This window comes from Archocentrus centrarchus, chromosome 18, assembly GCF_007364275.1.
Source record: "Archocentrus centrarchus isolate MPI-CPG fArcCen1 chromosome 18, fArcCen1, whole genome shotgun sequence".
NCBI lineage: Eukaryota > Metazoa > Chordata > Actinopteri > Cichliformes > Cichlidae > Archocentrus > Archocentrus centrarchus.
The window spans coordinates 16995416-17067093 of record NC_044363.1 but is presented as its reverse complement, the minus strand read 5'-3'; the positions used below and the strand labels follow the sequence as shown (position 1 = coordinate 17067093).

At 38.2% G+C, this 71678-nt stretch overlaps 5 protein-coding genes across 7 annotated transcripts in view; 4 read left to right on the top strand and 1 right to left on the bottom strand.

Annotated features, from left to right (window-relative positions):
• LOC115797266 (leukotriene B4 receptor 1-like) overlaps nucleotides 1-6035 on the top strand; it is a 6984-nt gene extending 949 nt beyond the window's left edge. The window contains exons 2-5 of one of the 2 annotated variants that reach the window (XM_030753796.1): nucleotides 2248-2793; nucleotides 4269-4469; nucleotides 4605-4645; nucleotides 5251-6035. In XM_030753796.1, coding sequence (XP_030609656.1) covers nucleotides 2257-2793; nucleotides 4269-4469; nucleotides 4605-4645; nucleotides 5251-5554 — 1083 coding nt within the window. In that variant the 5' untranslated portion in view covers nucleotides 2248-2256 and the 3' untranslated portion in view covers nucleotides 5555-6035. Of the gene's footprint in view, nucleotides 1-2183; nucleotides 2794-4268; nucleotides 4470-4604; nucleotides 4646-5250 lie in introns of both variants that reach the window. The other variant, XM_030753794.1, reaches the window with a different exon arrangement.
• A 1333-nt stretch (nucleotides 6036-7368) lies between these two features.
• Nucleotides 7369-11027, top strand: ltb4r (leukotriene B4 receptor). 2 transcript variants are annotated; one of them, XM_030753820.1, is made up of 4 exons: nucleotides 7369-7467; nucleotides 8175-8702; nucleotides 9113-9374; nucleotides 9944-11027. In XM_030753820.1, exons 2-4 carry the CDS (start codon nucleotides 8221-8223, stop codon nucleotides 10325-10327), a joined length of 1128 nt encoding a protein of 375 aa, XP_030609680.1. In that variant the 5' UTR covers nucleotides 7369-7467; nucleotides 8175-8220; the 3' UTR covers nucleotides 10328-11027. The 2 variants fall into 2 exon arrangements, with proteins under 2 accessions (XP_030609680.1, XP_030609679.1); XM_030753819.1 differs by having other exon boundaries at nucleotides 7378-8702.
• Nucleotides 11028-17988: 6961 nt separating this feature from the next.
• LOC115796609 (kelch-like protein 33) lies at nucleotides 17989-29269 on the bottom strand. Its single transcript, XM_030752975.1, has 6 exons — nucleotides 28609-29269; nucleotides 24828-25270; nucleotides 23846-24088; nucleotides 23501-23751; nucleotides 18781-18951; nucleotides 17989-18511 (listed from the first exon to the last, which is right to left on the bottom strand). Exons 1-6 carry the CDS (start codon nucleotides 29267-29269, stop codon nucleotides 17989-17991), a joined length of 2292 nt encoding a protein of 763 aa, XP_030608835.1.
• A 3983-nt stretch (nucleotides 29270-33252) lies between these two features.
• Nucleotides 33253-48485, top strand: LOC115796969 (solute carrier family 12 member 3-like). Its single transcript, XM_030753464.1, has 27 exons — nucleotides 33253-33434; nucleotides 33682-33838; nucleotides 33965-34096; nucleotides 34225-34300; nucleotides 34946-35041; nucleotides 35231-35370; nucleotides 35549-35659; nucleotides 35762-35873; nucleotides 36014-36144; nucleotides 36221-36305; nucleotides 36568-36725; nucleotides 36901-37008; nucleotides 37522-37645; nucleotides 37808-37909; nucleotides 39635-39790; nucleotides 39972-40071; nucleotides 42293-42404; nucleotides 42552-42686; nucleotides 44138-44244; nucleotides 44500-44582; nucleotides 44664-44732; nucleotides 45448-45552; nucleotides 45784-45895; nucleotides 46930-47016; nucleotides 47142-47277; nucleotides 47696-47763; nucleotides 48347-48485. Exons 1-27 carry the CDS (start codon nucleotides 33253-33255, stop codon nucleotides 48483-48485), a joined length of 3123 nt encoding a protein of 1040 aa, XP_030609324.1.
• Nucleotides 48486-57120: 8635 nt separating this feature from the next.
• LOC115796790 (solute carrier family 12 member 3-like) lies at nucleotides 57121-71312 on the top strand. Its single transcript, XM_030753220.1, has 27 exons — nucleotides 57121-57313; nucleotides 57629-57785; nucleotides 58221-58352; nucleotides 58484-58559; nucleotides 58948-59043; nucleotides 59260-59399; nucleotides 59534-59644; nucleotides 59777-59888; nucleotides 60344-60474; nucleotides 60560-60644; nucleotides 60845-61002; nucleotides 61118-61225; nucleotides 61581-61704; nucleotides 61867-61968; nucleotides 64104-64259; nucleotides 64437-64536; nucleotides 65079-65190; nucleotides 65386-65520; nucleotides 66426-66532; nucleotides 66659-66741; nucleotides 66866-66934; nucleotides 67575-67670; nucleotides 68136-68247; nucleotides 69040-69123; nucleotides 69295-69430; nucleotides 69522-69589; nucleotides 71146-71312. The coding sequence occupies exons 1-27, from the start codon at nucleotides 57138-57140 to the stop codon at nucleotides 71282-71284; spliced, it is 3105 nt and encodes a 1034-aa protein (XP_030609080.1). The 5' UTR covers nucleotides 57121-57137; the 3' UTR covers nucleotides 71285-71312.
• Nucleotides 71313-71678: the final 366 nt, after the last annotated feature.

Genomic DNA, 71678 nt, shown 5'->3' with positions numbered 1-71678 from the left:
TTTTATTTATTTATTTTATGTGTATCTAGCTGAATTTTACCAGAGCGTTCTATTCATTGATGATTTTATTAAAATCAGCTTTTTGGGGTCAAATTCATTTTTGTTATCACAGTTTTGTTTTCACTTCACTTTGAAAACAAAACAGTAAATCAGGAAACAGGACAGAATAGTTATTGTCTGATATTGACTTTAATCAATATTCAACTTGAAAATGTGCATACATTTTCGCCGCTTCATAAAGCCAAGAAAGAATCGGCTTCCAAGGTTCCACCTCCTCACATGTAATGCATACTAAATGCTTCTTCCTTAGCATACAACTGCACTCCACTTAATGCCTGTGCACTTTAGGAACGGTAACCTACTACAAGTAAATCTCCTTAAGACTTAAAACTGTCTGCTCTGGTTGTGCTGTACCTGCAACGTAAACGTGTAAGTGCTTACAGCTAAAGTCAATTACACACTCATTAACTTATTCACTCTGTAATAATCCATAATTACGATGCATGTTATTAAGAAATATCAAACAAGTTCCACAAATGTGCCTGTGAGCTTGATAATATTCACAGGTGTACTGACTGCACTCAATCATTGACACCATTAAAGTGAAAAATATCTTTTTTAAAAAGTGTCAAAAATATAGAGCTGATGTAAATTTCCTAACTGCAGGGCACATTTCTATTGGCTTGCAGTCAGTTGTTGCAAAAATTAACTACTTATACAAGTTTATAAAAAAAAAATTGTCTGATATTCTTTAAAAATATTTCCTTATTGATACCCTAGTAAAACTGTTAGAGCTGTTAAGAAAAAAGCCTGGTGTAGGCATCGCATTGAGAGAAATGTTATAGTTTCCAGAGTATAGTAACCAAACAGAAATGCAAAAATCTTGCAATGAATCAAGAAAACAGAGCGCTCACTGGGAAAGCTAAGTAGACACTACAACAAAGGACAAAGGGAAGATAGGGTTATTTATACACAGAGAACTGATTGGAGATGATAAGCAGGATAGGTGAGGGATGAGACACGGGTGAAAGTGGGTGAAATCTGGGACAGACATGAAGCAAAACACAAAAGAAAACTAACTAAACTAAATCAGGAAACACCCAAGAAAAATCAGCACCAACACTTAACAAGAGGTAGCAGACAAGGAAACAAAAAGGGACCAAGGGATACATGCAGAACAAGACAAAGGCACAAACCACTATAAGTAATAAACATGATGTGAACCAGAGAAGCACACAACTGAAATAATAATCAAGGATCCAAAAATCAACTCAAAGCAACGCAAAATCCCGGGGCCAAATTACTGACATTAAAAAATTTTCACTGAAATAAATATCCTGTAAACAAATGGAACAAACTTTCTGGTGCAAACAAATGTCAGAAATCTAATTTTTAAGTACTTTGCTTCTGAACAGTTCATCGCAACTGACGCTGTGCAACACGCAGCTAGCTGTGTGACTCCATTCCAAAGCCACTGCCACGAATATGCTGAGATTACATCTTCTTCTTTCATGGGACGATGATCAACTATATCTTGGACTAATGCATGAATTCAGTTATACAGCTGGTCAATCTAACTGATCTATTCACCAATTGGCCAGTAGTCTGCGCCATAGTACAGTGCTCTATTGTTTCAGACTGTGAACTAATTAGAGTCTCCACACACTTGCCATAGAGTTCATATTATTTTTGATGTGCTCTAATTATTTCTTAATATTATTTTTATCTTGACTGCATTTTTAAACTTTTCCATATGTTCCTGCAAAACACCTTTTGCATTGTGGTTGGCTGTGTTCCTGTTAAACTGATCTTCCCTCACTGGGGCTCAAGAGAATGTAGGTGCACATAAATTTAAACTAGAACGATCACTCAAACCCCGAACACACCGACTGTTGCTCTTCACTCATGTCTGGTCTCGTTTGTTCAGGAATTAAGAGTCCCCGTTAAAACCTGTTACACTCGCGGCACACTCCCACACTTTGCTGCATGAAATTCATGTTTGTAAAACTGACACTCATGCCAGATAAAACAAAGTATGATTCAGAAAGTGAAGGCCTTTATTAGTAGAAAAACCTCCTTAAGTAAGTTTTTAATGTGGTTTCTTTAGAGAGAAATGCCTGCCAGATTCTTGTTACTTGGTTGGAAACCAGCCCTGAAATGTTTCTCTATTTTCTGTTCTCTAGGTTCCTTAAAAAGGAGTAATAAATTAAGTGAATTAATCATTCACTGATATCCGCTCTTTGACAGGAAACTAAAATGATCCACGGAAACTGTTCAGCTGCAGGAAATGAGACCATTGTGGGTACTCCAGCTAGCACATCTATGGGTGCCCTCATCCTCAGCCTCGTCTTTGTCGTGGGCTGCCCTGGAAATCTTTTTGTCATCTGGAGTATCTTGGCACGAGCTCGAAAGCAATCTGTCACTACTCTTCTCATCCTTAACTTAGCTATCGCCGATGGCTCACTGATGGCGTTGACTCCGTTCTTCATCATTTACCTTGTTAAACAGAACTGGGTGTTTGGGAATATAATGTGTAAGGTCCTCTTCTACCTGTGTCTAGCCAACATGTACGCCTCCATCCAGCTCATCATGCTGATGAGCGTCTACAGACTGGTGGCTGTGGTGTGGCCACAGCGCGTCAGTATTATCACCAGTCAAAAGACTGTACCCCGTGTGCTGGCAGTGGTGTGGGCACTGGTAATCATTGCCTCTGTTCCTGCAGTCCTCTTCAGAGAAGCGAGGGAAAATGAATCTAGGAAGGTGTGCAACTCCTTCCATGACTTATGCAGCCATGTAAGTTGAGAAGAATACTTGTATATATAATCATATCATGCTTTCAGTAACTAGAGAAAATGTTCAAACCCCTATTTCTCTTTCTCTATGTGTGTGTGTGTGTGTGTGTGTGTGTGTGTGTGTGTGTATGTATGCATGCACACATACACGCCAGTCAAAAGTTTGGACATACCTTCTTAATCAATGTTTCATCCATCCTCTTCCCCCCCCTCAGCCCCTGTACCACTCGCCACCCTGTTGTAGGGCTAACACAGAGAGACAGACAGACATTCTCACCTGTGGGCAATTTAGAGTCACCAGTTAACTTAACCCCAGTAACTGCATGCCATTGGACTGTGGGAGGAAACTGGAGTACCTGGAGAAAACCCACACAAACACAAGGAGAGCATGCAAACCCCACACAGAAAGACTCGGGCGAAGGTGGATTCAAACCCAAAACAGTGCTAGCCACCAAGCCACCATGCTGCCCGATTCAATGTTTTTATTTTTTTCCTACATTGTAAATTATGAAGGAACACATAAGGAATCATGTAGTAAACTTAAAAGTGTTAAACAAAACCAAATATGTTTTAGACTTTAGATTCTTGTGTGTGTTTGGGGTCATTGTCCTGTTGAAAAACAAATGATGGTCCCACTAAGCACAAACCAGTTGGGATGGCATGTTGCTGCAGAATGTTGTAGCAGCCATGCTGGTTAAGTGTGCCGTGGATTCTGGACAAATCATCACCAGTTTCACCAGCAAAGCATCCTCACACCATCACTCTTCCTTCTCCATACTTCACAGTGGGAACTACACATGTAGGAACCACCTGTTCACCTTTTCTGCGTCTCACAAAGACATGGCGTTTTGAACCAAAAATCTCAAATTTGGACTCATCAGACCAAAGGACAGATTAGTCTAATGTCCATTCCTTGTGTTCCTTGGCTCGAGCCATTCTCCTCCTCTTCTTGTTCTTCCTTAGAAGAGGCTTCTTTGCAGCAGTTCAACCATGAAGTCCAGATTCACGCAGTCTGCTCTGAGCAGTTGATGTTGAGCTGTGTGCTACTTGAACTCTGTGAAGCATTTATCGGGCTCTTATCTGGGGTGCTGATAACTTGTAGTTTCTGAGGCTGATAACTCTTGATCTTCCTTTCCTGGGGTGGTCCGGATGAGAATCAGTTTCATCATAAAGTTTGATGGTCTTTGCGACTGCACTTGAGGATACTTTTAAAGATTCTGAAAATTTTCAAACTGACTGGCCTTCATTTCTTAAAGTAATGATGGAAGGTGTGTCCAAACCTTTAACTGGTACTGGAGATCCATAACTTAATGTATGATAATAGCGTAATTTTATATAACATGAGGATATTTTTATACACTAGGTTTGGGATCTCAAGTATAGCTTACATTCTGTTCTACACTGTACATCTAAGAAAATTGGGGCTTCCATTCTCCACCATTTTTGATTTTTTTTTTTATCTCATCTCCCATACAGGTGGTGTTGCAGTACACACTAGAGATTGTGTTAGGATTTCTAATTCCTTATACCATCATTGTAGTCAGCTATATTTGCATCTTGCGTCGGATCCGACGGACCAAGTTCCACCGTCGCATTCGTAGTGAGAAGCTCATCCTGGCTATCGTGTTGACCTTCTGCCTCTTTTGGCTCCCCTACCATTGCATCAATGTGGTGCAAGTATGTCACACAGTCTTATTTTTATGCATAATCCTTGCTTCCAACAATGTCCCTGAAGTTTATCATTTATTACAATTTTTAATGAAAATAAAATTTAACTTCGTTGTTAACAAACCATTTTTACATTTTTCTCAGGTTACATGGGCAGTGTATCCAGACGGTTCAGTAAAAAACACGTAAGTGTAATGCAAGACGCAACAAATTTACAATTACTATTGAGAAGAAGTGAGTCAGGTGTATTTGTACTGAAGTTAAAGTGAACTATCCAAGAGATTATTCATCCACCTTAAATGAGAAGACTGGTACTGAATCATAAATGATATCTGTGATGGAACTAGAGCCATGAATCACACAAAACCTAACTCCCAGTTGCCTCAAAGTTAATCTACAAGATAAGCATTTAAGTACTGATAAAGATAAAGAAAGAAAAGTTGACTTCAACATTTTGCAGCTGCCTGAGGGGATTTTTCTTTTATTTGAAAGGATGTGGTCAAAGATGATTTTCTGAATCATGAAGACAGAACAGGAGTTCTTGGCAGTTCAATAAAACAGAGTTACAGCATCCAAGAATTGAGTTGTGTTAATTGAGTTTTAAAGCTTCTAGTAAGTGCATGTTTAAATCAGTTACTTTAATAAAACCTTTGGCGTCAGTCTTTCATCTGTCTCCCAAAAGGAATGCTAAAGTGTATTTTCCCAAAATGTTTCTAAAATGTTAAATTTTTTTGAAAAATAATAGCAATGATTTTTATGGTTAAATATTGTGCTCTCTCTCCCCTCACAGGCTGCAAAAAATATGGCAGCACAGTCGTGCTGTCACCTCCTCCATAGCCTTCATGAGCAGCTGTGCCAATCCGGTGCTTTACTTCTTCGCAGGAAAGTCCTACATCCGACGGGAAGGACTGGCATTCATGGCTCGCTTGTTTGAGGGCGCCGGGTCGGACTCAGTCACCAGGAAGAGCCGACAGAACAGTCAGAATAGTCGTGACAGAGACAAAGATGCAGATGCTGTAATGCTAAAAGACAGAGATCCAGATTCTGGCACCAATTCAAGTTCTACTGTAAAACCAATACAGAATGGTCAGTAGAGGACATGAGGCAGTAGGCTGACTTGGTCAAGCAAAAATTTGGAAAAGTTTTAATAATAATTTATGCCCGGCTGTTTCCTCTCTTTTAAAATGAGACTCATAGAAAAGATGTAATCTGACATAGTGCTCCTGGAACAGCTTGCAGATGGAAGCATCGGACACTGACATGCTTTTGAGGTGGTGCTCAAAAAAGACAAATGTATGTAACAGATATGAGCCTTGCTCAGCTCTGACCTGTGCCAGAAGTAGAAAAACTGTAGGGAACTATCCAGGATTGATGAACTGTACATCTTTTTTTTTAAGGTTTGTCCACAGTCATTTTGTTTATGCAATGATGTATTTGTAAAAATGTATCATAAAAGCTCAGACAGATCAAGTGTTACATATTATAGAGAATTGAAAGCTACGCTGTCATGACTTGAATGACATTGACATACTTTAATTATGATATTTACTATTAAAATTCACACCTGTGTCTCTATTCTCTGTTATGTTTAATCTCGGATGTATCCGTTTATTGGAAGCTTGGAAGAATATGTAAACTTATTTTATCGTAAAAGACGGGTGGCTGGAGCTGTATGTTTAACCTACTGGTTTCTGGACTATTGTTTGAAAGCTTGAAATCTGAATTTCTGGTTCCACGTTTCAGACCCAGAAGCAGTCATCATCTTTTAAACCTCTTATAGTCAATATGCTAGTCAAAATGGATCTTTTTCATTCACTTTAGCTCCGTTTTACTCTCAGCCATTTCTGTGAAAAGTATCCCAATAATTTACACTTGTCAGTTTCCTAAACTACAAAAAAAAGGAAAAACAAAATTCACACACTAAGATACACACCAGCCAGAAATTCCCTCAGAAACTTCACAGTATTCAGACACATCTAATTTGAAATTTGATAAAACATCTGTACCTGCTAAAACTCACACAGAAAACTCACACAGATTACTCTTTCTACTAGCTGCTGAATCACAGAGTATTTAGTTTTTACAGGACCGTCCACAGTGTAAACAGACCATATGATTCTTTGTAGAACCTCAGAAGGGGTACATGAGAAACCTAGTGAGATCCAAAACAAACAAATAAACAAAAAAAATACGAATGAATCAAAACATGATGAAAGCATGACACAGGACATGCTGTTATGTAACTGGATACGTCCTGTTCTCCTAATAACTTAAGACATTTGGATGATGTGGTAAGACTAATCTGTTGCCAAAAGGTCTGTTGCAAGAGAAGAGAAAATGTACAAGATACAACTATGACTTAAACATCATGTATCAACAAGACAAAGACGCTGAAGGTTTACCGGAATACTCCCATCCTTGTTGCCCCCCCACCCCCCACCCCCACCCCACCACACACACACACGCACGCACAGTCATTCATCCTTATGATAATTAAAAGTTCTTTTTTTTTTTTTTTTTTTACAGTGGGCTGCTAAATGAATATGTCAATAAGCTATGTAAAATTATACAAAAGCATTATCATATAAGAGTGTTAGCTTTTCATTGACTTTATTCATGCCTGCTTTGTGGAAGGCTCTGGAGCAAACACTGCTCCACAATAGGCAGCAGATGTCTTATCAGTATTTTCCATAAAGCCTATAATCCCACCAGTACCACGGCACAATGCACCAGTCTTCAATTTAGGAATAGAATAATAAAATTAAAAGTGTAGGAGGAACAACGGCTACCTCGCAACGGAGTGAGCTCAAAGCTGGCTTCCTGTGGTCACTGCGTTTCCTCTCACATGATACTTCTTACTCAACGTACTTAAAAACTTGTTTTCCTCCTCACACGCACTTTTCAGGGTTGAGAAACTCGGGAGTTTAGGTGTAAGGTGTGATACAAAGGGGCATTGTTTTGTGTGCATTTACTTTTATGGCTTTGAGAGAGACACCATCATTTGAAGGTGAGTATGAGATTTTGATATAAGATACCCTCCCACCAGAAACCCTAGTTTGACGAGTTCATTTTTGTTGATATAATTCTTATTAGTTATAATATGTACTTTAAAAGAGGGACTGAAATCTCAGCAGGTTTCTGGTTATTTATTTATTATTAAAAAATATTTCTGGCATGTCATTTCTCAATGTTGCTGTTAGGTTTTGCTCTGTCACGCTGTGGTTGCAGCTCTCTGTGGGACACGTGTTTACAGACTGAAGAATCAACGATTGGCCTCATGTTTTAGTTTAGAAAAAAGTGAAACCAATTGTCGTTTTTCTGGGTCATTGTGTGTTATAATTTAGAGTTTCTGCAGTTTTTCCAAGTACTAAGATTCTTAAACACCTTTTGCTCTCCTTTGTAAGATGACTACATTATTATATTTTGTTAATCACTGATAATAAAGGTAGACCTTTGACAGTAAGAAAAAACTGGACTCCCCCCCCCCCCATATTTCACCACATTTTGACGTGAAAAATTTCTAGAAGTTAAAAAGAAAAACAAGCCTAATAATTTGATCATTAAAAGCAGCTCTGCTGTCCACAGTTTTCTTGTGTTAGAAACACTAAAGCAGAACTCAAACTGTTGTGCAATATTTGCAGCACTGATACACATTCACATCTTACAAATCTTAATGCAACATATCCTGTTTCCTGCCTCTCTGGTATTTGTCAGGTTAAGTCAGGTTCACAGAAGTCACACGTCTTCAGCGGCTTTCTCAATGGAATCCAACACAACCACCACAAATCCCGCTGCCTCCTCATCCTCGCTGAGCATCTCAGCCCAGGTCGGCATCGGCATCTTGACCCTGGCATTTTTACTGGGCTTTCCAGGAAACCTGTTTGTGGTTTGGTCGGTGTTCTGCCGGGTAAAGAGACGCTCAGTGACATGTTTGCTGGTGCTGAATCTGGCTGCTGCAGATGCTTTTGTGCTGCTCAGCGCTCCTTTTTTCCTGAGATACCTAGCTGGAGGCAAAGGATGGGAGTTTGGCTCGGCAGCATGCAAGGTGGTGCATTACTTATCAAGCGTGAACATGTATGTGTCCATCTACCTCATCTGTCTGATGAGTATGGACCGCTGGCTGGCTGTCACAAGGCCTTTTGTTTCCCAGAGAATAAGAACTAAGCGCTCCCTGCTCTTTCTGCTGCTGGGGGTCTGGGTGTTAGCGTTCCTGCTGTCAGTGCCGATGCCTTTCTACCGCAGGTGAGACCAGAGTTCTTCTGTTTTTGCAAACTTAAAGTAAATGTATTTTAAATATGTTTATCATTGAGCATTAATGAGAAACTGAAGTCAAGTGAACTGATTTTAAGTGATGTCTGCTCCCATTATTTTTGTGTGGAAGATGCAGCTTTTCATCTACAGTATAAAAATCACATTTTTAGTGCACATTTCAGCACCAGTTTAGTTTTTTTAAATATCATATTTGGGTGTGGTCTAGCTGACACTCCAGATTTATTCTGATCAAACCCAACCAACTTGAAACGTGTCCTACAAAATTATTCCAGTACAAATTTGTCACAGTGATTTATTTATTTTTTGTTACTATTTAGTCTTGTCTCTCATTTTCTCACAGTATCCTTTGGATTTTTTTCCCCCTTTTAATTCTCTGACAGTGTTTTAAAGAAACGCAACCTCAGTTACTGTATCCCATACCACTGGCAAAGTGTGGGTCACACTGTCTTCCAGTACATGTTTGAGACCATTATGGGATGCCTGGTGCCCTTCACTCTCATCAACACCTGCTACTCCTCCATCATCTGCCGCCTGCGAAATGCCATGTTCCAACGCAAAGGGCAAAGCAGTCGCCTGATTCTTCTGATCATCTGTGCTTTTGCAGTTTTCTGGCTCCCCTATCACATTGTCAACATGATAGAGGTGCTTTTTCTTCATTTATTTAACACTGTACTGACAGGGTCAATGCTCACTCTTACAGAGAGCCCAAAATGTGCATGTAAGGCATGTACGTTGCACTCCTTCAGCTAATTTTCACCGTGTTATCATGCCGGTGATATTGACAGCTTTAATTTTTAAAGAGACAAATTCATAGAGACTGTTTACTGTTTCTGCACAGATGCTTTAAAAAGCTTCAGACCACTCAAATGCATTTCTTTTCATAGCTTTTAATGTGAAACAGCTGGATGAAACAGACAACAGAAAACTAAATGAAGAAAAAATATTTCTGTTAATTTAATGAATTTAATTAAAAAAAAACTCATTGGTAAAAAAAAGTGGTGAAGCTGCTGTTGCAGAGTTGGAATTAGGACTTTTATTATACTGTATATCACTGTGATATTATAATGTCATCTACTTTAGTCCAGATAAAGTTTTCATTCTCAGTATTTTTTATCTGGAAACCTTATTTGTTCTTGTTAGCCACATCAGGGGCTATTAGTTGTAGAATTGATTCAATAATTTTTATGTCTATTTTCTGCTTCCTTGTTCAGGTGACTGGTTTATTGTTGGACAGTAAGCCAGTGATTGGCGCTGCCAAAACAGCCCGTCCCAATGTCACAGCCTTTGCCTACTTCAGCAGCGCCGTCAACCCCATCCTCTACGTGTTTGCAGGCAGCTCACACATCCGCCAGGCTGGGTTCAGCTTCATGGGCAAGCTCTTCGAGGCTACCAACTCAGAGAGCAGAAGCACATCTTTTTCCCGCAGCGGACGCAGCAGCTCGTCACGGGATGAGAGCTCCGTCCTGCACACACTCTCTGTCAAGCTGGGAAAACCTTTCAAAGGCAAGAACAAGGGGAGGAGCAGGAGTGTGGTGGAGCAGGAGATTGACGAGCCTGAACTCAAGACACTGGCAAGCATTGAGCAGATAGGGTAGTACTTAATATATTTTGAATTGACTGAATTTATGCAGACATATTTTTTCTAACTTTTACTATTTACTATTATTATGTACTATTATTATTTTGAATACTTAAACTATGAAATGTGAATGCAATGAGATCAAATAATAAGCAGTAGCACTGGATTACATGCTTGAGTTCTTGTGAAACGCTGTGAAGAGAATCTGAATTCAGGACAGAAATGGCAGACTCTGCCATTAATAATGGAACCCAATGTATGGTGAGGTAAATATGAAAGAATGTAAATACATTAATTTGGTTTGCTGTAACAAATCACAGCATACTGTAGCATCAAAGATAGGATGTGATTTAATGAGGGTAGAAGAATTATGAGCTGTCCGAAAGATAAACAACTCCAGTTTTGCAGAAAAGAAATATATATTATTTATGTATTAAAGGAACACTTTTCAAAGGAAAGGAAATTTCATTGCAGCAACTTGAATGGTACTCAGTATGTCCCCCATGTGCTTATATGCATGCGTGATGAAGTTGGGGGTGCAACCTGGTGGCGTCAGATGGATCAAAACATAATGTCCCAGACGTGTTTTATTGGATTTGGGTCGGGCGAGTGTGAGGGCCAGTCAATGGTATCAATTCCTTCCTCCAGGAACTGCCTGCACATGAGGCTGGGTATTGCTGTGCACCAGGAGGAACCCAGGATCCACTGCACCAGTGTAGAGTCTGACAGTGGGTCCGAGGATTTCATTCTGATACTGATGGCAGTCAGGGTGCTGTTGCCTAGCCTGTAGAGGTCTGTGCATCCCTCCATAGGTATGCCTTCCCAGACCATCACTGACCCACCACCAAACTGGTCATAATGTTCTCCATTGCTTCTCCTGAGCCTTTGACATCTGTCATCTGTTCAAAGCACAAATTCTGGTATTCTATGGCAAATGCCATCAGACTCCACGGTGCTGGACAATGAAAGCATGGCCATCCTTATGAAGTTTCACAGCCTGCTTGAGGTCATTTTGTAGCTCTGGCAATGCTCATGCAATTCCTCCTCACACAAAGAAGCAGTACTGGTCCTGCTGATGGGTTAACACCTTCTACGGCCCTGTCCAGCTCTCCTAGAGTAACTGCCTGTCTCCTGAAATCCCCTCCATGCTCTTGAGACTGTGCTGGAAGACACAAAAAACCTTCTGGCAATGGCACGTATTAATGTGCCACCCTGGAGGAGTTGGACAACCAGTACAACCTCTGTAGGGTTCAGTTATCACCTCATGCTACCAGTAGTGACACTGACTCTAGCCAAATTCAAAATTAGTGAAAAAAAAAACAGACAGAGAAGATGAGGAGGACAATATCAGTAGGCTGAACACACACACATCCAACGTTAAAAGGGTGCAGGAAATAAAAACAGTTACATAAATGGGAGAAGAAAGTTTGCACACCAGAGTGCTCCTGGGAGATAATTTATTACAAAAAGGCCTTCAATTAATCGGTAATGTTTCGGGCATCCATGCCCTTCTTCAGATATAATGAGAAAATGCAGAACAGGATCGGTTCTCAGATATTTCTCAACAAGACAGTTTGCATAATACTAAACGTAAAAAGGTGGATAATCATATTAATTGCATGATATAATATATAATATTCCCCCTCAAGGGCATTACAAGCCATTATAAGAAAAACACTGGCATCTCATTAGTTCAGATCTTTCCCTTAAATATTTACAGGCACCACCATGCTTTCTATATAAGAGACCTGCTAATTTGAGAAAATTTTTATTGAAATCTTGTCTCCCGACTCCAAAAATTAACTATTTCTTTTTTGGCCACAGTGGCTCTTTGTGACAGTGGAGAGAGACAGGAAATGGGGGAAAGATACGCGGGCAAATTGGTGACGGGCTGGGACGCGAACCCGTGCGCCCACACCACAATGCGGCATATGTATGTGGTTGCCGGCTTCACCACTAAGCCACCCAGGCACACAAAAACTAGCTATCTCTTAAAGCATATCCCTTCAGGCAATTACCGTTGCGAATACTGTGCACAATGCAACTTCACCCATAAAACTAAGATCTTTCATCATCCTCGGTCTGGGAAACCTTATAAGATTAAAGGTGTTATTTCATGTCAAACCACCAACATCATTTATTTGCTTAAATGCCCGTGCAGTTTGGCCTATGTGGGTAAAACCACAAGACTCTTAAAAAAGAGAATATTGGAACACTGGTCCAGTATCTGCAACCATGATAGCAAGAGTTCTGTTGCAAGACATTTCACACAAGCTACTCATAACATCTTGACTTTGCATTAATGCGGCATCGAAGCCATAAAACCACCATGACGTGGAGGCGATGTCATTTCTCTATTATTAAAGAGAGAAGCGTATTGGATCTACACTCTTAATACCTTATCGCTATGTGGTCTTAATGAAGAATTTGACTTAAGACCCTTTTAGTGATTAACAGGTCCGTCTTCTTTGCCACTCCTACATCACTCTAGACTGTTAGTTTTTAATTCAATTTTCTATCATGACTGTATTTAATATTTAATATTTTATAGATAAAGTCTAGACTATCCACCTAACTGTATTATGATTTTGTATTTGTTCTCATATGCTCTCATGTGTCCCCTTCCCCTAATTTGGACATCAGACATTATCACATGACCATTCTGAATGGTAGGCGGGGTATATATATATATATATATATATATATATATATATATATATATATATATATATATATATATATATATATATATATATATATATATATATATATATATATATATATATATTATAGTTATAGTTCTAATATCTCTGTATATTTGTCATTTGTATATTTGAAACATTGTCTTATAGTTTTTATACTTATTTGTTTTTTATGTAAGCATGAACCTGTTCACCCATATGGCAATAAAACCTTCTGATTCTGATTCTGATATATATTCGTTCTGCATTTTCTCATTATGTCCAAAGAAGGACATGGATGCCTGAAATGTTACAGATTAATTGAAGTTTTTTTTGTAATAAATTATGTGCCAGGAACGCTCTGGCATGCAGACTTTCTTCTCCCACTTATGAGGACAATATCAGTACCTCCACCTGTGAAACCATTCCTGTTTTGGGGGTTGTCTCATTGTTGTTCCTCTAGTGCACCTGCTGTTACTTTCATTAACACCAAATCAGCTGAAACTGATTAACAACAACAAACGTAACTGACCAGATCAATATCCCAGAGGTTTCATTGACTTGAGGATATACTAAAGTGTTCCTTTAATTTGCAATTTGTGTGTGTACAACGCAACCGTATGTGTACGAACAATGTGTGTGTGTGTATACATACAGTACCAGTCAAAAGTTTTGACACAATGGGCGTGTCCAAACCTTTGACTGGTACTATATGTACACACACACACACACGCACACACATTGTTCAAGAATCAAGAATCAAGAATGCCTTTATTAGTCCCACAAATGGGGAAATTGCAGTTAACAGAACATCCATCCAAGACAAAAACATAACACAGACGGGGGGGGGGACAGATGTCTGAGGTCATGCAACCGTTTCTCAACGGCGCTACCTTTAGCAGAGAGACAGAAAGAGATACACTGGGATAGTTAGGTTCAAAAAATCATCTCATACTGTGTTCATAAGAACACCTTACGAGGTTCCAAAAAACACCTCAGCAAAAAGCATATTGCACATATAAAGCCGGGATAGCAGTATGGTGGGTAGGGTCAGGGTCAGGAGGGGACGCAGACGGAGACGAGAGGCTGGGGGCATTGTGGAGCCCAGATGCCAGCTCCCAGGCAAACAGTTTGCTGATAGTGATGGAAGTTCATCAGCAGCCTTGGTACACCAGATCCAGCTTCACAAATCACAGAGAGGGCTGAGGGGGAGAGCGGCCTTCACACATAGTTCTGGAGAGATATGATTGCCAGCCAAGGCCGGCTAGGGAGCCGAATTCTGATAATGCAGATGTTGTTTTGGAACAGGCTGCTTGTTTTTTTCCAACAGCCTTCAGTCTCACTGGGAAACCATTCAATAAATCCAATAATCCAAATTCATTAGTTACCGTCCTCACTGTGCAGAACCGTACCTTATCTCCAGATCGAACCCCTCTCACCTGCTACTCCCCAAGTCTACGGCTCAGGTTCATCAGGCTTTGAGTCTGAGTCTGTACCATTCTGGTCAGCCCATCCACCTGGGTCGGCAGCCTCTGCAGATGTCGAACTGCCGTCCAGGTTTTCTTGATTTCACGGTAAATCAGGTATCCTCCAAGCCCAAACAGAAAAGATACCGCTACGAGATAGCCAAATATGTAAGCGTCTTCCACGTCTTCCACCTCTAGGGCCGAGAAGCACACAGGTCTCCACGAGCTCCAGGAGTCGATGACGTATCCAACCGGGTCTGTTCCACTCGGACACGCAGGCTCCCCTTTCCCAGATCTCATAGTGGAAAAAATTCGATCCATGGTCTTGAAGGCCCAGTTTGCCAAATCCATATTGCTCTCAATCTTATTCTTATTCGAACAGTGTGCAAGAGATGCTCTCACAGAACATGGCATGTTCGTACAGAAATTTATAATTTTATCAACATTTGCTAATAAAATTTTTGTTTTTTGGTCAAGATTTTCTGGTATGACTATGGTAAGATGCGGTTTGTTAACCAATAAAGCTTTCTTAATGTTTGATATTCTCTTATTGTGTTTTTCTACTACCACACATGAGTTGCAAAACTACAAACCCAACAGTATAATTTCACGTGAAAAAACATGCCATTTTACTGTTACTTTTGCAATGTTCAGTTGGACAAGTAGAATATTGCCTAAGAACATGTCATCAAAGCATCCTTTTTGTCACTGTTTTGTGCATTACTGCCCTCTCTTTCACAATATCTAATTGAAATGCCTACGTTACAAGATTTCAGTCTGATAATCTGTTGTTGAGCTGCCATCAAAGGTCCCATTAGAATAAGAGAGGAAAAGACAAAATGTGAACACCTCTACAGGAAACTTGAGTCACAGTCATAGTGACATCAAAGCATGATATTGAGAGTGACTGCTGCGTTAGCATCCTGGAAATGCAAAACAGTTTACTGTTACTCAACTGGTGGCTTAAGTAGGGCCTCGCATGTGTTATAAAATTTCCTTTATCCAAAGAGGTCAAACATATTTTTTTATGTCTCCAAAATCAAACATTCTCACAGCAATTAATTACCAGATGTCTGCTCTTTTTTTGTGGATGTTTTTTTCTATTACAGTTCATAATGCGACAATGCGTTACCTTTTAAAAACTTGAGATGTTGAATTACAGTATCTTGTTTCTTGCTAATTTTGCCTGTTCATACTTGATTCTAGCAGTGCAGTTCATAAAAAGGTCGTATGACCTTAATTTTAGTGTACAAGTGAATTTCAGCTACACGTCCATGACAACATCCCAAAGGTGCTTTATTGGACTGAGATCTAGTGACTCTGGAGACCATTTGGGTACAGTGAACTCATTGTCATGTTCAAGAAACCATTATAGGATGACCAGAGCTTTTTGACATGGTGAGTTATCCTGCTGGAAGCAGCCATCAGAAGATGGGTACACTGTGGCCACAAAAGGATGGACATAGTGAAGTTTAAAAGATGCTCCCCTGGTATTGAGGGGCTCAACAAGACTACATTTTTCCAGTTTCCTGTTGTCCACTTTTGAGCCTGTGTGAACTGTAGCCTCAGCTGCTTGTTCTTAGGTAACAGGAGTGGTACCCAGTATGATCTACTGCTGTAGTCCAGGGGTTTTCCTCCCTAATACTCTAGGGCCTAGATCACCCCAGATGCCATTCTATGCAGACTCTATTAATACATTTTTACGGACCTACTCTGTGCAACTTTTCTCATATTTATGGTAGGCTTATTTTAATATGCACAGCTTTTTCTTTGCCTTTAAGGTAGTCAATATGTGCACACAAGGAACACACAGACTGCTGTGAGTTACAGTTTATGTGACTAACTCATTGCATGCGACGCTAGTCAGTTAAGAAATGTCTTCAGACTAATGTTGCATATGTGCATGTGTGATAATATAAAAGTCCACGAGGAGAAGACATGCAGAAGTCTGAGGAAGTGAGAGAACAGACATGTTGAAGTTAATATTTTTACAAAATTTTATTTATTTGAAATTTTATTATATATATATGTGTGTGTGTGTATACATACGACTACATTTTTGGCTTACTACATTATCATTTCATAACAGTAAAATGCTTAACAAAAACAGAATTGACATGCAACCTACTTTTCTTTTTGTTGCTGTCATCTTATTTTTTTCATCCTTTTTGCTGAATTAATATCTTTTTTTGACTAAGTAGATCAAACACACAACATTCAGGTCACAATTGTGTTCAGTAATGTCGTTTTAATTAACTTCAAAGAAAAAGAAAACCCAGAAAATTTCTTGCAAATGAATGATGCTTCAAATATAACATTCACTGATGCAGGAAATCTATCAAACACAAACAGAAAATTAGCAGTCGTTCACACAGATTTACGATTAGAGAAGACTACAAAGATATGGAGCTGTTCATTTGATTCTCTTTGCAACTGAAGCACTTCTATTGCTCATGACAGGAAGGAAGGAATGTAAATAACAGAGAAATAGGTCAAATCTGTTTCACAAAACAGAAAACTCTGCATAATATAAAGTCATTTGAAATGTAAGATAGCACTTTGGGAGCTTGTAAACCTGCTGAATTAGTTGGTTACAACAGTAACATTACGTGGCTATTTTTTGCATCTTTAAGCAGGGGTAGATCACAGAACTCTGGGAGATATACATAAGCATTATCTGTGGGCTTCCTTTCTCTCTTGATCCATTTCTCTTGGGCATCATTTGACTTTAATTTGATGCCTTTTTAAAAATGTTTTTCTTTCTTAGCTGAAGACATGCAAATTAGCAGTCAGCTAGACAGAAAAACAATATCTGTGCTGTAAAGGAGAGTCTCGGTGGCAGGCTAAACCATTTTGCAATATTTGTAAGGGCTTAAAGTGAGCTTCCACTTTTCAATATGACACTAATCACTTGGAAATTGAACAAAAACAACTTCATGCTGGTCTTGCAATGGCCCTGTATCCAAACTCCCCCAAATGCAGCCAGCTGCCTCTTTAAAAACACACATGTGCATTGTGAAAAGCAGATTTACTCTTATAAATTTCAAATGACAAGCCATGACTGAGATAACTGTTGACTTCACAAAGACCTTACTAGGCACTATCTTCTTAGATCTAGAAAGACAGGTCATACCCAGACAAGTTTTTTTTACAGGCTGTGACTTACACCATGGCTTCATTGGAGTTCCCCTTTTATGACTATGAATGAACGTAAGCAAGCAAACAAAGAAAAATTAAGGATGTTTCACAGAAGGAGGTGGGCAACGTCATGGAGAAAAGGTTATCCGTGGCTCTCAAGAGCTTTTGTGGATCAGGGAAGGGATTAGCATAAAAATCAGTTTGACTCTCCTTATTTTGTCCAGACCATTAAAATGTCTACTTTTAGAAAATGTATTGACTACTTGATAATGTGATCATGATTGGATCTTTTTCAGTTGTATTGTGCAAGAGTTTGTTTTAGAGCATTTTTTAACACTTTGAGTCAGAATTATAATAATAAAAAAATCAACTAATGCTTAAAGATTTTATTGTTAATTAACCAGGTCTGGGAGTGGCAGGCAGCAAGCTGCCAGATCAGTATATGGATAGGGCATAGCACCCAGGTTTTCCCAACATTGCTCTTTAGGGTTATAGCAATGCACCCACTTGGTATCCCTTGCTGTGTTTGCTGAAGAACCTCCCACCACATACAGTCTACCATCAAGTACAGTTCCTCCTGGTGACAGATGAGGTCGAGGCAGGGTGGGAAAAGAGGACCAGGAGTCATGGATTGGGTCGTACAGCTCACACATGAGTTGGTCTCCAAAGCCCATCCAGAGCGGCTGTAGCCCTCCAGCTACTACCAACCCCCTTCTCAAAGCTAACATTGTATGGCCTGCACGTCCTGCTCCCACGGTCATGGGTGCTCTGGGAAAACAGCCACGGGAAGGATTGTAGCGCCACATAGAGGTGAGGCAGTGGTGATGGGAGTCAGAACCACCAGAGACGTAGATCTGCCCATCCAGAACAGCTGCAGCATGGCCACAAACAGCTGTGTCCAGAGGGTGAGCTGGCCTACAGGAGGACAACACCCAAATTAAAAACAAAGTGAAGGTGTTTTCAGTAAGTTACATACACAACTCTTAAACTGACCTCTTAACTATCCTTTTTAACTCAATATCTTATTGGTATTGGTAGGATTATAGAACATTAAATTTGATATTTTCCTAAAACATTTAGTTACATTAAATATATATATATATATATATATATATATATATATATATATATATATATATATATATCATTGTATGGGTAGTGCCTCCAAGTGTTACTAAAAGTACCTCCAGATGTTCTCCTCAGGAATGTAGTACTCAACAGCATCGTGGTATTGATGATCATCACAGTTACCCCCAAGAGCAAAAACCTTCCCATCTAGGCACACTGCAGAAAAGTAGTCCCTCTGATGCAGCATGTCGGGGAGCTGTTCCCATTTGCACTGCGTCAGGTCAAACCTAAGGGGAATGGGATGGTGCTTGAAACTGAATGACACTCACTATTTTTTCCCCAAATTTAAAAAAAATTAGAAATACTTTTAGCTATACATCATCAAAATATCTGAGGCCTCTGTAAAGCATGTTGTTTTGCTTGCAATGCATCAGACTAGTACATACCACTGTCTCTTTTCAAGAATCAAGAATGCCTTTATTAGTCCCACAAATGGGGAAATTGCAGTTAACAGAACATCCATCCAAAACAAGCATAAACATAACACAGACAGGGGGGGACAGATGTCTGAGGTCATGCAGCCGTTTCTCAACGGCGCTACCTTTAGCAGAAAGACAGAAAGAGATACACTGGGATAGTTAGGTTCAAAAAATCATCTCATACTGTGTTCATAAAGAACACCTTACGAGGTTCCAAAAAACACCTCAGCAAAAGCATATTGCACATATAAAGCCGGGATAGCAGTATGGTGGGTAGGGTCAGGGTCAGGAGGGGATGCAGACGGAGACGAGAGGGTGGTGGTGGTGGTGGGGGGGGGGCATTGTGGAGCCCAGATGCCAGCTCCTAGCCAAAACAGTTCGCTGATAGTGATGGAAGTTCATCAGCGGCCATGGTACACCAGATCCAGCTTCACAAATGGCAGAGAGGGCTGAGGGGGAGAGCGGCCGTCACGCATAGCTCTGGAGAGATATGATTGCCGGCCAAGGCCGGCTAGGGAGCCGAATTCTGATAATGCAGATGTTGTTTTGGAACAGGCTGCTTGTTTTTTTCCAACAGCCTTCAGTCTCACTGGGAAACCATTCAATAAATCCAATAATCCAAATTCATTAGTTACCGTCCTCACTGTGCAGAACCGTACCTTATCTCCAGATCGAACCCCTCTCACCTGCTACTCCCCAAGTCTACGGCTCAGGTTCATCAGGCTTTGAGTCTGAGTCTGTACGGTTCTGGTCAGCCCATCCACCTGGGTCGGCAGCCTCTGCAGATGTCGAACTGCCGTCCAGGTTTTCTTGATTTCTCGGTAAATCAGGTATCCTCCGAGCCCAAACAGAAAAGATACCGCTACCAGATAGCCAAATATGTAAGCGTCTTCCACGTCTTCCACCTCGAGGGCCGAGAAGCACACAGGTCTCCACGAGCTCCAAGAAATGATGACGTATCCAACCGGGTCTGTTCCACTCGGACACGCAGGCTCCCCTTTCCCAGATCTCATAGTGGAAAAAATTCGATCAATGGTCGTGAAGGCCCAGTTTGCCAAATCCATATTGCTCTCAATCTTATTCTTATTCGAACAGTGTGCAAGAGACGCTCTCACAGCAAGCAGCAAGCAGGAAAGATAGGGAGGGCAGGGAGAGAGATAGAATGCGACCGTCCCCGTCAGAGGCTGGAGCAAGAAGCTCTTCACAAATTAACCACTTTGGGAAAGAAATATATATACACTGTATTACCAAAAGTATTCAGTCATCCCTCTAAATCACTGAATTCAGGTGGTACAAATATGTAGGGTGAAGGGTTGTTTTTCAGGAGTTGCTAAAGTGAAGTCATAAATTATCTATATAGTCAAATTACCTTCAATGTCCTTGGGTTTTAGCCACTTAAAAAGATTAGTGTTTATATTCAGAAGAATAATAAAGCTTAAATAATACCAAGTGTAGTGATACAAAATGTCTGGTAACAAAATAAATGATCACCTAATTATTCAATTTTTAGCTCACAACAAAATTTCAAGATGCTATCTTTGTTACTCAAGATATAAAACTGTCTAAACCAAAGCTAAAACAAAGACAGACAATATTGATTTAGGCTCAACTAAATTGTGATAAGCTTTAGAGACATTTTGTGACTTTAAGAGAAAAAACAAGCAAATTAAATTAAAATTAAATTATTTTAACAATTAAATTCCTAAAATATTTTCAGTAAAATTGGAATATACATTAGGTATACCTTGTCAGTATGGGGTTGGACTCCCTTTGCCTTCAGAATTGACTTAATTCTTAAGGTGCTGGAAATCTTCCTCATGAGACCACTACTGTACATATTTTATTTATTATCCGCACATCCATAATGTGAATCTCCCATTTCATACATCCAAAATGTCCTCGAATTCCCTGAGATCCCGAGACTGTGGGGGCCGTGAATTCATTGTCATGTTCAAGAAACTGGCTATAAAAGGTTCAACATGGTCAGAAACAACATTCAGGTAGGCCACGGCATTTAAACAATGCCCGAAGGGTAGCAAGAAAATATCTCTCACACCATTACACTACAACCACTACCTGAACTGTCGATAAACGGCAGATTCTTCATTCTCCTCTGACTTCTGGAATCAACAAAGCATTTTCCCCAGAGAACTGCTGCTCACTGGATATTTTCTATTTTGAGGACCATTCTCTGTAAACCTAGAGATGGAAAATCCCAACAGATCAGCAACAGACCAGCCCGTCTGGTGCCAATAACCACCCCACGTTCAAAGTCACTTAAATTACCTTTCTTCCCCATTCTGATGCTCGGTTTGAACTTCAGCAGGCTGTCTTGAACATGTCAACATGCCTAAATATTTTGAGTTGCTGCCATGTGACTTTCTGATTAGATATTTGCATGATTAGATACAAACAGTTGGATGGGTGTACCTACTGTAACAAAGGGACTGGTGAGTGCATTTTTTTAAATCAGGAAGCTTAATTGAGTTCAAGATCTCATTTACAAGAGAATACAAAAACATGTAGGTACAGATACACATGCACAAAGCACATTTCACTTACTCTCAACAGCAGTCAAGCAAACATGCACACACATACAGTAAGATCTTTATTTAAAATGGGTACATTGGTAAAAGCAGAAGAGACTGAACTTACATGAGGTTTGGGGCTTTTTTGCAAGTTCTTCCAAGAGGAAGTTGCATTATTTGACAGTTCAATGTTTATGTGAGGTGCCCATCTCTTTTGTAAACTGGTGTGATATTTTTGAGCTCTGAACTCAGACAAAACTGCATAATGACACTTTACACCATGTTCCAAATTATTATGCAAGTGATATTTATCTCAGATTTTCCTAAATGGTCAATGCAAATGATGGTCAGGTTAATTTTTAAGTCATGAGCCAGTATAAATCAAATTTTATTGAGCAAACCTCCCAGTCATAACAGCATTTATTTTTCAAAAATAAAAAACTCAAAATGCACTGTTCTAAATTATTATGCACAACAGAGTTTTTATAGGTTGTAAAGAACCACAAATGGTCATTTCCTGAATTTGCAGCATTAAGTGGTCACATTTACTAAAATCAAAAGCTATTTCAATCAAAAACATCTTAACAGGCCAAGTTACATGTTAACATTCTTTGATATCACCTTCACAACTCTTGCATCCATTAAACTTGTGAGTTTTGGAGAGTTTCTGCTCGAATTTCTTTGCAGGGTGCTTGAGGATACTCCAGAGGTTCTCAATAAGTTTGAGGTCAGGTGAGGACGGTGGCCACACCATGAGTTTCTCTCCTTTTACGTCCATAGCAGCCAGTGACACAGCGGTATTCTTTGCAGCATGAGATGGTGCATTGTCATGCATGAAGAAGATTTTGCTAAGAAAGGCATGGTTCTTCTTTTTGTACCATAGAAGAAAGTGATCAGTCATAAAGTCTATATACTTTGTCGAGGTCATTTTAACACCTGGGACCTTAAAGGGGTCGACCAGCTCCCTCCCCATGTCTCCGCCACCTTCTTGCTGACGTCACAGCCTTGTTGGGACGTGGTGGCTATCCACCAACGATCCACTACTCCATCCATCTGGACCATCCAGGTTTGCACAACAGTCTTTGGTGAACAAGACTGTTTGGAAATTAGTCTTCATGTATGTCTGGGCCCTCTGCAACCATTTCTGCTTGTGAGCACTGGTTAGGGGTGGCCGAATAGTAGGTTTATGCACAACTGCAAGCCTCTGGATGAGCCTACACCTTGAGGTTTGTGGGACTCCAGAGCCACCAGCAGCTTCAAATAACTGTTTGCTGCTTTGTAACGGCATTTTAGCAGCTGCTCTCTTAATCAGATGAATTTGTCTGGCAGAAACCTTCCTCATTATGTCTTTATCTGCACGAACCCATCTGTGCCCCGAATCAGCCACAAATCTCTTCATGGTACGAAGATCACGCTTCAGTTTTTGTGAAATATTGAATGTTTTCATACCTTGTTCAAGGCACTGCACTATTTGACGCTTTTCAGCAGCAGAGAGAGCCTTTCTCTTTCTCATATTGCTTGAAACCTGTGGCCTGCTAAATGATGTGGAACATCCTTCTTAAGTAGTTTTCCTTTAACTGGGCTCACCTGGCAAACTAATTATCACAGGTGTCAGTGATCCAAAGAGCCCTAAGACACAATACCATCCATGAGGTTAATAGAAAAACAAAAAAAAAATTAATCTTTATGACACTTAAATCCAATCTGCATAATATTTTATAACACGGTGTGTATAGCAAGCCCTTGTGAATGTATTTTCAAGTACATTGGCACAAGAACTCTGTCACAAAATCAACCACCATGACATTTGTTCCCCACACAACACTAACCTCACTGCTGACTTGAGGATGTCCAGTGCTCCGTAGTACTTGCGTCCTCCCAACACGTACAGTTTGTTGTTGAGGAGACAGACAGAGTGTCTGAACCGTGCAGGTTCAGGAATCTTTGCGAATGGTTTCCACTCAATGCTCCTTAGTAGACCGGGCCCACGGTGGAAGTGTTGAGCAAACCACATGGTCTGGCTGGGAACCCTCTTCATGAATTCATCATCGACAGTGTCCCCACCCACCAAAACCAGGACCTACAGGGTGAAAAGTGAAATTATTGCTTACATACTGGCATAGGTCTAATAGAATTACAAACATCAATGAAGTGCTATGTGAAAATGTATCAACCTGGTTTTGGGTGCGAGGGTGATATTTAGGTCCCCTGTAATCCCCCTCAATGAGACTTTGGAGGGCTTCCACTGTTTTCCTTGCACCAGGGCTCCTGTATAAGATGATGCAGCTAAGGGCCTCCTGAAGTTCAGCATGGCTGAAGAGCGTGATACGAACATGAAAGAGCAGGCTGGACAGGCACTGAAGTCTCTCTTTAGGGTTCTCCTCCACCCAGCTCACTACTGTCCTGAACACCACAATCTAATTATAGAGAAGGGAGATGCTTCAGAAAAATTCATTTTATTTTAAACTAGCATAAATGGCTTCTGATTACTACCCCAACTTTACTTAGGAAAGTCTTGAATAATATCTATTGATCTTAAATGCGAGTTCATATTATTATTCATACTTTCATATAAACAAATTGAATATTTTCAGTTACAAACTAATGGATGCTCCACTACGGATGGTGTGCAGTTGTGAGCCATGTCACCTACACAACATCATGTGAACAATACATTAGGCAAATGGTATCTTCATCCCACAGTATATAAATACAAATAATTAAAATGGGATGTCAAACTGTTCTTTTAAAGTTTTAAAGATTAATGTAAACACCTAAATGTTTCTTCTTCTTCATCTTTTTTTTGGTTCTTTAAGGCAGGGCTGTGGAACTGTAAGTAGAAGTGAAACATTCAAGTTACTGTATGTTTCACAGGAGTACCTCTTATAAATGGAAGGGCTTGTGGGTGTATTTTCATGGCTTTTTTTATGACTGAGATTTAAACATGCATACAGATAACAATTATCACTGACATTATAGTGCCTTTCATCATCTCTCATTAACAATAGTACTTGCTGCCAACATGATGCCAAAAAAAACAAAAAAAAAATCACTAAATATGATTTAGTTTAGATAGATAACACGAGGACCAAATGATGAGAAGTTTGATCTAAACACAAAAAAGAATGACTAACCACCAGAGCTAAAAAGTACTACCTCACTCTCTACACACAAGGAGTCCTGCTTAAGAAGCCTGTCAAGGAGCGGAAAGGAGATATCCTTTAACTTCTCCCCAGCAGAGATGCTCTGGAAGTGGGCTAGAATATAGTCTTCTGCAGCCTGCCCTAGCTGGATCAGGCCATAGGTCTCAGCCAGGACCAGCACATCTAGACAGGTGCTTTCATCCATCCTGTCCTGCAGGAACTCAATGCAAAGTGAGAGCGCCCCCTCCAGCTGGAACTGAAGCATTGCATCTGTGAGCTCCCAAATCCGGCTCCAGCTCAGTCTGAGCTGACCGGTGTAGATGAAATATAGCATGGATTCAATCACCCAAGATGACACACCTCGCAGGCACACGACTTCCTGATTAGACTCCCGTAACCCTCCGCACAGCAACGCCCGGAAATAGTCCCCAGCTGCTGCTAAAACCACACGATGTGCTGAGAGAGGTAGGAAGAGGTAAAAATATCACACAGGGGTAAAAGTAGAGAAAGATACAAGGTAAGCAAAAGTTTCTGACTCCACCTAGTGTTGGTATACTGGAAATGCATTTTCAGTTAACTTTCTCCTCCAACATGACAGCAGGTAATCATTTCAGGTTTGAGTCATGCTGTTATGTAACTTGACATTTTTTCCTGTTATAACAGCACATGTGTCATCAAGAAGTGACGAATTTTCATTCAAAACATTCTTTCGAAATTATTAAAGGAGTTTACAAATGGGATGCATGCTGTATATTTATTTAAATGTTGACATAAATGGAATTCCATTTCTGCTCTTACCTGCGTAACCAACAGCTGACGGTCACATGTGTCACAAGTATGAACTATTCTGGGAAAAGGATACCAGGAAGTCGACTAAATCTTTGTGGTGGAGCTTGAAGTGCATCCACCCATTCCACGTAGTTTATCAAGATTGAAATAGACTATAATGCATACTAGCTACAGTTTGTAGTCAGATGTTTGCATACATTCATCATTGTCAAAAGTCATTGTAAAATTACAATGAAAAAAAAAGAATTTTATGCACAAGTTTGAATTTATTTTAGATGTAAATTGTGATTTCACATACAAAAAGTTTACATTTTATATATATATATATATATATATATATATATATATATATATATATATATATATATATATATATATATATATATATATATATATATATATATATATATATATATATATATATACATACATACACACACACACACACACACAGACACACACACACACAATAAATTCTCCATTCACCCTGCACATGGTCTTTGTTTGTCCTCCAAGCTCAGGTCCTCTACCAGAGTCCTGGGAGGGTCCTGCGCAGTCTCTTAACTGTTCTGGGCAGTTCTGGACAGGGATCTTGGATGTCACTCCTGGAAACTGCTGGAGCCACTCTCCAAATCTAGAGGTCACTGCCCCGTGTGTTCCGATTACCACAGGGACCACTGTTACCTTAACCTTCCACATCCTCTCTAGCTCTTCTCTCAGCCCTTGGTGTTTATCAAGCTTGTCATGTTCTTCTTGATGTTACTGTCTCTTGGTATTGCAACGTTTTCCACTACGGCTTTCTTCCAGCTGTGTCTAGTTTGTTAGCAATCATCAGTTTGTCCATCAGTATCTAGAAATCCCACAGGATCCTAGCTTGATCATTCTCAACCACCCATGGAGGCCTATCCATTTTTGACCTCATGGTTTCCAGGCCATACTTGACACAGATGTTCCTGTATACCGTGCCATTTGGAACAGTATAACCACTTGGTTATGCTGTTCCATGTATGCCCTGCCTGCTAGGGTCTTGCACCCTGCTGTTATTTGCTGGATTGTCTCAGGGGCCTCTCTGTAGAGCCTGCACCTGGGGTCTTACCTGGTGTGGTAGACCCCAGCTTCTATCTGTCTTGCTATCAAACTTATATATACATGAAGCTTGATAAAGACCAAGGGCTCAGAAAAGAGCTAGAGAGGATGTGGTAACAGTGGTCCCTGTGGTAATCGGAACACTCGGGGCAGTGACCCCTAAAGTGGGAGAGTGGCTCCAGCAGATTCCAGGAACAAACATCCAAGATCCAGGGTTAATTTTGTTGACGAAATATTTTCGTCATAGTTTTCGTCGACGAACCTTTTCTTCATGACGATAACGAGACGATAACTAAATAAAAAGTACCTAAAATGATAAAAACGATAACGAAATTAATTGACACTTTCGTTAAGGAATGAAAACGAGACTAAAATGCTTGGCGGGGACGAAATCCAATCAGAACTGATTTAATGTTGTGACAGGGCGGGACAAGTTGGGAAAACATCCAATCAAAGGCACAGATGCACAAATTTGCTCTAAACCCGGGAAGACCAAACTAGCCTGTGATTTGTCTTTACTTCTGATAGAACTAAGTTATGTAAACAATGTCAGCAGGGAGAAAGAGAAGAGCTGATGTACGGACACATTTGTCCTTTGACGTTGTGACAAACAGAACGATGTGTAAACCATGTGGGGCGACTATCTCGGGTAAAAACACGACAAATCTTAAACAACATCTGCAAACCAGTCACACAGATCTCCATGCAAAGGTAAGCATTTTAATGTCATGCAGGGTAAAGTGTTTTTCCCAGTTTAACGTTTGTGTTTAGAGAAAATCTCCACACCGCGGTGGATTAGCCTTTCCTAATCTTAGTCCTGAACACTGCCCTGTACCTTTCAGAGCGTGTCCTGCTGTAAAACGCTCCTATTATCTCAGTAAGGTGGTGTTAATGATCAGGTGTGTGGGAAGCAAGTGAAACACTAATGTTAATATTATTAATAATATTGCATAACTTTTTAAAAATTTTTAATTTTGTGTAAGTCTGTATAATGACTAATTAAAGGGAACTGAAGAAAAAGCATTTACATTTTACACCCTTTATATTTTAGTCGACTAAATCGACTGTAGATTTAGTCGACTATATTCTTATGATAATTCCATTGACTAAAACTAGACTAAAACTAAAACTATTCAGGTGACTAAATTTTGACTAAAACTAAATTACATTTTCGTCAGAAGACTATGACTAAAACTAAATCAAAATTTGCTGTCAAAATGAACACTGCCAAGATCTCTGTCCAGAAGAGTGCAGTCCTGGGAACAGCTAAGATACTGTGCAGGACCCTCAAGCTCCCAGGCCTCTAGTAAAGGACCCAAGCTTTGAGGTGTGAGCAGATTTAAGAACTTCTCTCTTAATGTCACTTTCATCAGTATTATTAAAATGACAAATGTATAAAGAAGAAGTAAACTGTCTGTATGAAGGTCTGAAATAAATGTTTGATAATTTTCCCTGAACTGTTTATTAATTAATTAACTTATTTACTCATTTAAGCGTCAGTCTGCACCTTTTTGAAACACCCAAGTGGAAAACCTTTTTTTTTTAAAAAACTGCAAAGCTAATGTATATTACTTACTTTGAAATGTAGCATACTTTAATTTTTGACAATATGGCTAAAATCTGTCTCAACCCTAATCCCAACTCTGTGGGTGTTACCAATGACTTGGTGAGTGTTAAAGGTTAAACTCAGCACCAGTCGACATTTCTTACATATATGAATATGAGCACTGTCTCAGCAGTCACTGTACAGTTCTTGAGTAATAATGTCCAAGTACTTCTACCTTCTTCTTGATTCAGACATGTATTAATAGCAGTTCATATGGCTATGGGCTTTTGTCAGGTCAAAATGAAGGCCATTTTAGCCTTTTTTTCCTTTCCTAATATATACAGTCAATAGGACTTCTTTGTTTGTGTCTTACCTGAGTATTTTTCTCCTGTCTCTGCTTGTATTGTGATGTCACATCCTTCTCCCCTCTCCCATATGTCTTTGATTATAGTCAAGCTCTTCTCTCTCTCTTTTGTAGCAGATGTTTTAATCTTTGACATGCAACTTTCCTTCAGCCTCTGCATCTGTAGACACTGAGAAGCATTCAATACCTCCTCCATTACCCCTTCTTTACTCAAGTCCATGGCCACATGTCCACTGTATGCAAACTCTAGAATAGCCCTTAACCCAACTGGGGTCAAACAATGTGTCATTTCTTCCAGTCCAAGTCCAGACACTTGTTTTGAACCTAAAAATGCATTTGGGGTTTGACTCATAACTGCTAGAACAAGCCTGTGGGCTTGGAATGAGTTTCCCTCGATGATAAAGGTGTAATCCAGCAGTAATTCCTCCTTGAAAAGGTTTTGTAATTGGGTGAAGATTCTGTCAGAGTGTGAAGGGAGTTTGTAAGAGACCAGACCTGAGTTCTCTGAGAGACAGGAAGAAGGGCTGTGAAGAGGGTCATGGGCTTTAGAATCTGGTATATACTTTGGGTTTTGGAGAAGAGTTTTTGATCTTTCTTTTTTCCCACCATTAGCCATATGTGATATACTTTGCCTTTCACTTTCTCTTCCTCTTGCTCCACTTCTTTTCATAATTTCTTCCTGTGTGCAGACGTGGTTGTTACAAAGCAGACAGCCAGGTGTTTACAGTCATCATACATAGTACAAAGAGAGAAAGGCTGAACACTGAGAGTCAAGATAAGCCAGGAATAAAGACACTAGGGAGGAACTTTGTGGATACTCTATTCTTGGAAATGTCATTGCGCTTACTCACTTTAATATTAAACATGCATCAGTTGCTGTCATGACCTCTGATCTGTCTCTTACATGGTCTAAACATAACCTTGCCTACAACATGAAATATCAACAGCGTCATTATGAAAAACCTTTGAGTTCACAGGAGGTCACAAACATGTGAGCCACTCGTTAACAATGCTGCAACAGATGAATGTGTCAAGACACAAGAATCTGCTGCTTACACCTGTTCAAATGAGTTCAACATGTAAAAATTTACAGTTCATTTTGACATTAAAGGTCTTTGCAAAACACCCTTAAACATGGAAGATATTAGAAAAACCAGCAGCACATGATTTATTGTAATTTTGCACCACGAAGAGTCTTGCTCGATAACAATTGGTTAATATCTTATTTTAGATCAAAACTCCACATAGGCACCTACCTTGCTTTTCCTCTGCCAGTGTGGGTGTAACAAGTGACTTTGACCAGGGTGCAATGGCATTGTGAGAATGTAGGGTGCACAAGGCACTAGAGCAGGTTTAATTATAGCATGGCACTGGCACTATAAAGAATACACTGCAAGAAGTTTCCAGTAGTTTCAGGAACCATAGTCTAATATAGTCTAATAGTCAAATCTATTCTGGCTAAACTGAGAGACTACATTCTGTTATTTAATGACAAGTCAACTGGTTTTTAACATTTCATTTTAAAGTAGAAGAAAGTAGATTATATTCAAGGGTACTACTACCCAAAAGAAGAAGAAAGAGGAGGAAATACCACCCAAATACCTTAAACAACAATATCCCAGGCACTTGTTTGTTAATACTGCCTTTAAAGTATTACAAAGCATACAAAATATTACAAAGCATTAAGGTGTATAAATAAAACACTGGCTCACTTTGTCCTGTATAACCCAGCCTAAAGATTATTTTTATTAAACTTGGGTCAGCAAGGTAACATCAGCAAACCGTATTTACCCCACAAACATCGTCTTTGTTTAATTCAGTGCTTCTACTGACTTTAGTCCTCATATTCCATGCTGAAAAGTTGATGCACAATAGAATAGAGAGAAGAGAGAAGAAAAGAGGGGTCCCTGAAACAATTGTGTGGTCATTGTGAAAGCTGTTTCTTCTTCTGTATTACTGATATTGTAAAACATTCCTAACTCATGAACAAACAACACTTCTGAAAAACAAATATGCTGAGTCACAGTTCAGCTGTTACAAATCCTAAAACAATTCTACTAATTCTGTTCTACTTATTATTCTGTTACTGCAAACTTAACACAGGCTTCCTGTATTGTGTAACAAAGATATGTGTTTTTCAGAGCACAGGTACCAGAAACCATATATTGAAAATAGATAACAGTGGAGGTTAACATACAGAGAAAAAGTATCAGAAAAACAAACAAAAGATGTTATTATAATTACCAAAATCTGCTTTTCACAGCATAAAAGTAATTTTCACTACTCTTAATATAGTTCTCAAATCAGTAGTGCATTTCCTCACCCACATTAGCACTTCTCACTTGAATCTTTCTTTGTATTTTTATCAGTCACAACTCTATATCGCTCACTTTTCAGAATACTGTCCAGCATTTAATTAGACACACCCAGAATGGATGACCAAAGGCTCGACAGTCCTGATCCCCAAGGACCCCCAGAAGGGACAGGTCCCATCCAACAACTGGCCAATAACAGTCACATGGCTCAGTACGTGAGCGGGGCCCAGAAAGGAATTGCCAGAAACACCAGAGGAGCAAAACACCAGCTACTGATAGATAGAGTGGTCACTCGACGCTGTAACAGACCAACCTGTGCACCACCTGGATTGATTATAGGAAAGACAATCTGGCACACATCAGCAGAGTGCAAGATGCTAGCAGGCAGGGCATACATGGAACTCCAGTCGAGTATGACCTGAAAGTCCTGAGGTCAAAATTCGATATGCCCTCAATGATTTGAGTGGAAAATGATCCTGTGGGACTTCCAGATACAGCTGATGGTTAACTGGTGATGGTTAACCAACCGAACATACATGTTGAGCAGGCAGAGGAGGATAGTCATAGTGATAGACGTAGCAATACCAAGTAGCAGTAACGTTAAGAAGAAGGAACACAAAAAGCTTGATTTTGCTTTTCTCCATTTCAACAATTTTGTAAAGTTTCATATAAATTCTTCACATTTCACTTTTTACTCAACATTAGACCCACATTTCTGCAGGTCTTTTTTCAAAGTCGGTAAGGTTTTGATAAAAGTAAAAAACAGTTGTTGATGTTTCTGTCTTAAAACAGTGGTAAAAGGGTTTCTATTCATTTATCAAAGAGTTGAAGTGATTGACTGCCTTTTCATGTTCTGACATATGAGAAAAAAAGTTTTTGATTATTGTAGCTGTTTTTGCACATGCGAGCCTGTGTTGTGCTTTGAAAACTGCATTGAGAGTGGCGAGAATGACATTCCTGCTGTGACAATTGCACCAACGCAATTGAGAAAAAATGTAACGGATAGTCAAAGGTGTGTTTCAAAACTAAAATATAATAACTTTATAATAAGTTTTTTTTTGGGTGTCAGATAACACAGATCAGATAACCTTTTCGTGGAACTGTGTGCACGTGTGTGTGTGTGTGTGTGTGTGTGTGTGTGTGTGTGTGTGTGTGTGTGTGTGTGTGTGTGTGTGTGTGTGTGTTGTCTGTGTGTCTGTGTGTGTAGGCAAGAAAATTAGTGAGTGTGTGTCTGTAAGGAGGGGATGAGGTAAATGGGAGGGGATGTCACCTACCTCACTAACAGTATAAATTCCAAGTGTTTCACTATCAGTGAACAAAGGCACATTTTTCCCCGGCTCACTCATTCAACAGGAAAAGAAAGGAGCTGTAAGTACACGAGTATTTTTGCTTTTGGTTTAACGTTTTCTATGAAGTAGTTATTACAAGGCTTAATAACATTTAATATTTATACTGATACTGATTTTGTAATATTTAATATTAAATCTTACAATATTAAAAACAATGATGATTTTCACTTAATATAATTCATCAGCTGAGCTGATTAATGCACATTTATGCATTTAGTATCACAGAAACCAAGTGCTAACTTTTACTGTTACTTTATTACACTATTGTAATTAGTACAGTAATTCAAATGCATTTATAACGTTTTGTAACATTTAATTTTGGATTCAACTGAAAGAAATTATGGGAACTTAATTCCAATCATAATCAAATGCTAACAAATGAGTAAAGAACATTGTTTCAGTGAAGGTTGTCTTGTACTTTTATTTCTTATGCCGGTTCATATCTTTTTAGAAATAAGAATGTACCACACACTGCCACTGCATTCATGACTGAACCATTATGAGTGTAATTAGTCAAATGAGGTTCTTTTGTCAGGGTGAATCATTATCTGTACTCATCCACTGCACAAGATTATCCCAAACCCTCATGAGTTCTTCTCACAAGCTGCTCCAATCAATATTTTTATATTTCCAATAACTTAATTCATTTATTTTATTACAGTGTTGTAACTAATATGTTAGTTTGGAATATACATAAAAAAATACCTTTTACACGTTACTTGCTATGCCAAACTGACAGAATTATTTTGACGTTCCCTTCAGAATGTGCTTAGCTAGAAAAGTTATATTTTGATAATATTTAGTACAAGAGACCAAAAGATTAGACTTTCAATCCTGTGCTTTGTATGCGTTGGCGTTAGAAGCTTCTACAATGAGTGTGTATTGAAAAAAGAAAGCGAGAGAAAATCACACACATTTGAATCTTATTAGCAAGTATGAATCAGCACTTCTCACTGCTCTTTTTTTTATAGGCATTAACAGGACTTTCAATGGGGCAGTTTACATCCAAAAGTAAAGAGGTAGACCAGGGCATTCTCCATCGTGTCCAGTTCTCTAACGGTGAAGAAGGATCTCCCAGATACTCTTCACACCATTTTGATGCTAACAGCAGACAAGAAGGCGGTAGCCACCAAATTCCTCCAACCATCATTGTCTCGGACGAGGATTCAAGGTTTGCGCTATTTACTCATGTCTATTTTTATTTTCCACCTCAGCTTGATTTCCTGATTATGCCAAACTGCTATTGGACCAAAATGAAATTTGTGAAATGGTAATAAAAATATAATAAATTATCAGGATTAAAGAAATTAGCAGCATCTAGTGGGCATTAAAGGAACTAGAGACTACCATCATAGATAAATTCCCCATTTACCACAGCATTTGTTATACTTTCTCAGTTTACACTTTTTGTCTAGCAGTGCTCCAGAGTGGCAGGGCTCAAGAACAGAGCTGCGGAGATCTTCCTTCTATAGCACCATAGACCTGGTGCCACAGCTGGAACACTATGTCAGTACGCTACCCCGCCAGCAGACAAGGAGCAGACCTTCTCTGGAGGCTCTCCGCAAAGCATTTGATGTGAGTTTTCCACTTCTGGGAACAATTTCTCACTGCTGCTTGTGTATTTTAATTGTAAAACCAAATCAGTATAGGTTCTCTGGATTTTTTGTTGTCAGTTCAGATCACGTTCTGTATTATTTTCAGGAAGTGGAGGCAGGGAACACCAACACAGATCCAGGAACTAGCAATATTCCTGCCACAGATGGTGGAAGTGAAGAGTCCCAAGGTCCTCAGGAGCAAACTCCTACTAGATTTGGCTGGTTTGTTGGAGTCATGGTAAGACAAGCTTCTGTATCTTTGAGTCTACTGCTCCAATAGGCAGCTCAAAAAACAGACAAAATTATTGAACTTTATTACTTGAAGATCTTGTGTTTGGAACTATATTACTTTCACACTGGTCACAGGTTCGCTGTATGCTTAATATTTGGGGAGTCATCCTGTTCCTCCGCCTGTCTTGGATCACCTCTCAGGCAGGCATTTGTGAGTGATCAATTTCATTTAGTCCTGTTCAGTCTTTTATTTTGCTGTAACCCCCCCGGCTCTGCTCTTATCTTCTTATCTGTGGGTTATGTTGATTTAGCTAGTTGCTTAATGATATCAATGCAAGCACATTGTTGATAGAGCTTTATCTTGGGAAAAACTGATATTTCGAAAAGAAGGAAAAAGCAGCTAAGACTTTAAAAATATTGACAAATAAAGTCAAGCATAATAGCGTCACCAGGAAATGGCAATATGGGATTGGGAAAGAATAGTAGTTTCCTTGTTTGAAAAGTGGTCTGTTTTTTTAAGGTCTGACTGTGGATGAGTGTTTGGTTTTCAAATCACAGGTAGTACTAGTAGTTAAATTGAGGGATATTTTACTGAAAACTGTATAAAAATCCACTGAGTCATGGTATCTTAACCTCCGCTAATTGCCTGAAGCAAAACTTGAGAACGAGGTATAGATTCTGTTCTGAGAATGAAAGGTAGGTCCATATGCATTTGCATGAAAAAAAAAAAAAAATAAATAAAAAAAAAAAAATAAATATATATATATATATATATATATATATATATATATATATATCATTATGATGAGTTATAACTGAATTCTATAACTGAGTTATAACTGAATTCTTATGTCAGTGTTGACCTGGCTTATTATCCTGATGTCCGTGATGGTGACCTCAGTGACTACTCTCTCCATCTCTGCCATTGCCACTAATGGGAGGGTGATCTCAGGTGAGTATGTGAATAATTAGGACGCCTTAAAAAATAAAAAATAAAAATTTAAAAAAAGATTGGGTCTTTTAAGAATAGAAATTTGCAGTTGAGCTCAAAATTTTAATTTTTTTAAATGCATTTTTAGTGTTTGGCATAATGTTTAATGTGTTCTAACAGCCTTGTTTCTGTGTCTAAAATAATTTTCAGGAGGAGCGTATTTCATGATCTCACGCACTTTGGGTCCTGAAATTGGGGGACCAATTGGGATGGTCTTTTCATTTGCCAATGCTTTGGCTTGTGCACTCAATACTGTTGGGTTTGCAGAGGTGGTCCGTGATCTAATGCAGGTAGTTTAGTGTTTACCCAAAGTACTTTTTGGTATTTATACATTCTCTTGTGTTACATGGATGGGGTTTTTTTTGTAATAGTTGATGTCTTATTATTCTTTATTTAAAATAAATTTCACTAAAAAGTTATGCAACTGAAACTTGCTTTGTATGTTAATAATTTGGTTAATTTTTGTAGGAGTTTGGTGTTGTCATGGTTGATTCAATCAACGACGTCCGTATTGTAGGTGTGATCACTGTCACAGTTCTTCTGCTTATTTCATTGGCTGGAATGGAGTGGGAGTCTAAAGTGAGCACATTTTGACCCATTTGACTTTGCTGTACTTGGATAAAATTTGTTTCTTAATAACTTCTCTTCTTTCCACCTGTCTTTATTTGTATTTTCTCACAGACCCAGATTATGTTCTTCTTAGTTCTTCTGGTTTCCTTTTCCAACTACTTTGTGGGCACTTTTATCCCTCCCACTCCAGAGAAGCAGGCACTGGGCATTTTTGGATACCGCTGTAAGTTTAGGATTCTCAGGACAGTCCACTGTTCCAAACACCACATTCAATAATTATAACGGCTATAGCCTCAGCCTATATCTTTCTTTTGTTATTCCTCATCCATAATCTCCTATTATTATATCTGGCATGTTTTTAAGCTGAGATCTTCTTAGAAAACTTGACACCAGACTGGAGAGGACCTGAAAGCGATTTTTTCCAGATGTTTGCCATTTTCTTTCCCTCCGCCATTGGCATCCTGTCTGGAGCCAACATCTCTGGAGACCTTAAAGTATGAGAAAAATAAAGAAAGAGAAATGATACAAGAAATATATGAATGCATTGTTTAATTTTATTTCTTGTCTCAGGATCCTGCTACGGCTATCCCCAAAGGCACGCTCATGGCCATTTTTTGGACTACTATGAGCTACTTAATGATATCTGTCACTGTCGGTAAGTTACCCATTTCACATGCTTTTGTTTTAGGCTTATTTGTTCTAAACAGATATCAATCATTTAGATGATACAGCACAGAGGCTGAACACATGCATCCTGGCACTTGTTCAGTTATATAGCTCCCATTTTACTTATCTGAAACAGCTTTTCAGAAGTAGTACAAACTGAGAAAAATCTAGCCTTCAGAGTGGGGAATAAATAAATTAACATGATTATCCATGACATGAAAATAGCATTGACGCCTATATTTTTCCTCCAGCATCATGTGTAGTGCGAGACGCTTCTGGAAACATGACTGATATCCTGCCTGGAAATGTTACTGACGGCTGTGTGGGACTGGCATGTAACCTGGGCTGGAACTTCACAGACTGCATACAGTCAAATTCTTGTGAATATGGCCTTGCCAACAATTTAAAGGTACTAGTCATTTCAGACACAAACGCGCACTTCTTTTTGATTGCAAAGAGGCTTACTAAACAGAAAAATAAATTTTCCACTTTTGGTTGATGGTCTTTGTCAATATTCTTCTCATTATTGTTGCATTTAAAACTTTATTCTGGTTTGTTACATTCTTCATGATAATTCAAACCAGGTTCTGGGCCAAGTTTCTGGTTTCCAATACCTCATCACTGCTGGTGTCTTTGCAGCCAGCTTATCTTCTGCTCTTGGATTTCTTGTTTCTGCCCCTAAAGTCTTTCAGGTGAGAAATCCATGAGTGAAGCTGCCCTTTACAACCATCTCAACTGTGCTTTCACTGATTGACAAAATATAAATTGAGCATTAAAAAAAAAAAAAGACTTGCTTGCTCAATTGTCATATTGCCATATCAGAGATCTTCATTATGTGAAGTATTTTACCTAGATTATACAATGCTTATACTAATATATAAGCATTGAATCTATTAATCATATAGTTATAATTCATATTAATAAAGATATTTTATGTAATATGCAGAAGAAAGGAAAGATTTATAAAGCATTAAAGTGAACTAACAAACATCATCATCCCATACAGCTGTACCATCTTTGCTCAAATGTAGTCATGTTTCAAAAGAGTAACAACACAGAGGACAGTTGAAATGTCAGTTTTCAGGCACGTGACTTTCTAGACAACGATGGCCAAAATAAACAGCATATCTATCAAATGTTTGATGCGTTAATGTGGGTGTAAATGTATTAAAGTCTAACTTTTATGTTTATGTTCTTTATTTCAGTGTCTGTGCAGAGACAACTTATACCCATACATTGGGTTCTTTGCAAAGGGTTATGGGAAAAATGATGAACCACTCCGGGCTTATCTACTGTGCTACATCATTGCTGTGGCCTTCATTCTCATTGGTGGGTGTGATCCACATGACTCACACATGGCATATTATTATTTAAAATTACTGACACATCTTTTTTTCTTTGACTTATGTTGTGATACTTTAGTAAAATAGCTTACACAGCTCTGAATCTGTGATGTGGTTTTAAATTATTCTCTCATCTGTATCATTACAGCGGAGCTGAACACCATTGCAGCTCTGATCTCCAACTTCTTCCTGTGTTCCTACAGCCTTATAAACTTCAGCTGCTTTCATGCCTCAATCACTAACTCCCCTGGTGGGTACCTAAGCTATACTCAATACACATCAACACACATCCTTCACACTAAATTTCACCATCAGTGTCGGTTGGGTCAGGTCTGAAGTTGAATTATACTGTACAGTCTACCCCAGGAGGAGGCCCCAGGCTAGACCCAGGACACGCTGGAGAGATTATATCTCTTGGCTGGCCTGGGAATGCCTTGGGGACCCTCCAGATGAGCTGGTGGAGGTGGCTAGGGAGAGGGAAGCCAGGGCTTCTCTGCCACCCCCCCAGAGGCCAGGCTTATCTGGACCTGGCCCCAGATAAGCGGAAGAGAATGAATGGATGGATGGATGTTGTGCCACTTTCCTGATATTTTTTGATAAAGTAGATCTATAAAAGCAACACATCATACCACAATCTAAAGAAACTCAAGAACTGATGATAAACAAAGTCAGTGACATCTATTAGTCTGGAAAGAGTTCCAAAAAAAAAAAAATCTAAGGTTTTGAGACTCCATTGAACCACAGTGAGAGCAATTATCCATAAATGGAGAAAACTTGGAACCATCCCAGGAGTGGCCAGCCTAACAAAATTAACCCAAGAACACATTGACGACTCATCCAGAACAACATCTAAAGAACTACAGGTCTCACTTGCCTCAGCTAAGGTCAGTATTCATGACTCAACAATAATAAAGAAACTGGGCAAAAATGGCGTCCATGGGAAAGCTCCAAGGAGAAAACAACTGCTGACCAAAAAGAGCAGAAAGGCTCATTTCACATTTGCCAAAAATCTTCAATTGATCCCTGTTAGGGGACTGATGAGACAAAAGTTTAACTTTTTGGAAGGTTTAAGTCCCGTTTCATATAAAGAACACAGTACAGTCAACCATGGCGGTGGTAGTGTGATGGTCTGGGGCTGCCTTGCTGCTTCAGCACCTGGATGAATTGCCATAATTGATGGATCCATGAATTCTGCTCTCTACCAGAAAATACTGAAGAAGAATGCCCATCCATCAGTTCATGTCCTGAAGCTCAAGCTCACTTGTGATATGCAGCAAGACAGTGACAGTGCCCAAAATTGCCAACATTCACATCCAGTACTCACTGATTTGTTCCTGGTTGGAGCCAACATTAAACGCATTGCATAAAACAGCAGAGATGTCAGCTAAGAAGGGAGCAGGTGGTATGAGATTGGTAGACAAATTAATCGTTTCTACACAGCTAAGTAGCAAAAGAGGTTGTCCAACCCCTTTTGCTAGAAAGGACAGGGGGGCATCTAGCTTCAAGATAAACTCTGGCGGATAGTTCCTGCAACCTTTGACATTGCCAAAATCAATGACCTAGAATTCATAGTTCTATGATGTTAAATTAGTGATGCCTTAAAAAAACACAAAAAAAACCAAAATAAAAACCAGTAAACAAACCAAAACATTACAAGGAATCAGAAATTTACTTTATGCGTACAGTAAATAGAATGATATCGCATGTGCTTTTAATGCAACCTGTAATTGAAACCTTTAACAATACTAGAGCCTGTATCCGGGCCCAAAAAAATTGGCCAAAAACATCCAGGATTGTTGAAGGGTTAAGCAGTATTGTCTGTGTACATACTGTAGGTGATGCAATCTTAGGTCATAAAAGGTGGACAATGGAATCGGACCATTCAAAAATCCTTTTGTTGCCATTTTGGACAGACAGACAGAAGTTCTGTTATACCACCTCATAATCCTCCTTTTCTCACTGTCTCTTCCTGTAGGATGGAGACCATCATTTCACTACTACAGTAAATGGACAGCTCTGTTTGGAGCAGTCATATCTGTAGTTCTGATGTTCCTGTTTACCTGGTGGGCTGCTCTAATCACCTTCTGTATAATATTCTTCTTGTTTGGATACATCAACTACAACAAACCAAGTGAGTCAAAAGCCAGTGAGCATAAGTTGGAACTGACTGATGGTTTGATTAGCCTGACATGCCTCAGATCAATCTGTGAAATATATGAAATTTAAATCTACCCCTTCCTTTTTTAATTTTATTCTCTACATGTCTCATGTAAGTGTTTTTTTTTTATTATTTATTTTTTTTATATCAACAGAGGTAAACTGGGGTTCATCAGTCCAGGCAGGCACATACAACATGGCTTTGTCATACTCTGTCTCTCTTACTGGTGTAGAGGATCACGTCAAAAATTTTAGGTGAGTGACCTGAAACTTCAGTTAAATATATATTTATATAAAATCCACACTCTCCCTGCGAGAGGTCTTTGTTTGTCTTTCAAGCTTGGGTCCTCTACCAGACGCCTGGGAGTTTCCTGGAAACTGATGATGATGATGATGATACTTTATTGATCCCACAATGGAGAAATTACAGTTAACAGAACACCCATCCAAGAAGACAAAACAAACAAACATGGGGAGATAGGTGAACTGTGGCCATGCTGCCCCCCGTTCTGGAGGCGCTGCCATTAAAAAGACAGAAACAATAGTGAAAACATATAGGGATGAGTGAGGAAAAAATCATCTCATACTTTGTATACATACACAGTATAAGGTTACAAAAACCTCTGCGATAGAGCAGAAACATATAGCACTAGGGTGGGGAGGGATGGAAAGGGGAGCCTTTCCATCCCTTTCCACAGTTCTGCTAAGATGTAGGGTTCATCAGCAGCTAGGTCAGGGAGATCAGTCCAACACAGGTCAGAAGAAGACAGGACAGCGGTGGCGTAGAGCATCTATTTACAAAACATCCTGGAGATCATTTGATTAAAAAAAATAAATAAATAAATCCACTCTCCCAGTTTGGGGGTCACTGCCCCAAGTGTTCTGATTACCACAGGGACCACTCGTCAAGACACCGCTGTGTGACAGGCAGGATTAGGGACTCGGAAAGAGGAAATGACTTTCTACAGCTTTATTGCAGAAGTGACACCAAAACAAGATCAACCTAAATAAACAAACTACACAGAAGCTAAGAACACAAAATAAAGAAAATAATAATAATAAAATAATGACTCGTCTGGAGTCAGATGTTCAGATGTATGAACCCAAAATAGAAGCTTATATTTCAATTTTAATTATGCTAATGATAAATTATGCTTTAATCAACTCCATACTGTTAAAGAAAAAAAATCAACCTAAGGTCAAACTATTTCTTTTTTTTTTTTTTTGGGGGGGGGGGGGGGGGGGGGTCTCTCTTTTTAAATAAATGAAAAAAAACCATGTACTATCTTACCTTTATTTGAAGATGAAGTCTATGCACCTATCCCTCTCCTCGAGTATTACTGTTACTCCATTGCACCGACAGGGTAACGTTGTTGCAACACGGTACTTTTTGCCTCACCCTGTGTGTTTTCACTGTGCATTTATGACCAATCACAAAGAATAAACATGTTACACACATTCATTCAATATATTAGACAGAGGGTGCTACACATGCTGATGTTCCACAGTCCAAACAAGCAAAGCCCCCCAAGGGGGAACCACAGGGACGAGGCGCGGGGTGCTCAGACGGTGCTGAAGACCCAGGGGGCTGCTGTAAAGATTGCTCAGATGATGGCTCAGCAAACGCTGGAGTCTCAGCCGTCTCTTGTCCTTGATCTGTCCTAGTAGCGAACAGATTACAGAGGCCCGGGGTCAGCAGACATGGGCGAAACCTGTCTTGGCATAGCTGCTCAAACCATTTCACTTGCCCAGGCTGCAACTGTGCAGACCGAAGAGACTCAGAAGCTGCAGCGGGCACAGACTCAGGCTGACGAGGAGCTGCTGCAGCTGATGCTGATGAGTGTGGCTGTGTACATCGAGGAACCAGAGTATGGCAGATGTAGTTAACCATAGTTCACTTCTACTGGCAATGTTTTTGTTAAAATTGCCGAAATAATTTTGGAAAAATCATAACTGCTCCCTATGAAACAAATACATGTAAAAATTAATTTTACGTGCAGCATAGTCATATCCATCACAGTTGTTCATCAGTCACCCTGCAGAAAGCAAAGTTTTATTTTCATGCTAACAGCCATTGCAAAGACAGTAAGTATGTAAACAGTGTGTTTCAGCTGTATTGATAGCAGACATCTTGAAGTGATAACAGAACTCATGGAACGAATAGAATAATGTCTATTTTAGGTCATATTAGGCCACCTGGTGGCAAGTATGGGACTATATACAGTACCATCAAAGGTTTGGAAACACTTACTCATTCACATTCAAACTTTTGACTGTTACTGTTTAGTCAATAATTCTTATATATATTCTTACATTCTAATAGTATTACTCAATTGGAATTGAAATTTATTTTATCCATCCATCCATTTCCTTCCACTTACATCTTGTCAGATAGTACCATGTCTATATGTTGAGGGGAGTGATTTGTACAGTAGGTGCTGAGCCTCATCTTTGGTCTCTTACGTCCTTTTTTCAGACCACAATGTCTAGTTCTGACTGGACCTCCAAACCAGCGACCTGCACTGGTGGATTTTGTTAGTGCGTTCACTAAGCATATAAGCCTTATGATCTGTGGTGATATCATCACGGTAAGTCATCCAGTCAGCATTTTTTTAGAAAATAAAATAAATGATTTTTATCCTTAAACTATTAAACTATCCAAGCCACAAAAATTCTTAGATTTGCCTTTTTTCATATGTTTATTGGCTATGTGAGTTTTTGTGTTCCTTTTCCAGGAACCTGAGAGGCAGACGCGACCACAGGATACTACAGATCAGCTGGTTAAATGGATGAATAAGAGGAAAGTGCGCTCATTTTATACTCCATTGACTGCTGATAGCCTCAGAGCTGGAGCTCAATACTTGTTGCAGGTATGGTCTTTATTTGAGAAACATTTTATGCTTATTGGTGAGAAGCAGTTGCAAATGTAATTATACAAAAAAGTACATATCTTTTTTTTTTTTTAATTGTTGCTTTCAAACTTCTTCAAAGTTCTAATGAAATGCTGGCAAGTTTGGCTGCTGCTGGACTTATCAGCTTTATAACAGTTTTATCTGGATCTAATAGTTTACCTTGATTTTATCCTCTTGAGCCACATTTCTTGTGAACTCCTGATGTTGGTACTGTGTGGCTCCTTTGTGCTTACCTTGCCAATGCCCTGTAGAGTTCAACACTTCTTGCAACCTCTGGCAAATGGCAGCTGTTGCCCCTTAAAGAGGCATCCTTTAAACTGGAGTTTTTCACTGCTCAACCTGCATCATGTGTATCCCAAAGATATTGGTCTGGATTGTTCTATTTCAATCCACATGCTACCAGTCTACTCAACCACAGAGATATTCTCCACTGTCTGACTGAGACTTTTTCTTTTTTTATTTGAACCAAAAAGTTCTTCAAGGTATCACGGTGGCGCAGTAGTTAGCGCTGCTGCCTCACAGTTAGAATAGCATTTGAAAAGTCTGGGTTCGATTCCACCTTGGCCCAGGCCTCTCCCTCTCTCTGTGTGGAGTTTGCTTGCGTGGGTTTCCTCCCACATCCCAAAGACATGCACTTACTGGGGTTAGGTTAATTGGCTACACTAAATTGCCCATAGGTGTGAATGACAGCGTGAGTGTGAACGGTTGTCTGTCTCTCTGTGTTGGCCCTGCGACAGGCTGGTGACCTGTTCAGGGTGTACCCTGCCTCTCCCCCTATGACAGCTGGGATAGGCTCCATTTATGTGCTGTAACACACATCTTTGTGTCATCTTGGACACATAATCTGTCCTTTACCACCCATATCAATAATGTCTCACATTTAGCCTACTTCTCCCTGTGTAATATTTATGCACTATGCTCTTTTCTTTCTCAACATGCCACAAGTTCCATGCCATGGTCACCTCTTGTTTGGATTACTGTAATGCCACTTTCTTTCACCAAAAAACTACTTAACCAGCTCCAAATAGTACAAAAATTTGCAACAAGAATCATCTCCTGTGCACCAGTGATCTTACACCTATTCCTTTACAGTTTCACTGGCTCCCAATTTGCCAATACATCCAATGCAAGATTCTGCTCATCACTTTCAGAGCTCTCAGTGACTTGGGACACACACCTTTTCACATGAGCATATCAGCTATGACCATCATGTTTTATGTTTTCATATATTATGAAAGAATTTTAAATCTCACGTTAACATTGATCTTGTTAATTTTGTGTTGACCTTGAATGCTTTGAAAATGTGCCAACAAATGATATTATTATTATTATTATTATTATTATTAGAAGTAGTAGTAGTAGTAGTATTTACACATTGTATTATTCATACATTTTTTTTTTGTTCAAAGGCTTCTGGACTTGGCAAGCTGAAGCCCAACACCCTGGTGCTTGGCTTCAAGACGAACTGGAGGGAGAGTTCTCCTGAAAGCATTGAAGATTATATTAACACTATAAAGTAAGCTGGCGCATTACTGGTGCTTTTTATAGATATGAAAGGAAAAAGGCATCTAGACCTGCTGCTTTGTTTTTATTAGTATTACTATTTTATTTATTTTCTCTATTTTTTTACTGCTATTTTTAAGGTAGTGTTAAACTGAACAGAATTTGTTGCAATGTAGCCAAAAGTAGAACTCTACATTATAATTATTTACAAAAACTTTACTTTTAAAATTACTTCTCAGCTTACTCATCTTCTCTTGCTGTTCTTCAGTGATACATTTGATTCCAACTTCTGTTTGTGTATCTTGAGAATGATGGATGGGCTGAACATCTCTGACCAGTTTGATTTCGAAGGTCTGATGAGTACAATAAGTAGAATTTTCTCTGTGTTTCCCACAACATGATACAATTGTTGACATTTTTTTAATCTTTTAGTAAACCAGGGTTTTGAGCCCGATGAACCTGTTGAAAATTATGACCATCAGTCTCCAGAAAGGGAATCAGGTATGAACTACTAACTAACAGATCGCACAACAGATCGCACATCCATTGTCTCCTTCTCTTGTTCCCCCAATATTGAAGTGATGCACTATACAAGTGGCTTTACGGGTCGTGTCAGTATATAAATGCACCTTACATTTTTTGATTGTTTTTTTTTGCTTCCAATTGAGTGGTCTATTATGACTTCATTAAAATGTAAGATCAGAGTTTTAAATGAATATCATTTGATAAAAGTATCTCCATGGTATGGAAGCTCATTTCAGCCACTGAAAAAAAAAAAATGCTGTCAATAACTCAAAATTTCAAGTTAATAAGTCAAAATTTCAAAAGTTATGTATCTCAAAATTTCCTGTTAGTAAGCTGAAATTTTCACAAAGGTCAGTGAAAGATATCATCCTTGTTACCTGGAAGCAGATGACGCCAACACATGCACACTCAAAATTGGGTATCAGTGGTCTCAGTTAGCTGGCAAACATGAACAAATTGTCATCAGGTTTCTGACCTTTGAATTCCTTCTCACAAATAAGAGTTGCATAAATGGCAATGAATCAAATGTTGAAATGTTGGACGGCTGATGCCTTTAGCCTCTTGCTTCTGGGTAACAAGGAAATGACATATTAATGTACTGGCAGACCTTAGAGTGCATTATTGTTTTCTAAATATTTATTAAGTCAGAAATCACTGCCAACACACTTCACGCTTCGTCTTCTGCTTGCAGCTGATGACATCTCTGATAATGGCAACAGTGATCAAATCAAGACAGTGTTTCAGTGTACACAGGGGAAAAAGTCTGTCGATGTCTACTGGATAGCAGATGATGGAGGTGAGTTTGGATCTGAGCAAATAAATGTAGCATATTAAATTTAAATAAAATAACATGGTTAGATTAATAATTGGTTTAAACTCAACTTTAAATACATTTTACTTTTTGAAGTGCCCCACTGGTCCTTCAGCATCTTCAGCCAATTCTTCCTAAAAAAAAAAAAAAAAGAAAACTGAAATTTGAGGTGGCCCATTTTCCTTAGTTGCTGTTATGATTTTCTTCTGTTTTTAGGACTGACTTTACTGGTGCCTTACCTGCTCACCAGGAGAAAATGCTGGCGTAGCTGTAAGATCAGGGTTTTCATTGTGGGAGATGAACAAAACATGGATGAAGGCCGTAATGAGTAAGTTTATTCTGTTTTGCCCTCGAGGAAAAGTGTTGGCATTTGCATTGTCAATATTTGTGGTTCTGCCACATGGTGAAATTCCTGTTTCCCTTTATGAACTAAAAATGAAAAGGTCTGTAGATAAAAGTTCTTCTCAAAGGTTTTGATTCATCAGTGAGTAATTTTTTGGAAAAACAAAATCTTGTGGGTTTTCATGCAGTTTAATTCATCTGTGTTAGGACTGGAATCTTTCAGACACTTTTGTTTTTTTTCTTTCTTTATTTGTTTAATAAGGACAACACATATTAACAAACATCTGTAACAATGTAAAATATGCCAGATTATAGCCTTAAGGCTAATTTCCATCCGTAGTCCTCCTAATAAAACTAATATCACCTCATTTAAAATATACGAACATGCTTATAAAAAAATAAATAAATAAATAAAAAAAATTTCATCATCATTACATCATCATTAAAAGAACATATTTCAACATCATTACATACCAAAAAACAAAACAAAACAAAATTTCATCCACATTTCATCATAGAATAAATAGATAAATAAATATTTCATTGCCCTAATTTTAGTCAATAAAATGATTACAGGTTTGATTTTCAAACAACCAATTCTTTTTTTTTTTAAACCAAGACTTTTTTTAAATGAAGGAAATCTGACCATATTACGTATATTGACTGGTATTACATTCCACGTTTTGGTTGCTCGATACGAGAATGATAATTGCCCAAACACCGTTTTCCTCAAAGGAACCACACAATCACCTCTAGAACCTGCTCTTGTATTCCTTATGTTCTTCTTTATGTAATCCTTTAAGGGAGGTGGTGCCATACCATTTCAAATTTTATAAACCAGGATTACATCTACATATTTAACTTGATTTTCCCAATTTAAAAGATGATATTTTTCCAATATTTTACAGTGATGATACAACTTGGGTTTGTTGTCTAATACTTTTTTGATGTTTATACTAGAACAGATGTTTTAAGATTGCTGGAAACTGATGGAAACTTGTGGATTATTGTTTCTTTCAGAATGATTGCTCTGCTGAAGAGGTTCCGTTTAGATTTCAGCGACGTCATAGTGATGACAGACAGTGAGAAGCATCCTCAAGCCAAGAAGTATGTCAGACACACCTTGCATCCACTGTCACAAGTCACACCTACTGTAAGCATGTGTGTGTGTATTTGTCTGTGTTTTCTTTGCTTCATAGCAGTTGCATCTTGCTGTTCTTTTTGCTTTGCAGCATGAGTAGGTTTGTGGAGAGTGTCAGTCCCTTCAGGCTGCATGATGAACAGCAGGAAGTCGCCTCCATTCAGGAGCTAAGACAAAGAGAACCATGGAAAATATCTGACAAAGAGTTTGAAGCCTTCAAACAAAAGGTGTGTGTGTGTGTGTGTGTGTGTGTGTGTGTGTGTGTGTGTGTGTGTGTGTGTGTGTGTGTGTGTGTGTGTGTGCGTATGTGCGTGTCACTTCCAAATGTGCAAAAATAAGTTTTATTTGTCTCTATGCCCCCAGGCAGTGGTTCCCAAAATCACTTAAAAACCAGAAAAGTTTTAATTCACTTTTTATATAAATACATTTATTTATTTAATAAATGAAATGTAACTATGCATACTTGTGAGTATTTTCAAACTGAATTTCTGTTATTACTGCGGCCCATGTGCAGTACTGTCGCAGCCCAGCAGGGGGCAGTGGCCACACTTTGGGAATCACTGTCCTAGGTTATTTTTTAAATGTCTATTTGGAACGTGCTATAACAATAAGTCAGCTTCTTATTTGTATTTCCTTCATTAACAGTCTGAGAGAAAAGTGAGGCTGAATGAAATCATCCGGAGGAATTCTCAACATACAGCTCTTGTGCTTGTGTGAGTAAATGGGTTATATATATTACAGTTCAGTTGAGAACGAAGATATTAGAAGAAAGAATATATTAAAATATTTAATGCAGGTCAAACTGAGAATATTTAAAGCACTGGACACAATTTAATTTTTCCCTCGATATACTACACCTTCTCCCTGGGTTTATTTATTTGAGGATTCTCTTCCTTTTTTTCCTTATATTCCTGTATTTACATTTATACATATATTATTAAGATCCCCTAATGGTCTCTATAATACAATAATGTAATTTATATGAGAGAGTAAGTAGTAATAGTAGTAGAATTAGTAAGTAGGTGTAAGTATTGGATTTTATCAGTGAGTATCACCCTGATAAACAAACAACAAGTTATGAGTTAATCAATACTGCACTAAGAAGTCAAATGTCTTTGTATTTAATATGTTTGGACTAATATATATTTCCATGAAAGTGTGATTCATGCAAAATTTAAAAAAAAAAGGGACATTCTCTGTAGTTGTGTAAGCATGCCCTCATTTGACTTTTGTCTGAGCAGTTTGTTGTTATTTTGCTGTTCCTGTTTAAGCAAATGAGAATTTCTTTCTTCCCAGGAGTCTTCCTGTGCCACACAGTGACTGCCCCAGTGCTCTGTACATGGCCTGGTTGGATACCCTGACCTGTGGCCTCCACTGCCCTGCGGTGCTGATACGAGGAAACCAGCAGAATGTCCTCACTTTCTACTGCCAGTAAATCCTATAAGAGTGAGCGGAGTCCTGCAGGATGAGCCACTAAAATAATGTCATGACAATTGGTGGAACAAAACAAAAAAAATACACAAGACTTAAAAGTCAATGCAATATTTGGCAGGGGGTTAAATAAATTTGACAAATAATAACCATATCTAAACCCAAATGAGAACATTTTGGAAGAACATGTTAGACACCTCCTGCCAAAGGAGGTGACATCTTTTGGAAGAATGATGTCTTTCCCTTCAGCAAAGCTCCAAAGGGTTGGAGCATCAACACTAAAGTGAATTAAAGGTGTTCTGGTGGCAAAGAAACCAATCAGTGTTTTTAAGTGGATGACTTTCATTCAGTATGTTGACTGGTACTGTATGCGCAGTGCTTATTGTAAAGGGAAATGTAGCATAAAATTGTACCAAAACAAGTCTTATTTTAGCAAGCTAGTTACTGAGCCATTTGTGGAAAAAAAAAGAAGAGTTTTACATTTGTTAATACTCGGTTACTTTATTTAAGTAAAATGTAGAGATGCTTACGTAGTGACAGTTGTAGTGGATTGAGAAGACAAAGTAGCTTCCAATGTTAATGTATTAGTTTTACTATCACAAAGTTGTACTGAAAAGAAAAAATCTTAGACTAAATGGACTGTTGCATTCCACCACTGCTGGATAAGAGAACACATTTGTCCTTAAGAGTTAAACTTGTACATAACAACCAATTGTTTGATAAATCACTGTTACTGTAATATTACGTGACTGTTTCTGTTGCCTATGAGAATTTTTTCCTTCCTTCATTATGGTCACACACTAATCTAACAGTGTCTGATAACAGAGACAAAAATGTTGATATGAAAGTAATAAGGGTAAGTAAATGTAAATGAATAATTCAATTAGGACACAGATTTTAGTAGATACATTTGTTACAATGTCTGTCACATGCATATTTTGTTTGCTTAATCTGTGATGTTTTCTATTATATTAAATTATATGTAAACCCTTCTAAAGGAAGATGAGTTATTCTGTCAACACTTTCCAACGCTAAATATTTGAAACCTCAGAGTTGGACTGTTTGAACACTGACATCAACATTGCACTAAGAATATAATATTGCAAAAGGTTAATAATCTATTCTAAAACCTGCAGTTCCTCAAGCGGTTACTTGAGGTTGGCTCCGAAAGCAAGTCAACCTCCAATACGTCTATCATTACACATTAAATATTTGTGTGAGTATTGTGTTAAGAAAAACATGTCAGTTAGATACACTTCCAAGACAATATTAAATGTAATAGTAAATTGCTGTTTGAGCCCCTCCTGAATGACTGCAACAGTCATACAATGTACTGTCAATGTCAAGGTCAAATTTATTTATAGAGCACATTTACAGTAATGTTGACCAAAGCGCTGTTGCAAATATAAAGCCCTCAAAAAACTACATGAAAATCCAGGGGAAAAAAAATGAGCACAATGCACAACATTAAAACACAATATATAAAATAATCATTAAACCATAAAAAGCAAATGTCTAAGGGCATGTTATGCAGCAGCACAATGCCCAAGAAAGTGTATTTGAAATGTATTTCAATAATGATTTAATAATTTTTAAAAATATGAAATTAAAATTATAAAATTCATCTGATCTGGTTCCCACCTGAATGTAACGCACCTGTCTCAGTGCATGGAACCTTAAAGCTGGCATGGCTTCATTATGATGGACTCGGTGATGGCTACCGGTGCAAACAGCACATCATTTGTAACACAGAGAGACACACAAAAATCGAATCTCACAATAGAAACGTTATATATATAGATATAGGTCTTTTTGCACCAGTAGCAAATGGTGTGATCTTTGCAGATGTATGCATTGCACTTGTGGCATATTTTCAATGTCTTGAAATCATTCTGGCGAGGGCAGAATTTGCAACTACTTCTTTTGGGTGATTTACCTATTGATCAGCTGGGCAAGGGGGAGGAGCTGCAGGGGCAGAGGCACACTTGCCCAGAATCAGTTGATTCTTCCTCTTCATTGTGAGCACAGTCCTCCACTTCTAACATTTTAGATTCTACTTCATCGTCATGTTCATTGTTTTTTTTTTTTTTCATTTCATACCATCTTCCATTTCTGCAGCAGGTGATGTGGGAAATTCTTCAGAGGTAGAGGCAGCATGTGGTCTGTATGTTGGATCTGTCACCTTATCATTATTTTCCTTCTCTTTAGTTGATTCTTCCTCCTCTTTACACTCAGCATTGTCTTCCTGGTCATTCTTTACCACAAAATTGTCAAAAATTAGGGCACAGGCCTCTGTTGCAGTGTAGAGCTTCTTCCTCTGCATGTTGCACAATGTGAAACACCTGTGAGAAAGGCTCTGTTTTTTTTTTTTTTGTTTTTGTTTGTTTTGTTTTTCTGCTTTAACCATTCTTTGATCTCACACATCAACGATCCGAGATCAAAGATGTTTTGGAAAGTTGTACCGCGTTACTAAATTCTATAAAACGCCCACAATTCATGTCAAATGGATTTTTAATAAGGATTGAACAACCCCTGTTATTTTCAGGTCATTTGATGAAAAATATAAATATATTTTGATCTCAAAATATTTCATTTGGGGTCTAAAAAAAAAACCCAGGACATTACGAGGGTTAAGGCATTTAAGGATTTGTTTGCTATCAAAGTATCCCACTGTAGTCCACTAGCAGTGCACCCAGTGGTGTAAAGCAAAATTAAAATATTAATAACTTATTTGGTGCTCTTTGTTTTCTAAAAAAACCCCAAACCAAACCAAAACAAAAACACACTGACAGAACACGTTATTCATTCGCCCTTCATGTTAGACAGCTAGAGGTCGCTTAATTTTAACACGTAGGTCGTCCAAACCACAAACACGGTTAAAAATGTTATTATTGGTTCACACAGCTGGACCAGCCCATAAGTCTCAGCCAGCTTGACACATCGCACACACACGCACGCACGCACGCACGCACGCACGCACGCACACACACACACACACACAGACACACACACACACACACACACACACACACACACACACACACACACACACACACACACACACACACACACAAACACACACACACACACACACACACAGCTTCTTCTCTAGACTCACACGACCCTCAACTCTTCAATGCCTGCAAATAGTCCCCACTTTAACGCCTCAGGGTGTGCTGAGAAAACAGAAAAACACAGGATAATACAATGTTTCTGACTTCACTCAGAGATGGTATACTGTGAAATACATTCACAATTTACTTTCTCCTTCATAACTGACACCAGATGATCATTTTATGTTAATGTCATGGTTTCATATTTTATTTTTACTCTTATAACAAGATATCTTTATTGTCATTGCAAAATACAATGATTATTTTGTTGGAGCCATCCTCCAGGTGCCAGCATAATGAATAGAAATAGAAATAGGACAAACAACACATGTTGGTACCGCATGTGTCATCAAGTAATGTTGTTTTTATCCAAAACATTCCTTCTATTTATCTCTGACATAAATAGCATTTCATCTCTCCTCTTTCCTGCATAAACAACAGCTGACTGTGACGCGTTTTGTCAACTGTTCTGGGAAAAGAATTTTAGGAAATAGACAAAATGTGAGTGGAAGAGCGTGACACGCACGCATATATGCAAGTATACAGTTCCCTGTACTTTCTACAGAACATCTCAGAGTGTACAGAAAGTACCACAACTTTCAAAGCTACGCCGAGTGATGGCTACAGTCAGTAGTTAACATGAAAATATTAATTTCACATGTGAACCACGCATTCTGCTGCACACTATTTTTAAAGTATTGAGACCCAGTGTCCACATCTGAGGACATCCTTTTTTTTCTCACAAAAGTATGTAACAACCATGTAACAAAATACAACTTCCTGTTCAAAGAGGAAGCTTAGTTTATTTACATTTCAGGTCCATCTAATCACAAATATCTCGGGGAAACTGAAAATGCCTCGCAAACAGGAGCTCGTGTCTCAGGAGGTTAAATAAGATTAAGAATGGAGCACTGTTACTGCTGCTGACACACACGAGGTTCTGCAATGAGAAACAAACAGGGAACAAAGGCTACTGATACAGTAGGAGCTACGCATAAAAGTTGTTTCTTTCTTTGTCCTTTTCATCAATATTATCAGGCACCTTATAGATACAGTATAGGTCTTTATAGTTATGTATTCATGGCACCCAGTACACATCCTCCATTGTGCTCCAGAAAATAAATAAAAAACAATAAGAAAATAATGAGAAAAAAAATTTGGCTGGGCATGGAGGGTGCATAAATTGAATCAAATCATATTAGGTTAGAGAGAAACTCATGCTTTGAAAACAATCTTTGGCTGCCATACATAAATATAAAACACTTCAAAAATCTATAGTCTGTGTATCTTGACGTCTACTCCTGACAGTCCATATTCATTGATCCATAGTAGCAGATATTCACTCTTAAAAAAATGAAGGTCTTGTCTCAAGTAGTTTTCTACATAATGAATTTTAAAATAGCCCTTCAAACAAGGTGCTCGAAAATAAATTCTGAAATGGTCAGCGGAGGGAGGGATTTGACACACTGACATTGAATGACCCAAATGTCTTTTCTGCTGTGTACTAAAGAAAGTCTGGACAATGTTATGAAACACTTGCAAGCAAAAGCCATCACAAAGCACCCTTGAACAATGGTGATTGATCTGATTATGACATAAATCCCATGATTTATTGTAAGTAGTAGTCTTAGTTTGGTTACAGTTGGTTAGTATCTCATTTTTAGATTAACACTCTACATAGGCATCAACCTTGCTCTGTGTGTAACACAGTAACAAGTGACTTTAAACAGGGCACTATGACCTTATGGGAAGGGAGCAGAAGGTACTAGAACAGGGTTAATTATAGCACGGCACGGGTGAGATGAAATTTACAAATTTGCAAAAGGTTTGCAAAAGGTTTCCATTAATGTTGTTAGAACAGTCAGCTGGATTTCAATTTAGCATATCAAAGAAAATGTATTATGTATTAGATACATGGGAATATTACCCAAATGGGTTAGACTACAGTAAATCAGGCACATGTCTAATGCTGCTATTTATTGGTATAAAGCTTTGATGTATGTATCTTGCACTTCCTCAATCTCCAGTATATATGTTTATAATGATACAAGATTAACTCCTAATACATGACTGACCACATTCACAAATTTGGAAAGACATTAGACCCAAGTGGTGTTTCTTGAAGTGTTTGTGGCATTTTTTTTTTCACTCATTCCACTCAACCGACAGGCTGGCAACCTGTTCAGGGTGTACCCTGCCTCTCACCCTGTGACAGCTGGGATAGGCTCCAGCCCCCCAGCGACCCTGGACGGGATGAGTGGAAGCGAATGGATAGGATGGATAGAATAGAATAGAATAAAATACAATACAATACAATAAAGTAAAATAAAATACATCTACCAATGAGGGAAAAACGTTATATACACTTTATACACTGTAGCAGGTAAATCTGTAAACAGAATCAAATAGAACAGAATGGAATAGAAGACGGGTCTTTGATACTATTTTCAGCCTGGTCATTGTGAAAACAAGAGTTTCTTCCTGCACATTATTGATGCTGAAAACACTGCTGACTCAACAGTTCTGAAAAAAAAAGTAGGCTGAGTCACAGTCAGCTGCTGGCCATCTGAAAACAGAGGAGGTTTACAGATGTTTAGAATGGTCCGTGTATGTTTTTTTAACTTGAAAAATTAACCCGTGTGTTGTTTTACAGTCAAATTTGACCAACTGAAATGTTTCATCTCTGAGAAATGTGGTTAATTTGTTGATCAGACTGAGCTAAGATCCCATGACTTTGTGGATTTCAACACACAAAGTTAACTGCATTAATTTGCAACTCGGTGGAGTTTTTTGTTTTGTTTTCTTTTGTGTGTGTGTGTGTGTGTGTGTGTTCGTGTGTGTGTGTGTACATGCACACACCCACCTTGGGTTCTCTGGCAACCACTGTGGGAACCTTTGCCAAGTAGATCCTCTCTCCCACAGAAACAACACCTGTGTTGGCAGGTTGCAACAATGTTTCAGTAACGCTGAACTTTTATTTTTGTAGCTTTGGTGTACAATGTTTTTTTTTTTTTGAGGCTGTGTTCACAGTTCATTGTGTGTCAGCAGGCCAATATGCCATAAGTGAGACTTTTGATATTTGATCACTACACTGGTGAGAAGGAGAGAGGCCAAAAACTGACAGTGAGGATGGAATAGAAGAGGAATGCTAAAAATGTATTTTGATTGGTTTCAAGACAAACAATAATTTTATATTTATAATAATAATAAAAAGTCTGAACATGTCCAATTATAAACTTTTGGTTGATTACATAATCAAAATGAAATATTTTATCCAAATATATGAATACATAGATTATTATATCCAGGAGTGTTGACTTTTTAATCTTTTTCCAAAAATACTATAAATCCAGGAACTTAGATTTCCCTGATTAGGTGCCATGTTTTCACCTGCTGTATCAAAAATCTATGTTTAAACCTGGAGGACATAATGAATCAGTGTGAGTTCCTCACTGGATGTCCATTCTCACAAAAACAATCGCCCCTCAAAGCAGAGTCAAATCCAGATTTTACTTTGCATATTGGGCACGGTTCCTTTGGCAGACCCTAAAGACATGCTAAATCTGTCACTTTATCTTCATGGCATAGTTATGCATTGCAGGCTGCAGTGGGCTACTGCTGGAAACAGTCTGGAAACAACTGATTATTTATTATAGTAAAAATAATCCAAAAAACTGTGTTCTTTTGGAACTTGAATTCAAGCTGTATAAGCTCAGATCAATGAGGCATACAGGTCATAAATAACAAATATTTAATGTTCAAAAGAATTTAAACCAATAAAAAAAAATCCAACACATGTAGTAATAATAATAATAATACAGTTTTTATGATGAGTCTTGATGAGCAGTCATTTTTTTTTTTTTAACCATGAACACAAAGTTGTTGAACACAACCTGAGGGTAAAGAAATCATTACTGTATGTTGATATTTTATTTGAATGTTGAAAATAAATATATTTAAGTATTAATGTTTTGCCTTATTGTTTTTTTCATTACCAATATCAGATAAATATATTTAACTGAACACTTCTGAGAAAAGTTTTCTCTTCATCTGTTTTCTCCACATTTACTTCTGCCTCACACGTCCTGTGTTGTGCAAGATGGATTTTTCTCAGAGAACAGCTACAGTACCACAAACCAGACATGCAAAACAAACACAAAAAGGTTTTAGAGGTTAAAGGATACAGAGCACGTGCTGGAGAAAAGCACTGTCTACTTTTTGATACTAAAATTGAAAAGTTATTTTTTTTACAGTTTTGACTCAAAATATAGTTCAGTCGAGACAAGTGATTTCAAATAGTACCACTGAACTGACTTTTATTAATCTTATGAGAATATCTGCAGTGTGTGAGAGTTGTGGAGGAGGGTTTGGGGCGGCAGTAAATGGGACTGGATGTCACCACCTCACCTCCTCCCTGACAGTATAAATTTTAAGCTGAGGGATGAACAACATTTTCATCTGTTGAGGGGCAACTGTAAGTAGTATTTTATTTGCTTTAAATGTTCAATACACTCTTAGATTCTTTTTCGATGTTACTGGTTTAAGGATATATAGCTTTAATTACATCTGTGTGAAAGAGAGCTTTGTGGGATATATTTACATACTATTTTATACGTAATGTAAACAGATACATATTATTAAGATTGAGAGAATCTTTTGTCCTGGCAGCAATTAGGTTTTTAAATGATTTGTTGTGATTTTTATGTATGTTTTATGGTATAAATTAAAATTTTTGTCTTTACTGTACTACTGGCTATGGAAATAATTGTCTCCTTGGGAATAATAAAGATCTTTGAATTGAACTGAGTTTTTTGCAGTTCATTGCAGATAAGCCTGGAAGCTTTTCTGATGGAGCCGGCAGTGATTCCTACATAATATTATTTAAATGAGATCATTTTATTAGTGTGATTCAGTGCACAAATTTAGCCTGTGGAAATCCTCCAGAGCTGCTCCCATCAATACTTTTATATTTATAATGAATATTAGAATTAAATAATTTTTTACAGTAGTTTATAAATATAGTTCATCCCATGTACATTTGTTGTCATGTCAAACCCAAAACATTACCAAACTCTAAATTTCCCCTCAGTTATATGCTTCTTTTTTTTTTTAATACTCTAATTTTTTTCACTCATAGTGAACTGTACCTGCTGCACCTGCTGCACCTGCCTAGCATTTTTTGAGTTGAAAATAAAATTAGAAGCGCAAAAGTGATGCAGTACCAGTGAATACCAGTGCTTCTCTGAACCCACAGAGTCTGTAAATGGGTTATTGTGTCTGTTTTTGCCACAAGGACTGTAGGGAATATGAGGATGAATTTTGTGTTTTTGGTTTTAAACCTTTAACAATACTAGGGCCTGTCTCCGGGCCAAAAAAATCTGCCAAAAAAACTCAGGATTGTTAAAGGATTAATGAGCTATCACACTGAATGTCTGCACAAAATTAAAATGTTAGTTTGTAAAGCAATTTCAACTCTGTGAACAAACAGGAATCAGTTCTTCTCACTCTGCTTTTCTTCTACAAAGGAATTAGTGAGGCTATCAATGGGGCAGTTTATAACCAAGCGTAAAGAGTCAGCCCCAGGCATTGACCGTCAGGTCCATTTCTCAACCAATGAAGAAGGGCCTCCCAGATACTCGTCACACCATTTTGATGGCAGCAGAGAGCAAGATGGTATCCGCCAAGTTCATCCAAACTTTATCTCAGGCGAAGGTTTCAGGTTTGTGATCGCCCTCAAATATATATATATATATATATATATGTTTATTTATTTATTTATTTTTTCACTTCTTCATTTAGGTTGAAAACTGTTTTATCTCATTTAGGTCTTAAAAACCGTTGTGCTATCAGCTGACTGATTTAGATAATCTGTGAAATATTAACAACAAATAAACTTGAGATGAGGACATTAACTGTATCTAGCAGCTGTTAAGGGAATTACAGCTAATGCCAATTATGGATTTTCTTCATTAACTTTTTTTTGTTATTTTGTTTTGATTTGTTTGTTTGTTTTGCTGTAACTCTTGTCCAACAGTCCATCAGAATGGAGTGACCCCAAGATGGACCTGCGGAGATCTTCCTACTATAGCACCATAGACCTGGTGCCAAAGCTGGAGCATTATGCTGATTCGATCCCCCGCCCACAGGCAAAGAGCAGGCCTTCACTGGAGGCTCTCCGCAAAGCATTTGAGGCGAGTTTTCCACCTCTGGGAAAAACGTTTAACTTTGCAGGTTGTCCAAACCATTGCCTCTGAATTATAAATACCCCAAAATGATCCACAGTCAAACTGCCCTGGCTGCTGGTCATATTCAGTTTCTTGTAGTTGGGTCCTTTATGAAATCACTGAGTTATTTGTTCTTCATGAGATGTTGGGTCTCAGGTTTCAGGTCTTATTCTATATGACTGTGAACTGGAGTCACCAAAAAAATAAAAAATTATTATTATGGCACTATTATACTTTAATATAAGGATAATTATTCTCAAACTTGTTTTTTTTTAATTACATTTATTTTGAGCCCTATATAGTTAATAACTGTATACATTATTACATTTAACACAAACCTGACAACAAGGCACTTGTCTTTTTTTTTAACTTACAAAATTAAATCAGTTTCTTTACTTTCAGGAAATGGAAAGCGGAAACACCACCAGAGAACAAGACGTTACTGACAACCCAGCCACTGAAAGTGAAAACGAACAGCCTAAAGATCCTAATGCGAAACCTCCAGTTAGATTTGGCTGGATAATTGGAGTCAAGGTGAGTAAAGCTTCTGTGCATTTAAGTCTACATCGTACAAATGGAAAAACAAAACAAGTAAAACAAAAACAAAACAAAACATACATTTGAACTTATCTCAACAGCATCACAGTTGTGCTATTTTGTCATAGATGCGTTGCATGCTGAATATTTGGGGAGTCATCCTGTATCTCCGCCTAACATGGATCACCTCTGAAGCAGGCATTGGTGAGATACTCAACCCCTTTCATTCCTGTTTTCTGTTACTGTCAAACCTCTCCAGGTTTATCTGAGGCTTATATGCTTTCCATATTAGTTTGCAAAAATTACTGATAAAGTAATGGGAATAAGAAGAATAAGAGACAGTTCCTAAAACATTTGTAAGAACAAATCTCTTTGTGTGGCAAGTTAAAGAGACTCAGCTCTAAGAGTCTCACTGCTCCACAGTACAGCACAGTTTTGGAATTATGTAAGCAAAAAAAAATTCAACAAAAAACATACATGTCAAAAATTAAAATGTTGCCATCCTAAGCATGCAAATAGACTTGCTTAAAAAACATTGTTCACAGTATTGTAATAATGAGCTTTCTTTTTCAAAACTTTTGTCTCATGTCAGTTTTGACCTTGGTTATTATATTTTTGGCGGTGTCGGTGACCACAACAACTGCTCTCTCCATCTGTGCCATTGCCACCAATGGAAGGGTGAAATCAGGTAAGTCACTGTGCAAAGCTAGAGTCCCAATAAAAAATACAGTACACATCTGACAATATATCAATACATGGATGTATCAATATATGGATATCTATCAAAAAATAATCATTAGGCCTGTAAGAATGGAAATTTGCAGCTGGGGGTGCTATATGAATAGCAGTCCATTCATATAGTCCATTTAATTTTCTTCCTTCTGTGTAATATTCAAATATCCAGGTGGGGCATATTTCATGATATCCCGAAGTCTGGGTCCTGAACTTGGAGCATCAATTGGTTTGATCTTTTCCTTTGCCAATGCTCTGAATGTTGGACTCCATACTGTTGGCTTTTCAGAGGTAGTCAGTACTCTAATGCAGGTAATCCAATATTTGATTTTTTAAAGTACATATAGTAGATATCCATATCATATAAATTACATTCTATTAAGGGATATTATTTTATGCCCTGTTTAGTTTTGTATGTTTGTCAATAACTTTGCTGAATCATATAGAGCATGGGAACCTCCCTGGACAGTCCAGCTAATAATATCCGTGTTGTGGGTGTGTGCACAGTGACCGTTCTTCTGTGCATTGCACTGGCTGGAATGGACTGGGAGTCCAAGGTGAGCGCATCTGGACACATTTCACTTTATTTGCAGACATCGGGTTACAAATCTTCTTGTCTCTTACTAACTTTTATTCTTTATGATATCTATTTTAATTTTTACCCTCTTTACATTATCTATCTCTCTCAGACCCAGATTGTTTTCTTCATAGTTCTCTTGGCTTCCTTAGTCAATTACATTGTGGGAACACTTATACCTCCCAGCAAAGAAAAACAAGCACTGGGCATCTTTGGATATCGCAGTAAGTTTAGACTTCTTTCTCTTATTCCAAACACAGCATTGAACAAATATTCATTTGAAATACTTTGGTCAGTACTTGTTAAAAATGTTGAAACTATTAGATCAAATGGTTTGTCTCCATTTTCTAAACATGTGTAATGTATTTCAGCTTCATTTGGACATTTCAGTTATTTTTGCACAGCCATTTAATGTTACTCAGATTATAGGATTGCAAAAGGTGAATGACTGGCACTAATAGGAAAATAGAAAATTATATATATATATATATATATATATATATATATATATATATATATATATATATATATATATATATATATATATATATATAATTTTTTTTTTTTAAATAAGAACATGTGTCTGATTTTGTGTGTTTCATGTGTATTTTCAACTTTTTTTTTTCAGAATTCAAAGCTTATTAATAGTATTTAAATTAATATATGGCATATTCTACAGGTGACATCTTTGTAGAAAACCTGACACCAGACTGGAGAGGACCTGATGGCAACTTTGCCAGACTGTTTGCCATTTTCTTCCCAGCTTGTACTGGCATCATGTCTGGAGTCAGCATCTGTGGAGACCTCAAAGTATGAAAAGGATATAAAAGAGAAATACTTCTTACTAACAAAAACTATGTGAATGCTGACTTTAAACCTGTTAATCCTGCTGCAGGACCCCAATAGCGCCATCCCCAAAGGTACCCTTTGGGCCATTTTTTGGACTACTCTCAGCTATGTAGTGCTTACTCTCACTTCTGGTAATTACTTGCTTTTCCCTATTTTGTCTTTATTGATTTGCATATGATAAGGCTAGTACCTAAACAGGTATCTAAACAGGAAAGGCTCATTCAGATGTTGTAAAGTAAATGCTGAAGACAGTCTTGGCCATGTGAATGTGAAAGGATTGGACTGTGTGTCTGAAACTGTTTTTAACTATGACCTGAAAATGACTTTGCAGGGGCATGTGTAGTGCGGGATGCTTCTGGAAACATCAATGACACCATAATTGGAAACTCCACTGATGGCTGTATAGGGCTGGCATGTAATCTGGGCTGGAACTTCACAAAGTGCATCGAATCACATACTTGCAAACAAGGGCTGGCCAACTCTTTACAGGTACATTACTGGTCAAATAAGATGCCATGTTTGTTTGTTTTATTGCAGTCTGGGCCAGTTTTGTTTTAGTAATGTTTTTGGTTTGTTTTTTGTCTTTACATCACATTCTAACCAGGTAATGGGTCAACTTTCTGGTTCCTACCACGTGATGCTTGCCGGTGTCTTTGCAGCCACCTTGTCTTCTGCTCTTGGATTTATTGTTTCTGCCCCTAAAATTTTTCAGGTGAGAACCAGCAGATACGATACAGCTACTTTGCCTCTCTCAGTAGTGCTTTCACTTCCTTACAGGTAAAAATCAAGTACTTAAAAAAGAAAGCCAGTTTACTGCAGTGTGATTCATACAATCCCATTATGTATCATTTTCAATTAGTGGACACTTTTTCATAACTACATTCCCAAATTAATAATAAATCAAATTTAAGCCACTTCAGCGTTGGAGTCCTACGCAAGACAGGTACAAATGACAGCTTTCTGGCACAAATTGCTACACCCTAACTAAGTAAACAGCAAAACCACAGAGCAAATGATGTAATAAAGTAGTAAAATCTGAAAGTGTTTAACTTTTGTCTCATCTTCAGCGTCTGTGCACCGACAAAATATACCCGTACATTGGATTCTTTGGAAAGGGTTATGGGAAAAATAATGAACCATACCGGGCCTACATACTCTGCTATGTTATTGCTGTGTGCATCATTCTAATTGGTGGGTGTGATCCAACATTGTCACAATATTGTTATTTGAAATATTTATTCACATTTTTCTATACTAATCTCTGAACAAAAATGTCATTTTACTCTGCATAATTTGTGATTAAGCTATCTGGCTCTTTGTAAGATGTGTTTTTTCTCTACTATGTCATTACAGCTCAGCTGAACGCCATTGCACCTCTGATCTCCAACTTCTTCCTGTGTTCCTACGGTCTTATAAACTTCAGCTGCTTTCATGCTACAGTCACCAATGCCCCTGGTGAGTACTCAGCCACTACACTACATGCAACTAAACACAAGCCTTTCAAACTAGATTCTAGCATCATGTTCAGTATGGTTAATTCTTATGTCTAATTACAGAAACACTGTAGTCATGGTTGATAGAAACTAGCAAAAATTGTACAAACAAGAGAGCTTCCTCTGTCACTGTAAAGCCACTGCTGATATATGCTGTCAGATGTTGCAAGGAATGCCCTTTAAAACATAAGAAAATATGTAAACAACCAAACATACAGTAGGAGGCGCACCCAACCCAAAACACATGAGTTTGATGGGTTAAATCAGTGGTTCTCAAATCCAGGCCTCGTGGCCCAGTGTCCTGCAGGTTTTAGATGTGTCCCTGATCCAACACACCTGAGTCAAATATAGAAGTCATTAGCAGGACTCTCTAGAACTTGACTGCATACTGAGGAGGTAATTCAGCCATTTGAATCAGGTGTGTTGGATCAGGGACACATCTAAAACCTGCAGGACAGGGGCCCTCGAGGCCTGGATTTGAGGATCACTGGGTTAAATTAATAAATAAATAAAATTCATCCACCCTAGAGTTGTTGTCTATGGGGAAAACCACAATAGAAGCCAAAATGGTTTTTTTTGTGTGTGTGAAAACTAAGAATTGGTCATTTTTCTTGGTTTCTGCGTGTTCGTTCATCGAACAGGAATGACACAAAACCATGGAATAAGGAGTCCAACTATTAAATTTAATTAGCCATTTTAAACAGGTTTACAGATGAATCTGGGTCAGAACTGCATACCATGCCCAGCGTGGTACTGAACATGACATGAAGTACTCACACTGTCTTCTTCAGCTCAGAGTTTGGTTACATCATTATACAACATGTGGAAAACAGAGAATTTCAACAGCTGGGTGTTCAGATGACCTCGGAGTTTTTCTTTATCGTTTGTTTGGTCTCCGTCTGTGGTCGACCATTCCACGAGACAGAGTCCTGGAGTCTGTTATTGATAATCTGTTAGTTATAGAGACATACCCAGAACGAACACACTGTTCTTGGCTGACACCAAACATTATGAGCTTCTGTATCAGTAATCAGTTATGTTTATTTTCCAGTGTTAGACAAATTTCTCAGGCAAATAAATGTAAAGATGGTAAGAGCAAACATATACCATGAGTATATTTGAAACTTCATGAAAAGTAATTTTCTTCAGCTGTAAACATTATTTTTAATGCTGTTAAGATTCATGTTAACATGAGGGTCTGTGAGAACTGAAGCACTTTTGGAGGAGTCCTCAAATGGCAATTAGAGGAATTATAGCTTGTAACACTTCTAAATAGTTAATCCTAGAGGAGATGAAGAAAGTAAAAAATGGAAGCATCAAACCCAGCATCCACTTGTTGAGTCAGATATCATTATCTATTTTCAGGTCTAAGTGATCCCAAGAGCATGCAACCACTGAGGCACGAATTAATTGGGCAATGCTCTAAATTATTTCAGCTACCATAAAGTGGTCAATGTGGCTGTTCTCTAAGGTGCTACAGTAGATTGTAACATCTATCCAAAGATGATATGCCATGTTCTAAACATCTAAAAAAAAAAAATGTATAGCACTGTTTTAACATTGAAAATGTGAGTGTCCTCAATGGACAGCGACTAATATGGCAGGAAGAATAAACTGAAAACACACAAAATTTTAGCCAAGCTACACATGCCCACGAGTATTGCTAAAACAGAGTGGCGTTCAGCTGAGTAGAAGCCTAAGAATGGCAGTTGATTAGTTTTTTTGTTTTTGTTATTTGGAGGGGGGTGCTCCTGCCTATTCACAAGACAAAGGACGAAGTATGTTACAAAGGACAAGAGCTATATCTAACACAAGAGACACATAACAAGCAGTAACAAAAAGGTTTTTACATCATCAAAGTAACGTCAAGATATCCCATTCATTTTCATACTACTTCAAGCCGTTATGGTCTCACACAGTACTGCTGCAGAAACAGATAATGTCATTTAAGGGTTCAGTGCTTATGCTTTAGGGGGACAACAGGATTGAGTAAATTTTTAAAAGCCCATTAGATGCCATATTGGGCAGAGTTCTGGCCAATAAGATTAGATCTTCTTTATTATACCCCCTTATAATGATCTTCTCATATTGCTGTAGGTTGGAGGCCATCATTTCACTACTATAGCAAATGGACAGCTCTATATGGAACAGTGTCAGCTGGATTTCTGATGTTCTTTTTTACCTGGTGGGCTGCTCTAGTCACCTTTGTCATCATCTTCTTCCTGTTTGGATACATTATATACAAGAAACCAAGTAAGTTAAAAATAAAAAAAAAAAAAAAAAACAGATAAAGGATATATTGGAATTACGTGATCCTTTGTATTGAAGTATCTTCAGATAAAACAGGAAATAAGCCAAGAATGTATTTGGCCCCCTCTTTTATACTGCATTTGTGTACTTTTTTTTTTTTTTTTTTAATTAAAACAACAGAGAGCAACTGGGGCTCTTCAGTCCAGGCAAGTTCATACAACATGGCTTTGTCAGCCTCTCTCTCCCTTACTGGTGTGGAGGATCATGTCAAGAATTTTAGGTAAGGGAGCTTAACATCATTATCTCATCATGCATTTATCTGAATTTTGTATGACAACATGTTTTTGTGCCATCTACTGGTAACACACAAACCCATTTCTACAAGTACAGTGGTATGAAAAAGTTTGGGCACCCCTGATAATTTTCATGATTTTCCCTTTATAAATCATTTCTTGTTCAGATCAGAAAAATGACATCATTTAGTAGATCCTCCTTTTGCAGAAATAACAGCCTCTAAATGCTTCCTATAGCTTCCAATGAGAGTCTGGATTCTGGCTGAAGGTATTTTGGACCATTCTTCTTTCCAAAACATCTACAGTTCAGTCAGGTTTGATAGTTTCAGAGCATGGACAGCCTGCTTTAAATCACACCACAGATTTTCAATAATATTCAGGTCTGGGGACTGAGATGGCCATTCCAGAACGTTGTACTTGTTCCTCTGTATGAATGCCTTTGTAGATAGCAAATTCATTTGTACACAGACCATGAGGGAACTTATTTAAATAGTAACCTCATCACTGTTCTCTGATATCCTTGTTTTAGACCACAATGTCTTGTCCTGACTGGACCTCCAAACCAGCGACCTGCACTGGTGGACTTTGTTGCAGCCTTCACTAAAAATGCAAGCCTCATGATCTGTGGAGACATTATAATGGTGAGTCGTCCAGCCAACATGTTTCTTCAGAAGGAAAATAAGAGAAATGATGGATGTATTTGATTTACATCTTTGTATCCAATCCTTAAAAAAAATCTTAGGCTGGCTTTTTGTCAGATGTGTTTTATTGGTCATGTAGTGTGTCTTTAGCATTTTATTTTTATAAAGACAATTTTGAATTTCTGACTTCTACAGGAGCCAGACAGGCAGACCCAGCTTCAGGATATTAGAGATCAAATGGTAAAATGGCTAAACAAGAGGAAGGTGCGCTCGTTTTATACCCAGTTTACTGCTGACATCCTCAGAGATGGAACTCATTTCTTGCTACAGGTACAGCTGCTATTACATAATTAAGGACTACTCACTAGTCAAAATAAACTGTAAATTAACCTGCAGAAAATCTGACTTCTGACTCACAAACTATGCACAATGTATTTCCCAAGAATGGTGCCATCTCTCATTTCTTTGTATCTTTTTTCCAAGGAGCCAGAATGTCTTGTGATTTTTTAAAAGTGGTCTTGAGCAGTAGTTCTCCAGGCTTTCAAGAGTTCAAGGAGATTGGCTTCTCTGACTGGCTAAAGCTTCAGCATGGGAGGGATTCCAATCAAGATGCCATAGTAAAAGCATAGCTGGATATAAAAAGACACAGTGGAACGTTATCAGTCATAGATGGGAATATTATTGAAGCAGTGTTGGATCATCTTCTCAGAGAACAGAACAAAAGGTAGCCAACATCCAAAGAAGAGCTTTAAATGTCCTTCAAGAAGCCTGGAGAACTACTCCTCAAGACTACTTAGAGAAATAAGAAGAAAGCTGCCTCAGAGAGAAGTGCTCATTACTAAAAATTGACCTTCAAGCTTATTCAAACAGTTTTTGCATTGTATATTGCACTTCCATGTATGTTTGGACATATTTTAAATAAATCACTGCACTTATTTACTATTTTCCTAGAGAAAAAAAGAGTGAGAAATGAGGAGTGGATAAAGACTGGCACAATACTGTATCATCCCTATAGTTTTATGTGGTATTGTATAGTATATCAAATTGCAAAGTTCTGCACAACAAAATTAACCTTCCAGACTGTGTGGACCTAAAAAGTGGTTTTATATATATATATATATATATATATATATATATATATATATATATATATATATATATATATATATATATATATATATATATATATATATATATTTTGTCTACAAAATATCTTCTTTTTTCTTCCCTCCAAGGCATCTGGTCTTGGCAAGCTGAAGCCCAACACTTTGGTCCTTGGCTTCAAGACAAACTGGAGGGAGAGTTCTCCTGAAAGTATTGAAGATTATATCCACACTATATAGTAAGCTGGTCATTAGTGATTCAATATTTCTAATATTTTTTCATAGTTGCAGCTGAAATACAAAAATATGTGTTACTCAGTAGGAAAGCTTTCACTGCTTACCCATCTTCTCTTACTGTTCTGCAGTGACACATTTGACTCCAACTTCAGTGTGTGTATCTTGAGGATGATGGATGGACTGGATATGTCTGACCAGTTTGAAGTTGCAGGTTTGATACATTCATTAGAAGTTTCTCTTTTTGTTTTCCTGTAACACAGCACATCAGTAAGAAACCAAAGAGCAGTCACTGAACACTCATTGAGAACATGTTTATATTATTATTATTTTTTTAGTAAACCAGGGCTTTGAACCTGATGAATCTGTTGAAAGTGATGACCATCAGTCTCCTGAGAAAGAATCAGGTAAGCACAAGCAGTACTTAAAAACACACTGGAAGTGAAGAGGACAGCTTTGTTTTGTTCCTAAATGTGTCGAGTCTCTCATTCTCCAAATAAAAACATTAATTTTCTTCCATTATAGCTGAAATATCAAAGTCATTTAAGAAAAGCAGCTGCAATTAAGTGGACTGTTCTTTCCTCTCTAAATGCTTAATTTTTCTTTTTCTTTAATTTTTTTCATTTCTTTTTCTTTTCTTCTTGACATATTTCTCACAGTTACATGTTTAAGATCATCAAACACATTTTAATGGGGGACAAAGATAACCCAAGTAAATGCAAAATGATGTTTTAAAATGATTATTTCATTTCTTAAAGGAAAAAAGCTATCTAACTGGCACTATTTAAAAGAGTTATGAGAAAACAAGTGAAAGCCATGAATTCTGCTTACTACCAGAAAATCCCAAAGGAGAATGTGTGGTCATCCGTTTTTTTTCCCAATCATAAATCATCATGAGATTTCCACACTGTTTTGAGATGCTGCTTGGCATTGTTTGACTATTGATGCACTTCAGATTGAGCTTCCTAAATATAAATACTCGCTTCCTAAGTACTTATACACACTAATCATTACTATCACACATCACTCTTACTCTTGTGTTTACAGCTGCTGACGTCAGTGATAATAGTGAGATCAAAACAGTGTTTCAGAATTCCCAGGGAAAGAAGAACATTGATATCTACTGGATAGCTGATGATGGAGGTGAGCCTAAACATGAGGTTTGATCTCACGAAATAAACAGAGTACACTAGCTTTATGGCAAGTTATTGATAAGTGTGTAACATTAAATTTATATTAATGAATATGGGCTACACGTTTGGTCAGATGTCCATACTACCAGCTGAGGTATTTGGAGCTTCTGACTAGGATGTCTCCTGGATGCTTCTGAGTGTTAGGAGACCCCAGGGCAGGCTCAGGACAGCCTGGAAATATGTGTCTGGGAACACCTTGGTGTCCTTCTAGATGATCTAGAGTCCAATGCTGTGGATATAAACTTCTTTGCCACTCTAGTTAGATATCAAATGGATGGATGGATGGATGGAAGGATGGATAGAGGGAAGGATGGATGGAGGGAAGGATGGATGTATAATGATCGGCCAGCACATCCTGAAGAAAAGAACATTTGTTAGCCTGTATTTCTTAGTTGCTGTGTTTCTGCATTTTTAGGACTGACTTTACTGGTGCCTTACCTGCTCGCCAGGAGAAAACGCTGGCGCAGCTGTAAGATCAGGGTTTTTATCATCGGAGATGAACAAAACATGGAGGAACGCCGTGAAGAGTAGGTTTATTCTGTTCTACCCTAACTTCTGTTTTTTTCATTAGCAATGTTTGTGTTTTTCAAATCCATCATGTATTCGTGAATTTTAAATGAAATCCAAATTGCACTCTTAAAATAAACATAAATTCTTAATATAAACTAATGACAACACTTATTTTCCTTTGGAAGAGTTTAAATTATCATAGTGTAAAAAATTGCAGTCTGTCAGAGGCCTGAAAACAAGATGCAGCCTCATGAAATACAGCTAAAATGACAGATTTTGTTTCATAAATCTCATACTTTAAAATAGGGCCATTCGAAGGAGCCTAGGAGAAAATGAACCTACAGTATAATACCTGACTCATAGCAAATCTGTCCACATGAGTTTTATAAAAAGGCCCACACACCCTTAAAGGATGGAAACACATCAAATGAGCATTTCACCGCAAATCCAGAATGTACAAAAACCATAATACTGCACACAATGAGGGTGAGGCCCAGTATGCTGCACACACAATCCTCCCCTCCTAACTATTGATGATGATTTCAGAGTTCATCCCAGTCTCATTACACTATGTTGGCTATACAGCATTATATATGATATAATGATTGATTTAAAAATAATTATGTATATTTTTTTATATATATTTATAAAAATTTGTATATATTTATTGAAAGAGCATTTCTGTCCACACTGAGTGGATTAGTGGTGGAAAATTTCAGACATTTTTCTATTTCAGTATTACACACAACAGTGTGTTCGATGATTTTCAGAAACCAACTTGCTGAAAAGTTGGTTGTTGTTTCTTTCAGCATGAGCACTCTGCTGAAGAGGTTCCGTCTCGCATTTGATGTTATTGTCATGACCAACACTGAGACATCTCCTCAACCCAAGAAGTATGTAATGTTGATTTTTTTTTGTGTGTATGTACACAGTTGATGAGATGATAAAACCCTCATGAAGCTTTTAACCTTTTGATGGCATTGAGAACAAACAAGAAGCACCACCTCACTCTCATTTGGTGTTTAATTAACATTACCAGAATGTGTTGCTGTGTTGCTTTGCAGCATGAGTAGATTTGTGGACAGCATCGCCCCTTTCAGACTATATCATGAAGAGCTGGAAGGGATCTCAGTTCAGGAGCTAAGACAAAGAGAACCATGGAAAATATCCGACAAAGAGTTTGAGGCCTTCAAAGTTAAGGTGCGTGTTTCTAGCACTGTAAAACTTGACCCCACTTTATGTAACTTTACGTCATTTTTCTTTCTTTTTCTTTTAATTCTTTGTTTTACAGTCTGAGAGAAAAGTAAGGCTGAATGAAATCATCCGGAAGAATTCACATCAAACTGCGCTTGTGCTTGTGTGAGTGCACTTTTTATAGCAATAGTTCAGGTCATTTTGAGGTATTTTGGTGCAAAATGGTCACAACAGTCTTTGATTTGAAGTTGTTTATATTACCTTTGATCTCATTTATTTTTGTCTCAGGATGGGTAATATGGGTAAATAAAAGTATTTTTTAAATTATGATATACATATGACACACATACTACATAGTAAAACCTGGTTAACCCTCTTTACCCCAGTATAGCTCTTTTAGAATGTTCCAGATTCCTGAGAAATCTGAAAGAGGGGAGATCTGATGAACACTCTAAACACCTAAATATAGCTAAAAGAAAAACTGCTGCAAAGTGTCAGTTATGTTAGTTTTAATTTTAAAATGACAAATAACTCTTTTAAATTATATATGACCATTTATGACTTGTACATTTATATTTTCAACATTTCTTTCTCATTATGTCTTTCTCCTCATCCCTTTCTTCATCTGCCTCTTCCAACACCGTTCTCTCTCCTGCCTCATCTCTATGGAGAGAAAATGTTATTTACAGCTTACAAAACATTACAAATCCAGCATTGCAGACACACAGATATTTTGAGTCAATTTTCTCTCCATACATCTTCATCTCATCCTCTTCCTCAAGCCACATATAATGGACTCATCAGGGTTCTAATATAAGAAAAATGTACATAAGTATGCTTATTTATTACTTTTACTGTCAGCAGATGAGACATTAAAATATAGTGTGTATAAAAATGTTCTTATACATCAGGGATGCTCACATCCAGGCATCAAGAGCTGGTGTTCTGCAGGTTTTAGATGTGTCTCTGCTTCAACACAACTGAGTCAAATATAGAAGTGATTAGCAGGACTCTGGAGAACTTGACTGCATACTGAGGAGGTAATTCAGCCATTTGATTCAGGTTTGTTGGATCAGGGACACATCTAAAACCTGCAGGACACCAGCTCTTGAGGCCTGGGTGTGAGGATCCCTGTTATACATTAACAGTAGTAGAAACACACTGGCCATCTCTGCGGGCTCTATCTATAGCAACAATGATTATAAAGAAAGGTAAATAATATTTTATCCATGGGAGACCCTATGGGGAGCTGTTGTCTTGGACAGCACAGTTCTACTCCTGTACTATGTTAAGATGGGGGGAATATTTCAATAACTAAATTTCTTTATTACATGATAGTATGTAGAAGTCATCATAAGCTTCTGTAAATAGAGTTTAACCTGCATTTGTCAATGGCATGGTGAACTATGTTTACAAAGATTTCTGGAAGTGTTCCTTAGTCCATGTATTTTTTTCCATGACAGAATCATGCCTGTTTTTAAAACAGTGCCACCTGAAGGCCCAAAGATCACAGACTCTTTGTACACACAGCTGTTTTCCTAATGCTATGAACCAGGTTGTAATTCCAACAAAAAAGTGTTATTCATGCAAAAGAATACAAATGGGAGAGGTTATAAAACATGCCATAAGCGCATGTGGCTTACGTACAAGAGAGGGTTTGTCTTGTCGTAGTTTGTTATATTCATGTTTATGTAAATGATGATTTTTTTTCCTTTCTCCAGGAGCCTTCCTGTACCACGCGGCGACTGCCCCAGCGCTCTGTACATGGCCTGGCTGGATACTCTGACCTCTGGCCTCTACTGCCCTGTAGTGCTGATAAGAGGGAACCAGCAGAACGCCATCACTTTCTACTGCCAGTAAATCTTGCATTAGTCTAATATAGGAGCCCTACAGAACCAATATTTTTTTGATACTCTAAAATACTGCCCTGGCAACAGAGGGAGAAACCCACACAAGACTCATAAGCGAATAAGAAAAACAAAGGATTCAAAGAGTGTGCAACTGTTGCTAAAGGAAAGTAAACAAATAAATAATAAAATGGAAGACAACACCAGTATGATTACTTATATTATTCTCAATATTTTGATGTGTGGACAGCATTTATTGTAAAGTGAACTATACTAAGACAGTTACATACATTACATACATTTGAACCTTGAGAAAAAATTATTTTTCAGCCTAAAGTACTTGCATACCTTAAAATCAGTATAACCAAGACGTAAAGATGCTTTACTGCAAGTGAATGTCCTTGTAG

Coding starts and splice junctions, on each gene's coding strand:
- ltb4r (XM_030753819.1), top strand. CDS start 8,134: ATGCAACATATCCTGTTTCCTGCCTCTCTGGTATTTGTCAGGTTAAGT. Junction 8,703..9,112: donor CCGATGCCTTTCTACCGCAG/GTGAGACCAGAG, acceptor ATTCTCTGACAG/TGTTTTAAAGAAACGCAACC. Junction 9,375..9,943: donor ACATTGTCAACATGATAGAG/GTGCTTTTTCTT, acceptor TTCCTTGTTCAG/GTGACTGGTTTATTGTTGGA.
- LOC115796609 (XM_030752975.1), bottom strand. CDS start 29,269: ATGAAAAGAAGTGGAGCAAGAGGAAGAGAAAGTGAAAGGCAAAGTATA. Junction 18,952..23,500: donor ATCCTCAAGTCAGCAGTGAG/GTTAGTGTTGTG, acceptor CATTCCCCTTAG/GTTTGACCTGACGCAGTGCA. Junction 18,512..18,780: donor CCTGAGGAGAACATCTGGAG/GTACTTTTAGTA, acceptor GTCCTCCTGTAG/GCCAGCTCACCCTCTGGACA.
- LOC115796969 (XM_030753464.1), top strand. CDS start 33,253: ATGGGGCAGTTTACATCCAAAAGTAAAGAGGTAGACCAGGGCATTCTC. Junction 36,726..36,900: donor GCCTTGCCAACAATTTAAAG/GTACTAGTCATT, acceptor AATTCAAACCAG/GTTCTGGGCCAAGTTTCTGG. Junction 44,733..45,447: donor GTCTCCAGAAAGGGAATCAG/GTATGAACTACT, acceptor TTCTGCTTGCAG/CTGATGACATCTCTGATAAT.
- LOC115796790 (XM_030753220.1), top strand. CDS start 57,138: ATGGGGCAGTTTATAACCAAGCGTAAAGAGTCAGCCCCAGGCATTGAC. Junction 61,226..61,580: donor CTGCCCCTAAAATTTTTCAG/GTGAGAACCAGC, acceptor TCTCATCTTCAG/CGTCTGTGCACCGACAAAAT. Junction 69,431..69,521: donor TTGAGGCCTTCAAAGTTAAG/GTGCGTGTTTCT, acceptor TTTGTTTTACAG/TCTGAGAGAAAAGTAAGGCT.